The sequence below is a fragment of the Ictidomys tridecemlineatus genome, chromosome 1, assembly GCF_052094955.1.
Source record: "Ictidomys tridecemlineatus isolate mIctTri1 chromosome 1, mIctTri1.hap1, whole genome shotgun sequence".
Lineage (NCBI taxonomy): Eukaryota > Metazoa > Chordata > Mammalia > Rodentia > Sciuridae > Ictidomys > Ictidomys tridecemlineatus.
This window is the reverse complement of record NC_135477.1, coordinates 199,026,220-199,098,308: the sequence shown is the minus strand read 5'-3', so window position 1 is coordinate 199,098,308 and position 72,089 is coordinate 199,026,220. Positions and strand designations below refer to the sequence as shown.

General features: G+C 46.2%; 1 pseudogene; it reads left to right on the top strand.

Annotated features, from left to right (window-relative positions):
• Window positions 1-29,508: 29,508 nt before the first annotated feature.
• LOC101960977 (transmembrane protein 132B-like) lies at window positions 29,509-60,104 on the top strand (annotated as a pseudogene).
• The last annotated feature ends 11,985 nt before the right edge of the window (window positions 60,105-72,089 follow it).

Sequence of the window (72,089 nt, the reverse complement as noted above, 5' to 3'; positions counted from 1 at the left end):
TGGTGTGACTATGATCATGGTGATGATATGACAATGGTGGTGGCTGTGGTTATGGTGAAGATGGTGATGATGATGGTGTTGGTGGTGGTAGTGTGATTATGATGATGGCAGTGATAGGACAATGATTGTGGTGATGATGGTGCTGATGTAGCAAATACAGTTAAGGCACTGTGAGTCACAAGGCATAGGAAGGTGCCCTTTGCCAACCTTGAACCCTAATGGAAGAAAGAAATCTATTTTGTGGGTCTTTATCATAACGATGAGAGGAGTTGGGCATCCATCAGTATTGCACAGGAAGTGGGATAAGGGCCAACTGTGGGCATTTGAGCAATTGTCCTGAAGTTGTTCTCATAGGCCAGTCACTGACATTCTGTATCTGTCCTTGGGTAGCCGTGCACATGTTCTTTCAGGGAAGATTAAATTCTACACAGGCTGAGTTTAGGGAGGGGTACCAGAGCAGCATGAGGGGCTGGGGACCTTTCTGAAACATTAAGCAGCTATTACAAAAATGAGGTCTAAATAAGTTACCAAGACATCTAGTGTAGGAACCAGATACACCAAGAACACACAGGATCACAGTGAGGCTAGTGAATGATTATCAATATGGACTTTGAGGCCAGTAGCCTGGGTGGAATCCCAGCTCTACTCCTTCCTCTCTGGGTGATCTTGAATGTGTCACTTCACCCCCTTTGACATCAATTTTCTTGTCTGAAAACTGGATAGAAGAAGAGCACGTGTTCAGAGATGGTTAACAGAATTACTTCTTAATTAGCAAGTACCTAATAAATGCTAATTGTTACTGGCTTTCTCACCATCACTATTAGACAAAATGAACAAAAGATGGAATGTATAAATCTCAGATTCCCTATTAGCAAATGGGTTAATAATGTAGGATTGGTGGTATTTATTCATTGGATAAGGGGCTGGAGATACAGAATGAAGCAGGTCAGACTTTGTTTTCCACCCAGCCCACATGAAATAGGAGAGTGTGAAAGTAAAGGAATAAGAGTGGACAGTGACAGTCCCCACAAACAGTCCCTCACTGGTTTCTATTTTTGGATGATGTGAACATTGGAACACCTAATGTGTGCAGTGCAGGGGGAAGAGGGGTATGTCCTGTATTCCACTTCCCACCCCAGCCACACCAAGGTCCTGGGGTTTGCTCAAAGAGAGAAAAGACATTGCTACAGTTCACACCAATGCAAAACCTAGTTGGGTGCTGGGTTGGGTTGGTGGCCATGACCTGGTTGTGCTGTTTCTGAGGGCTGAATTTAGATGCCATTGATGCCACGTTCCACCAATAAAACCACCTTGGTTTCCTGAACTGTACCCATGTTCCCCAAGGCTGCTTACCACACCAGCCTTCCGCCACCCATGAAGGGCACACTCAGAGATGGATGGCTCAGTCCTCTACTTCCTCTCCCAGGAGCCCGCTGACCATCAGCAAGCCCTGCAGTTCCTGCGTCCTTCACCACTCTGCTCTCTACCGAGGTCCAAGACTCAGGACTCCTGGATGCCCTCAGGAGAGCTTTCTTGGCCTCTGGGCTTCCTCTGCCTCCTGCTACAGGCAATGTGCTTCAAGCAACCTTAGCAGACCTTCTGGGAGGAGAGCAAGGCCCTCCAGCTCCTGGCCCCCAGCCTTTGCCCTGCTGATTCTCAGTGTGAGAAACCTACCCTCCCTTCACCTGCAATCCCTAAAGGTGAACCACAAATACACTCTCCCCTTAGCCTGATCCACGTTATTCAGAACACACATCATTGTCTTTGGGGATGAATTGACTTATACATTTCTTGAGAGTCTATCTCCTCGACCAGAATGCAGGATCTATAAATGCAGGGCCTATGTTTTTGTTCAAGCTGGAATCTGGCATGACAAATAGGTAAAAAAATGACAAATGCTTGTTGAATGAATGAATGAACTGTCAAAGGTCAAAACTAATGTTCCCCACTAGAGCTGCTACCAGGAAAAAATGATATAGTGTCCAGAGCAACACCAGCCCAAGAACTTAGAACTTCCTTTTGTGTTCCATTCTTTGCTTTTACCTCTAGTAGGAAGCAGCAGAGTCAGACCTTGCTGTTGAATTTGTAGGATGACCAAAGCTGTTTTATGAGGCAAACATATAGCCCTCATTTCCATGTGTTCCATAATTTATTATGTATAGGTCTTATTATGTGTAAGGAAATTCTGAGCCAAATTAGCAAGTTCTGTCTTTTATTTTACACAATATTAGCAATTTGGAATTTAAGCACAAACTAAAAAAAAAAAATCTGAAATTGCCTCTTTGACTTAGGAAGGAACCCAACACATGTGGAAGCAACAGGTTTCCTTTTTCCAATAACTCTCCTCTCCTATAAATCATGCTAATTGCCTCCATGTGCCCACAGCCTTCGGGAGCTTTACAATAGCCTTTGTGGAGATTATCGATCTCTTATGTTCCTTATGAAATTCAGAAAAGCATCTGGAAGTAATTTAAATTAGGGAATTAATGATTTTGAGGTTAAATAATATATGACTTAAAAAGATAAACAAAGGAAACTCTATAAGCCCATGAACCTCTAGGTTTGCACCTCCATTCCTGTGTATTTACCTAACCAAGATAAATGACCCCATCATCCCTCAGATTTGTTGGATCTGTATTTTATTTGATTGATTTTTAGAAGACAAATTAAATGAGGTCCCACAGTTAGACTTGCAGAGGGGGAGCTCCCTGTTTCCTAGGTCTACTTCTGCAGGGATGAGAAAGACAACCTCTGGGATGCTGGGAGGCCTTGGCCTAGTGTGAAGGGTTTCGTTACAAAGCAGAATGGCCACAAATTCAGGTGGGCTTACCAGATTGAAGGTCATCTTTTTTTTAAAAAAAAATTTCCCCTTCATTTTGAGTGGCTACGTATTGTGTTGTGGTGGGTTCAATTTCCTCTTGTTTTATTTATTTGCAGGGTGGAGTCCTTAATCCAGGGACCACATCTGGCTTTGCACAAGAAAAGCAATGTTCTGTGCCAAAAGGAAAGTGCCAGCACAGGGGAGGGGCAGCTGTTGGTCTGCAAGGGAGAGCAGGGGAGGGGAGGCCCCAATCCAGGGCTTTTATTTTTTGTTCCTATTATAGGATAGGAGGGAGAGAGGATGAAGCAGATTCCAATCCCTCAGTCAGAAATAATGGGAGATGTTGTATTTCTCTCTGATGGTAGGAGGCTAGGAACATTTAAATGAAAAATATTTATTCTTCAATGACTTCCAGGCTTAAAAAGAAGACGAGGAAGAAGAAAATATTCCTTTCATTTTAGGAGCCCGTCTACTCCACGACTGCTCCCCACTAGCTGGGCACTCATTTGAGCAATTACCAGCATAATTCACTTAAAAAGTTAAGTCGCTACTCCCCAGGCCTATGAGAACAGACCTTTTGGGCATAGCTGGCTCCCCAAGCTAAAAGAGAAACTATGAAGCATCATAAGCTGCAGCCTGGGCCATAGAATCTCCAGTCCCCCAGCCCCCAGCAGGAAGAGGCTCCATAACTAGGGGTGCTCCAAAGACCTGGCTCCATCCCCGATGTGCAAGACTCATATTCCCTTGAAGCTGAGTTGAGGGACCTTTCTCCTTTATCAATCAAGGACTTCTTTCTTTCATTTTCAAATTCTTTCCTCGAGGGCGGGAAAAGCAGAACCCACTCGTCCTTCCTTCTGAGGTTGGTCTGAGCTCACCTAGGGTGAGAGCCAGGAGCCCAGGGAAGGTGGGGACCACCGGGACTGGGGTGCTGTAGCTGGTGCAGGACTGGGCCAGGTTTCCAGTCTCAGAACCCATAGCCTTTAGCCCCCAGACACCAGAGGGAGCCAGGGTCCGCCCTCTAGTTGCTTGCACCTGGTGGAGGGGGAAGCACCAGAGTCCATAACTTGGCAGAGACTGCTCCAGGGTCCCGCAATGCGGGCGAGGGGAGCTCTGGGAAAACCTGAGAGGATGGAGAACAGGTCAGGAAGCGGTGGCGAGGACAGCCCTTCCAGATCCATACCCGCAGAGAAACTGCTCTTACAGGACAAGCCTGGGTCATGCATGTGTGGCAGCCGAGAGCTGGGGTTTTTTTTTGCCCCGGCCCCAACAGTTAATAAAAAAACACATGCAGAGCGACATGCGAACCCAATGGCATGAAAGGATATGCAGTGAAAAATGAGTCTTTCGACCCTTAGTCCAGTCCCCTTCCTGAGACTGCCGGTGCCTTGTGTTCTCCATGCACCATGCTACACCTACGTGCATCTGTGTCCATCTGAGTTCCTGCCCTGCACGTTGCTTTCCCCACTAAATAATGATTCTGGGAGATCCAGCCGCACATGACTTTTAAATCCAGATGGCTCCAGATCTCAGAGCTAAAGCGAGGAATGGCTTGAAGTTGACGTTGGGGTGTGACGACCACCGGGTCCGCAGTGAGCACAGGAGGCAGGGACTGGAGGGTCCAACTCCATCCTGCATGCAGGGTGCCTGGGCAGGACACTGCACAAAGGCAAGCGGCTGAGAACATGGTGTTTCGCGGTGCTTGCGTCGCCCCCTGCCCGTGTCTCCTCTCGCTTTCCCCGCCTCCAGGGTCCTCCCTTCCCGCAGGAGCGCTCCCGGTCCCCGCCCCCCCCCCGCCCCCTCCATTCATCACGGGTCGTGGGCGGGGTGGGGGTGTGTGGGGCGGGGCCTAGGCGGGGGGGGCGGGGGCGGGGCCTAGGCCGGGTGGCGGGGGCGGAGGTGGCGGCGGCGGCTGTGGCGGTTGCTGGGGAAAAGTTGTCCTGGCCTGAGCGCCAGCAGCCTCGGAAGCCAGAGCGCCGCGGCGTGCACGCCTAGAAGCAGCCGAACGGACGCCGGGGCTGCCGGGGTGTCCCCGGGCATGGAGCAGCCGGCGGGGGCCGCAGGCGGGCGCTGCGCCCCGGGCTGGCAGCGGGCGGCAAGAGCGGACGGGAACAGGATGGGCTCCAAGGGAGAGGCCCCGGGCTGGTGGCGCCGCTGTGCGGGTCGCTGAGCCTGGTGTTGAGCGCGCTGCTGGGCAAAGGTCAGGTCAGGCGGGAGCCACAGCACCGGCTATAGCGAAGTTTCACGGAGCCCCGGTGAAGGCCAGACGAGGGGAGTCTAAACATGGGGTGCAGTGGGGACATTGACAAGGGCGCCAGTCCCATCAGGAGCCCTCCACGGAGCGCCTAGCAACCCCTTCCCTAGAAGAGTGAATCCAATTGGGCGCCTGGGCTGGGACAGGATAGGTGCAGAAGCTCCAAACCCAGTACCCTAGATCACCCCAGACCCAGGGCTGCCTCTGGGGTGAGGAGGGGGCTAGACGAGAGGAGGGGGCACTTTCAGAGCGACCCCCATTCCTGAGTTCAGCGGGGACCAGCCTCGGCTATGGCAGTCACATTGTTGAGCCGGGTTGCTTGAGAGGGGAGCCCAGTCCTTTGAGCCGCTTCCTCCCAGCTGTGCGAACCCCTTCCCCAGGTCAGACAGGGGTACTGGGGATCCAGTCCCTCTCTGCAACCCCTCTCTGCAAATGCTGGGTCCCTAGAACCCACGGTGGCTCACCAAAGGACTCTTACTAATCGCGCAGCTCACCCAGACACCAGCTTGGCAGAAACCTGGGACTCTCTCCAGGCACCCCAAATTAAGCCTGGTATATCTTGGGGGCGCGTGTGGGGATGAGTGCGCTTCACTAGGACTGGATCCCAGTAGCTCTCTCCCCAGAGGGCTTTCACCTCTGCCTCCCCCCCCCTCCTAGGAGCTATAGGGATGACTACTGCCGCAGGTCTTTGAGATTTGTGCAAGTGAGCCAAGGTAGGGCTGCTGAAGGGCTCACAAAAGGTACCTGTTGCTGTAATCACGACCATATTATTATAGGCATGTGGGGACCATGGCCTCGCAGGGCGATGAGAGATGGTCCCAAGCCCAGGTGCAGGAGCAGCTGCCCCGCGGGGACAGCGACTGTGGCCACAGCAGCCGAGGGGTCCCCAGGTGTGGTCTGGGAGTGGGGAGAGCATTCGGTGGACTTCCTGCCGCTGGCGCTCTGGTGAGGGTCTTGGGTCCATTTGGATAGCTGCGGTGTGCATGCACAAGTGTGTCCTGAGGCTTTGTGCAGTGGGGCGGGGCTGGCCCCAGGCACTGGCTCTGGGGCTGGGAAAAAGTGCAACCTCAAATCTACCCCATAGCAGAACAGAACTCTCCCGCCCAGCTCTCTTGGGCCAGGCTGGAAACGCATTGGTAGAGACAACTTGCCAATGGATGTTAAAAAGCAGAGTTTGCTTTTCAAAAGTCATTACTCACCACAATGTCTGAAATTCCAGAGGAAGCTGCTTTCCTGGAGGGGACAATTTCCCAGACCTGCCAACTTGGTGTGTTTGTGTTTTACATGTGGTTCCTTTCTCCAGACTGCCCCAGGTGAATGCAGTGGTGCACTTGGAGGGTGTGTGTGTGTGTGTGTGTGTGTGTGTGTTGAGGGGGGGGACTTTTTTGTTTTATTTGCAAGCACCAACACCCAGAAGCCTGCCCTGAATTCTGCTATTAGCTCAAGGTCCCTGGTTTCTAGGACTCACTTTCCCCAAATGTAACGTGGTCTTTGGAAATGCCCTTCTGTGCATTTCTCACCGGGGTCTTTGGGATCAAAGGACCTAATGCACAGAACGTGCTCCCTGGAGGGCTCTGTCTGGCTGAGTTGAGTCAGAGCAGAGCCCTCTTTCCCTTTTCTGCCCTATGTCCTTGAGAGGTCTGAATCAGGTGAGGACTTCAGTTGTGTTTTTAAAACAAGTTGTGAGCTTTTCCTATTCAAAGCCTGCATTCTTGGTGTGTGTGTGTGTGTGTGTGTGTGTGTGTGTGTGTGTGTGTGGGTGTGTATCTCTGTCTTCTACAGGATTTCACTTTTGATTTGGAGTAGCGATTGCTACCGACATGCACATAGAGGGGTTAGGAGCAGCTATTTAGTGGGCATGCAGAGCCAGAACCAGCAGTGAATGGGGGTGGGGTGATGAACATCACAAGCCAGGGAAGTCCACCCTATAGCAAAGCCACCTGCTTCTGCCTTGATGTGGTTGGTGGGCTTCTCTGTCCTTGCTGCAGTTTCACAGTGTGTGTGTGTGCGTGGTTTGAGGTCTGAGAGGGTCTGCAGTTCATCTTCTGAAAAATGTTTTTGCAGCTCATTTCTCATGATCAAAAGCAACCATTCAATCCATCCTCGCTTCTGATTCCTCCACACTTGCTCCATAAGAGCAAATGAGCCTTCTTTAAATTTGTGCTATCAACAACAACAACAACAACATCAACCATACTCTAAGTCTTTCTTTGTGAGGATCTACTTGCTGATTTCTGGAATCCTTGAGACCCACTGGTCAATGTTTAATACCAACTATATGTTTATTTTCAAGTATGGATTGGTGTGAGAAGGACAAGGAGGTCACTGGGGTGGGAGGTCCTCCTCAGCTTGCTCAGGGTCCCACTGGCACCAGGGAATGAGCTCACCTTTCCCTGCCCATGCTTGATGTGTGCGCAGGACACTGAGCACAGAGGCTCACATTTACACCCTTCAATCCCTTCCCATCCCTCATGGTGGATCTCCTGTGGCGATCCAGCTTCTTGGAGCTTATTTTGTCTTCTTGGAAGCCATTCTGATTAACTGTCCGGCTCTGGGGGGCCAGATCTCTCCTCTAATCCACATCCTTTGACTAGTGCTCCCAGGTCCCAGAGCCTGCAGACAAATTCCAATTTGCCCACATAATATTTGCAAACACCAAAATAGCTCCCGACATTTGAAAACAGGGGAAGTCACTTATACAAATCAGGATTTCCACGACATATACATCTATCAAGGCATCTTGTTGCGCTCTGTAACTACTTGCAATTTTATGTATCAATAGAAAAGATTGCATTCTTAGTTCACTGGAAGTTGCGTGCAAAAATGCTATCAGATACTCTTTTGGCTTCTGCCAAGGTTGTCCCACAAATGATCTTCTTGATCCTGAAAAAATAATCAGCAATTCCAGCTTCCCTTGAAAGTGCACATACCCTGCTATCCCCAGCAATGTTCCCATGTGGCTCCTTTGCACCCGTGTGAGCAGGTATGTCCCTCTCTGAAGGTGCTTATGCACACTTCTCTTCCCACACTCCCCTGCCTGGTCCTCATGACCCACTGTACACTTGATCACGAGAGTGGCAAGAGTCAGGCAGGGAAGAGCCTAAACTCTCTAGTTAGCACTGGCAACAGCATAAGTGGAAAAGAAAGACTCTGGATATTAGTCTGCAGGACTGAAGAGCAAGGTTAATAAAAATGAGTCCTTGCTGTATTAATTGGAGTAAAGAGGAATATTACTGAATTAATAGAATAAAGGAATGGCTGATTGACAGACATTTTTGCAACCATCTACTTTGTTTAAAAGCTTGGTTTATTAAGATGTGAGTGCATAGGGTGAAATTCACCCTTTCAAGTGAGTTTTGACAAATGTACTATTCTTGTGCATTGTACAGAGTGTAAATGTGGCACAATGGAGGTAGAACGCATTTCCATCAGCCTCAGAAACTCCTCTGCTCCTGGGTAGTCACCTCCCTCCTCCACCCCAGCCCCCAGCAAACTCCTTCTCTTTTTGCCCCTTGACTTTGGCCTTTTCCTTCAAGCCAAAAAAAGGGGCGGTGCAGTAAACATGCTGTGAATATTCACAAACAGGTTTTTAACATTAATGTGTTTTCATTTCTTTTGGAATTTCTAGGCAGTTTGGTCATTGCACTGCAAACTCATTTTAAAATGTGGTTTGAATGTTTTTCATTCTTTCTAGGCTGTGGATAAATGTCACAGCTGTTTTGTATCTTCATCAGCACTTGATATTATCATTTTGTTTGTTTGATTTTGGTAGATGGGCAGTGGGTATTTTGTTGAGATTTTTAACTTCACTCCTGACAGTGGTGAATATTCTTACTTGTGTTTAATTGCCATTTTTATTATTGGCAAAATGTGTTTTTCAAACATTGTGCCCATATTTTACTGGTTGTTTATTTTCTTATTATTGACCTTTGAGGGTATTTTGTATATTATGGCTGCAAGCTCTTTATCAGATTTTGTTTTACAGACATTTTCTCCCATTGCATCTTTGGAGGAGCAGAGATTTTAAATTTTAATGAATCTAGTTGATTTATCTTTTCTCTTAATGATTGTGTTCTTGGTGTCACATCTAAGCAGTCTTTGCCTAACTCAAGGTCAAAAGGATTCTATATATTCCAATTGGTATGTTTGTTCTCTTAGCTACTGAGAATGCTTATATCTCTGAGTTTGGCTTTGCCTATTTAAATTTTATTCTGCCAACTTTTGCTTTGATTATTTCAAAGCACTGTACCCTCTGCATTATTATGTCCTTTGGTTGAATCACATCAATTAGTATAACGTAATGCCTCTCTTTATTCTTGGACATATTCCTTGCTCTGAAGTCCATTTCAAATATTAAGGGTGGCTGCCTCAGCTTTCTTTCAAGTAGCATTTATGTTCCATGTTTTCATTTTAGTGTTTAGCATCAATCTTTGCAGAAAGCACACAATCCCAATGGAAACCCATTCACTTTTTCCTTCAATCTGATGGTCTTTGTCTTTTAATCATTGTGTTTATACCATTTATATTTAATGTGATTATTCATAGATTTACATTAAGAGCCAACATTTTGCTCATGGGTTTCTTCATGTCCCATCTGTTCTGTATTATTTGCCCCTCCTTCTTCTGCCTGATTTTGGACTAGGTGTTTTTGTGATTCTATTTTATCTCCATGATTGGCTAATTACTTAGAGTTGTTTTTAAATTTTAGTCATTGCCCTAAGGATTACAAAGTGCATCTTTAATTAATCAAAGCTTATATTTGAGTTATGTTATATACAGGAACCTTGAAAGCTTATATTCCCTGGGCTTTTTCCTGTTCATGTGATTCTTTTTCAAGCACACACCCTCTTACACCATAGGTGTGGCTACAAGAATTGTCAATTAGAGATTATTGTGCATAATTATAAAAAATGAAAATCACACTTACTTGGCTTGCACTTGTTTCTGAGTGGGCACTTCTGATATCCTTGGAATCATTTTCCCTGTAGGATTTTATTCTCTCTCCTATCTGCATAGTGAGTTCTCTCATTTATGTACCCTAAGGATTGAGAAGTTGCTGTTTTCAAGGAGAGAAGACAGGTGATGTCCACCCCAGCTGTCAGGGGAGTTAGCAAAGTCTCCAAGACAATGAGTTCCAGCTACTCTCTGATGGGGTGATTTCTCCTCTTCTGCAGTACGCACACGTTCTTTAATTAATGATCGTCATATAGGTGTGTTCAGACCATCACATTTGCAGATGGCTGGCTCCCTAGAGCTGCCCCAAGGTTCTGTGTAGAAGATCCTCTCTTCTCTCTGTAAAACACTTCTTTCTTTCTCAGCAAACTTTGTGCACTCAGTAGTGGGGTGAGGGTTTGCTCATGAATGAATGGGGTGGGGGGACCAAAGTCTGTGTCAGAGAAGCAGAGACTTCATTTTGAGACTCTGTTATGCCAGTTCCTTGGTGAGTTGGTCAGAAGTCTTTGGTTGTTAGCAGCCAAAACGTTGGAGGGCCACCTAGGAAGGAAGTCCTCAGGGATGGGGAGCTCACCATCACACTGCAGGCTGAAGAGCCAGGTTTCCTGAGAGGAGAGCCTGCCTGCTCCGGGTCGCTGATGCCTGCCTTCTGCAGGGCACCCTGACTGGATATGGTTCTTCAGTCATTTTATTCACTTTTATGCTCAGTTTTTAGATTCCAGAGAGAAGGAAGCTCACAACCTTGCTGAACCTTAGAAGCATCTGGGGAATTAAAAAAATAAAAATAAAAATGAAAAACACCAATCCTTAGACCTGCCCCAATGTGGTTGAGTGGGGATCTTGGTAGCAGAGCAGGGAGTGGGTGAGGGGAGGGTGGATCACTTTTGATCCATTTAAAGATCTGCGAGTGCTTTTAAGTTACAGTTGGGTGTAACCAGGTCACATAGGTTCTTCTCTGTCTAGAAGAGACAGCTTGAAGGACAGTCCCCCCCATTTCCTATCCAAGAAAAAAGGAGAAGTGCTCTTACCTAAGAGGCTGGGATGTTGCTGAAGGCAAAGCCCAGGATGCCCTTCCCGCTGCCCTGGGCCTGCTGGACATGGGGACCATGGTGGGGGGCAGCTCTGCTGAGCCCAAGGTGCCCTTCAGTCAAGTGAGGCAGCTCCTTGAGAACAGCGAGCGGGTGGGCTCGCACTCCTGGTGCAGTGTGTGTGTCTTCCAGGGCTGTGGCGCCTGGCAGGGACCACAACAGGGCAGCTTCACGCAACAGCGAGGCCCAGGCTCCAGACTTGGCATTCTGTGTGTCTCCCAGAGGGATCCGCACTGCCTCCTCCAGCTCCGGGGCTCCAGGGGCCTTTGGCATCTGGCTGTATCTCCCTAGCAGGTCTTATCCACATGTTCCACCCCTCTGTCTTATAAGGACACCTGTCATTGGATGTGAGGCCCCCTCTCCTCCAGATGGTTCTTCTGAGATCTCAAACTTAATAACACCCGCCAGGACCTGCTGTCTCAGTAAGATGCATCCACAGATTCAGAGAGGATGTGCCTGGGCGCTTTCCAAACAGTGCACACAGTAGATTTGGCAGGGGAAGAAGAGCACACCATCAGCACAGTGAGGCCACAGATGTTTACAGCTAACCAACATCACCAACTAACTGAACAGCGCGCTGGGCAAGGCCAGGACAGCGGGATGTTTGGTCGATGCAAGGCGGTCAGTGCAGGCTCACACAGGGCCCGGATGCCTCTTCTGCTGCAGCAGCAGGCACTGCTGGGCCTGGCCTGGGGCAGTGCTCTGGACACTGTCCCCAATGCCCCTCCCCTGGGCTCCCAGAGCCACCCCAACACCAGGGCAGCTTTGAGTCTCTCGGGGTAGCTCTCTTTGTCCAGTTCTGCATCTTTCTTGCATCTTTCTTGCTCAGCTGGTCACTGTGGCTTCACTGTGGTTTGATTCCTGCAGCTCTCTCACCATCCCAGATGCTGTAGAAATGTGGATGTTACCCCACCCACTTGGGCTCATGGAGAATCACTAGCAAATGTTTGAGATGCCAGGGATTCTTGCATTCATAAAAAAAAGGGACTTTAAGGACACTTTACCCGCTTCAAGACATGTACACTCGAACACATGCCCATATACAAAGCTAACAGTTTCTGGTTTTATCATGAAATTGCTGCTTAGTGATGATTTCATGAACAAACAAACAAAATAGCAAAAACAAAAAACCTCACAGTGTAACAAAGAAACAAAACCCAGAAGTCTCACACCCTGTAAACTGGGATCAGCACTGCCAATGAGGATTTGTTTCTATTGGAAAGAGTGAGGTTGTGTTTGAGGCACTGGGAACAGCTTACCCCCTCCTTGCCTGATAGAAATGTTCTTGGAAGGTGCACCAAATTTAGTCTTTTAGTCCTGAGTCCTTTAGTTGAAAATGCCAAAAGAACCTACCTTAAGCAAACCATATCAAAGGCAAAATAAAAAACAAAATGTTTTAGCATGGCGTAACTGAGACATCCATGTGGGCTTCAGGCATAGTTGGATCCAGGAATCATGCAATGTCACTGGATGATGTTCCTCTCCTCTCTCAGCTTCTCTGTCCTCTGTGCTGGCTTCATTTTGAAGTGTTCATCAGTATCACCAGCAGCTGGCCCCACTCTTACATTCTTTCCATGCTCCCCTCCTGGAGTCCCTGCCCTGGGCGAGGGCAGTGCCCATAGAGTGATGGGAGCCTGTCAGGCAGCTTTCTGCCTATGTCAGTCAGGACACACTCGAGGGAAGCTCCGTGGTTTGCAGTGCAGACTCTGATGCCTCCTGCAGTGAACAGGGCTTGAAGAGGGCAGCGATTCAGGAGGGCTAGCTTGCCAGCATCCCACCAGGAACACATCAGGGTGGCCCTCCTTGGGCGTGGCCTGCTCAGCAGGATTCTCTTCCTTGGCCTGGCTGACCTTTGGGAAGCACCTGTCCTGAGACATCAACAGGAGGTGTCTGTGACATCCTGAGGAGCACCTGGAGCCAGATGTGTGGTGGTGATCAGGTTGCGGAATGTGCTGGAAGTCTAGATGGTGTGTCAGCTTTTGTATTTGCTACTGTGAAGTGAAGCCCTCAACAGGGAAGTCGCCCGTGATGACACCAGAAATCCACTATGTTAAAACGATGCTCAGGAGATGGCTCAGGTAATTTTCTGATCACTGAGAGGGCACGGCCTGCAGTTTCTGGGCTGCACTGTGGATTAGAAGTCTGGATACTCAGCTGCATTTATTGCCATCAGAGGCCCCTGGAAAGTGGCCTCAGGACTAGGGAATGCTTGGTCCCAGGCAGGTATCTGAGCATCAATCACTTGACCTCAGCTACAGTTTTGGGACGTGTCATTTTGCAGAGCTGACTCTGTGGCTGTTGTGATGTGTTGTCTGTCACCGTGGAGATGGATCATGCTTGTGTGCTAACAGGCAGAGTGTGGGGACAGCTGCGGGTGGCCGTCAGCCCAGCTCTGCTGTTGAGGAAGCTCAGGGTTCTCAGAGAGCGGCTGCCTGCTCTCTGTGGTCCCGGGATCCAGCTTCCTCAGGTCCTACCTGTGATCCCTCGGCTCCCTGAGAAGCTGTTACTCAAGGGCCTCGTGACTAGGAGGCAGTTGTGCCCGCAGGATGAGAGAAGGGGAGAGCAGGGCCATTTCCCCAGGAAAGCCTCTTCTGCCTCTGCTCTACAGGAACAGGCACAGCCTCCCTCGGCCCTCCAGGAATCTCCACATCCATTGCCTTGGTCTGAAGGACCCACGAGAAATGCGGGTCTGATGGAGGCCAATTGGCTGGGGTGGGGGGATCTTATATTTTGATAGTCGCTAGATAACCGTGTGGGGTTAAGTACATTTCATTTTGTCCTATGTCACATTTTCATTTTGTCCTATGAAAATTCACATTCTACTAAAAGTAAACCTTGTGACCGTTGAGCAAACCCTTTCCAATACGCTAGTTTCTCGTCACTCACAGAGTCAGGACACCAGCAAGAGAGAAAACGAGCACCATGAAGGGCACCCTGAAGCCTCCTGGGCTGTGACAGGCAGGTCTGGGCACAGCTTCCTGGACTCCAGGTGCCCTGGGCAGGCACTCTGCAGGGATTTGGGGTGGTCTGGGATCCTCCAGCAGAGGCCGCTGGGAGACAGGGCATGGCCTGGAGGGCAGGTGACAGTGTCCATCCTTCATCCTCACCAGTTTTTGAAGCTTGATTGAGTGAGGAGCTGGACCTCAGACCTGCCACATATAGGGTTGGCTGGTCACTGCCACCAAAAGGTGTGTAGAAAGAGCTGACATTAGTTCCTTATGATGTCATTGTCTGATGCTCTCAAACACTCGCCCACGCATCCTCCGCACATCTGGTGTCTGTGCAGAAGCAGGTGAGGGGGTGGAAGGAGCGATGGGCTGATCCCTGAGAGCACAGAGCGGGTCCGAGGGAACCGTCATTCTGCAGTGCCCTCCCAGCACTTCCCAAGGCATCCTGCTGAAGTCGAGCGTATCCACCCTCGGAGACAATAGTCCACTGATTCCATTATCGTTTTCCTGTCACCATCTGGATATTTTTATATGCCTGTCTCCTGGCTGTGAATGAGCTCTTACCCATAAAATATGCTTTATAATGCTATTTTGTGAGACATCTGGAATTTGTCACGATTGGTTGTGGTGACAAAGACAATAATGTCAGTTCTCTTCACTCCAGAAACAATGCAGGTCAGAACATCATAGGTGACTTATTCAAAGTACTGAGACCACAGACAATGACCACAAAAAATTCCTGCCAATCAAGAATCTGTGTCCAGTGAAAAGAGTCTTCAAATCACTGAAAGCAATGACCCAGGAGAGTTTCCTGGAGTTTATAACAAGTGGAAGTGAAATACATGGCAAAAAACCTAGGCCTTGGGAAGGGACCTGCAGCTTGCATGGAGGAAACAGAGTCCCATGACTACAAGGGCAGTGGGAAGGTGGTGGGGACACGCCTACTCATCATAGGCCATGTGGCACTGGGCTACCTGAAGACGTGTTTGAGAGGGTCTGTGTAGAGGTTAAAATAGACCCCAGAGGATCAGTATGGAACAGAGGAAGGTGGCCAAGAAGCCACATAAAAGAGGCATGGATAATAAATAGATCATGTAAAAGAGTGACAGAATGAGACACGGGTGGGAAATGGAAAGATAAGTGGAAAATAGCAGTTTTCATCCAGATGTATCAATAATTACATTAAAAGTAATAGTATCCAACCTGCAAAGTTCAATGCACTTAAGCTCTGTTAATAGTTAAATACAATTAAGTAGTTGAATAAAATTAAAAATCAAGGATCTTCAGGATGGAAAACAATGGAACACCCAGCTACGTATTAATAAGATACCATAAAATATGTTAAGCATAGTAAGACATAGATGGGTCAAAACTAAAGAATGGAAGAAGAACTACTTCTAACATGAATCATATGTAATGAAGTGATAAGTTAGTGTCAGACCTTGGGATATTGCCAGAGATTATAAAGGAAAGTTCATCAAGACAAAGGGGTTGAGTTCATCAAGAAAGCATAATGATCCTTAATCTGTATGCACTCAATAACAATCTTCAAAACACACAAAGAAAATAATTGAAATAGCAGTAAAGACATCTATAATTGTAGCTGGAGGTATAAGCACTCCTTCCTCCTCCACTGATAGAATAAACAGCCAGCCACTCAGTAAGGACCCACAGAACCAACTCACTCCAGGAAACTGAGATGAATCCATATCTACACACCAGTGCACAAAGTAATAGCAGGCTAGCTTCTCCTGTCAGGAGTGCTTGGGATCTCACCAAAGACAGCACACTGGGCCACAAAATAGGCCTTAATAACTTTAAATAGGTTAAATACTATTCAGAGTGTTTTTTTTGACCTATACAGAATTGAAATCCAGAAAGATAGCTGTAAAATCCCCCAACATTTGGTGATCAACCAGCATATTTCTAATTTACCCATGAATTAAGAAGAAATTAAAAAAAGTCAAAATACTTTTTTCTGAAGGAAATCAAAACTGCAGCATGTCAAAATTATCAGCACTTATACTTCTAAAATATATAATAAAATTTCAAAATATAATTGAGATTTTAGAGACATCATAAAAAAGAAATATACCATGTTCATAGACACTTTTTTCCTCTTGAATTGACCTACTTGATCATTTCACCAGATAAAAATCTCAGTAGGGATTTTTGTAGAAACTGACAAGATAATTTGGCAATTTGTACAAGGCCTACCAACCTGGAAGGTATGAAACAGTTTTAAAAAATGAGAACAAATATGGAGGATGTTTAGTTTGCTTCAGTGATCAAGATTACATGGTACTGGTGTATGATAGGCAGAGCTCACTGGATCAAACCAGTGATGAGAAATAGAGCCCCTCTCCTCCATGGTCACTTGTTTGACTCTGAAAGCACCAAGATTAACTAATGAAGAAAGGATGTTGTCTCTAACAAATCATTCCAGATTGACATTTGTATGAACAAAATTGAGCCCTGACTCTTATTTCTCACCGTAGAAATTAAACTAATTCAAAATGGCTCAGAGGCCCAGGTATAAAACCTAATATCTTAAATAATGTGAGAGAAAACAATAGAAAATCTTTCTAACCTTGGAGTGGCCAAAGGTTTTTATTTGTTGTACAGAAACAAACAATTTTTAAAAATCGCATAACAGAAAAACAAAAACCAAACACAAACCTTAAATAAAAATCTGACTTTAAGTAGCATTGGAACATGGATCAGCACTAACAATGTTTACTCCCCTGAATCTACCTACAGTTAAGGAAAAAACACGTAAGATGTGGACCAGAAGAAATGCTAACCAGATGTATCTAACAAGGGAGCTGTCTGTTCCAAGATGCTATCAGGTTAATTAAAAGGGAGATAAACCATCAGTCGAAGGGGGGTAAAGAGTCAAATAAAAACTTCACAAAATTCAAGATGAGCTAGAGACCAACAGACATGAGGTTGGACGTCAGCCTGTGCCCATCATAAGAGCGATGCACCTTAAGAGAGCTGCAGTCCCACTGCCTGCCACTAGTTGCAGCAGGTGGACCACAGCCAGCTCTGGGGCACCTGCGCATGACCAGACCTGGGGTCCTTCCTGGTCACAGCATCACAGGCATGGGACACAGTGTTGCAATTGCTTATGATGCTAAACACACCCTGCCTATGTGACCTGGTGGCTCCACACAAATGCTCCATGATCATCAGTGTCAGGAGTTTGAGAGAGTCCAGCTGTGGTCAGCTGATGGTGCATTAATGAGGTGAAGCAGGTCCCTGCAGTGGGCCACTCCCCAGCAATGATGAGACCAAGAGCCAATACGTGCCCCAACTCTAAGACACTTGAAAGGACATTCTAGGACCCACACATCTAATTCATGGACAGAAAGCAAACTGTTTTTGCCTGGAGCAAGGGTGAGGGCCATTTGGCTAGGCAGGGGCAGGAGGAGCCTTGGGGGATGCAAGTCCAGCTTTCCCACAGTGTCCATGGGGCCCTGGTTCCTGGCCCCTGCAGATACCAAGACCCCCAGATGCTCAGTTCCTCATGTGAGGTGGCACCAAGTGTGCCCCCACCCTCTGTGACCCTCCCGCTTTCAATCATCCCTAGGTCACTTACAATGCCCATCACAACCTAAATGCTATTTGAACACCTGTTAGGCTGTGCTATTTATGGACTAATGATAAGAGGAAGGTCTGTCATGTTCAGTATAGACAGTGTTTGTGGGATTTTTTTTTTGACCCGGGAATGATTGGCCCCAGGGCTGGGAACACTCAGGCACAAAGGGCCAACCATGTTCTCTACTGAATTGTCATGGTGGTTACATGTGTTTGTGTACTTGTCAAAAAGCATTAAGCGGATGTAATCTTAAAATAGGTACATTTCATTGTGCGCAAACTATACTCCCCAAAAGCTGGTAGAAAAATAAACGATGTGACATTTTGGTTGAAGGCAAGTGGATGTTAAAATGTGCCCCAGGCTACCTGCAGTCGTAAGATTCTTGAGAATCCTGCTGAAACAGAGCGCTCTGTCTCCACTGAAAGACATCCTTCAATGTTAGGGAGCAGAAGGCAAAATCAAAGCAGGGGCTGACGTGGCTTTGGTGGCGGGGAGGGTGGTAACTCAGTCTTCCCCTGTACCGTGGGGAGGCAGAAGGGGACAGATTCTCCTCTGATGTGTCCTTAAAATAAGAAATGTTGGTGACAATGTGGGTGTGGGGCAGGGGGCCATAAATTGATGAGGCCCCTGGAGAAGAGACAAGTCATCCGAAAACTGGGAAAGTCAGGATACCTGAAAACAGCCACTGCCCACCTGCCATCCTGGATGTCTGCTGACAAGTGTCCCCTGTATTTTGGAGGTGAAGTCTAACACATCTCCAGCTCACCCAAGAACCCATTTCAGCCAGGAACCAAGAGGCTGCCGACCCAGCAACCTGATCTAAGCTGCCCCGTGGGTTTTATTCCCACCAGTGTCACCGTTGTCTCGGGGTTTTCCTGTACCTCCACCTGGCTCTCACCTCACAGAGTGACTCCTTTTTGACATTCTTGATCTTTTGTCCTGTTGGTATGTGACTATATGAGCTTGAGCTGCATCTGAGGTTGGTTGGCTTTGTTCCAACAGCCGTTAGGCCTCAGGGAAGGTTCTCTTGGCCTTTTCCTCCTAAGTGTAGACCATGATCACAAAACAGCTGCTGCACAGGTAGACAACACTGTATCTAGAGTCTCATGATGTCTCTGTTCCTGACCATAAGAAAGGTAAAGGAATAATGGTCTTTTCTTTATCAGGAGTTGACTCAAATGCATTATGTATGCCACATTCTCAGCACAAAGTACTGTGTTGCCATAAACGCACGTGCAGCCTCCCATAGACGTTCATCTCCCCATGCATACATATGCAAAGACATATGTCATCTTTATTTTCAGTCCTGTATTTCCATCCGTGTACCTTAGAAGACCTTCTTAGTGGTCCTCTTTGCACACGTACTTGGGTTTGAAGACCTGCCTGCCCCTGGATGAGTGGTTTATCCAGGAGACTTAAGTCTTGAGACTGATTTAGACCAATCCAACTTATCTCCTGGGGTTTGCGGAGGGAAAAACCCTCCCAGATATCAAGGTCTTTCTAACACCTGAACAAAATGGGTCTTGGTAGCATGAAAAGGGGGAGATGGATATTGGGAGGCAACACGAGGATCCGTTGCATGTGCTCGGTCTACCTACCTACACTAAATCAGAGACCAGGGCAGCCATGCTTTTTTTGGACAAGATGCATTTAGCTGAGAATGCAGCATTTTGTTTGAGGTTCAGCTTGAATTCATTCATTCATTCCTTGAGTGTTAGCTGAGCACTTACTACATGATTGAAACTGAGGATGCTGCAGACAGTGATTGAATTGCTAAATAAGTAACCTCAGAACTTCCTAGGAGTGATGTGGACAGGAAGAAACCAGGACAGCGGTCGGGACAGTGATGGACTATTTGGTTCACTAATTCAGCAGTTTTGGTCAGAGAACAGAACCTGGGGTGGTGTTTGAGCAGATCCTGAGAAGGACCAAGCTCTGGGAAGAGCTGGCAGGTAAGGAGATGAGGAGAGGGGCAGGCTCACTCTGAGAAGACCCTGTGGGAGTGTCTTCAGGTAGTGTCTTCTGTGGGCTCTGGTCTCTGGGGTAAGCAGGCTGTTCACAGGTAAGACCCTTTGGCCAGCCCCTCGCCTGTTCTAGGAGCTGTCCCTTCCCACTTGCCCCTGGAGGTGACACATGGAGACAGTGTCCCTGTCCTTTCCACAGGCCTCAGAGCGGGAGTCAGAGGCCGTCACAGGACATGTGTGTACTAGGTGACTAGGGCTCTCCCACCCGAAACTCCGTGGCCGGTGCAGTTTTCTTCCCCCACATAGGGAGGGGCTAGAGAATTCTGCGCTGAGAACTCAGATTTCTCACTGGAAGTCTGTAAAGTCAAAGGACAAAACTAGAAAATCTTCCCCGAGGCATAACTGACACCATGAGGACCACGTTAGTTTTCCAGAGTTAGAAAGAAGTCAAGGGAGGCTGGCCTGGGAGCACGCGGGCAGGAGGACAGGGCATCAGAGTCCGGGGCTTCTCTCTCACTGCAGGGCTGACATGAACTCAGGGTATGGCGAACTTCCTAACGTAGACTTTTGTAGCAGGGAAAATGGAGGCACACAGTCCAGGTGACAAAAATCCTTTGTGCCATCTCCTAATGCAGACTTTATTCATCCACCTGACAAGGGGCTCTGCAAATGGCTGCACTTACAGGGATGGTATTAGACGAGCCTCTTCCTCTGTACTACAGGGTGTCAGCGTTCGAGGCAAAGGGTGTTCATTCGGAGGCATTTTAGATCAAGAAGACAAGTCTCATCAATTGATCTATTAATCAAGCTGTCGGTGGATACACCCACACACCCACCCGGCTGCCCCCAGCACCCACGGACCCTGCCCTTGTTCCAAGGCCAGTTGACCACACTGATGGTCCCTGCCCCTCAGCCTGCCGAGGGAGGGGCTATCAGGACAAATACACCTGTATTAATCTCAGACGAGGACACATGATTGGGGGAATAAAGGTGGTGGAGTGTCAGGTTCTAGTAGAGGGTGCTGTGGACTTTTATGTGATCAAATCGAGTGTTTGAGAAAACATTTCCTTACCCAAGTGTACAGGTTAGTGGAGGGCCCAGGATTCCAGGTTGGAAAGTGGAGGGTTCTCAGGAAAGAGGGGGGAGGATCAGTGGAGCAGAGGAAGGGGGCTGAGGAGGGGAAGGAGGGATGGGAAAGGGAGGACTGAGGAATGACACAGGCCAAATGATGCTAGGCACATATAAGGGTACCCCGTGGATCTCACTTTATCTATACAGCAGAGATTAAGGAAAACACATGAAGGCCAGTGGAGGAAGGGGACAGGAGGGACGAGGAGCAGGGACGAGGAGGCACTGGGGACTGAAGCCGAGCAAGGACGTCAGGACCCACAACTGTGTGTGGCTGCCAGGCACTAATGAAAATGTGAAGAGGGACGCCCAGAGTCTCCCTGCCACACGGCATGGTGTGGGTGCTGTGATTGTGCACACAATCTTTCCAAGCTCTGCTTTAAATAAGTAATAAGAAAAAATATCCTAGGAGAAATAAGCACGCAGAAGAGAGAAGAGGGGCTCTTGACTGGGCGGCTTCATCACCACTCTCTCCTCTCTGAGTCTCGGCCTCTTCCTCTGTGTGTGGGGGGATGGCCGCACCTTCCTGTTGGCCCCCGGGGTGCGGTGACTCTGCTGTTGCAGCTGATGTGAGGAAGGGTGTGCCGGGGGTCATAAGTCACAGCTGCCCTCAGGAGGGGGAGGCGTGCAGGTGCTGGACAAGTTGGCCATGCAAATGGGTGTGGTGGCCTGCAGGTGTCCTTACCCACAGGAGGGCTGGCCGGTCTCTGATTGAGACTGACATCCTGTGTTGGTCATCTGGAGCTACCTCAGCAAAGTATCACCGAGAAGGTGTCTGCACAGCAGGAACTTATTCCTCTCTATTACCAAGGCTGCAGTCTAAGGTCAAGGTGCTGGTGAGGGAGGTTTGGTCAGGAACCCTTCTCAAGGCTCCAGGACAGCTGCCATCTGGCTGTGTTCTCTTGTGGCTTCCCCGTGGTCTCTTCTTATAAGGACACTAATATTGGCCTCACCTTTGTGACATTAATCAACCTATTTTCTTCCTCAAAGGCCTCATCTCCAAAGTGTCCACAGTTGAGGGTTAGAATTTCAACATTGGAATGGGGGGTGCAAATATCCACACGGATGGGGAATTCCACCTGAATTAGGCAGTGATTGAGTGTGGCCCAGCCCTTATGCAGAGGGCTTCCAAGTCTACCTGGACATTTGAGAAGAGACGGGAGCAGATGGTCAGTTCCTTCTCGGGGGAGCCATTGGGTCACCGTCCTAACTTTAGATGGCAGCCCCGCCAGGTTTCTAGGTTTCACCCTAAGTTAGACCAGCTGAGAGGGTCATGCTGGCACCCCTCAGGGCTTTGGGTTAGGGACCAGGTTGTCGGTAGGAGTTGCAGAAAGCCCCATCTTATTGGACCAGGTGGGGTCATGTGCTAGACCTTGAACCAATCACTGAGGCCAGAGGAATGCTGGATAATGGTTGGTTGTCAGCTGGTGCCCTGGAAGCACTTCTGCCGGAGGGGTGGGCTCAGGCCCAATCAGGAGAACATGGCCTGAGAGGGGTCAGGGGTCAAGTTCCCCAATGCCCCAAGCAGATAAGGGGCCAGACTTTTCTTGTCCTTAGATATAGCCAGTGCCCATCTTCTTGAAATAATAGGCCACTCTGTCTTCTCTCTCATTTTTTTTATCATTTAGAAATGATTTCCAAAGTCTGGGATGACAAATCAATGTACAAATTGGATAAACACTGGGCACCCGTGAACACTGCACTAAATTACGGGGTTCAGGGATGTCTCTTTGCTGCTGTTCCGCTTCACCTGCGTTCCCAACAGCAAACACAGCTCCTTAATATTCAGGGCATAGATTTTTTTCTTTGCCTAGTAACAGGATTAGCTCAAATCAAATATCCAAAATAGCTCATCTGTCCCCTCGCCTTTGAAAGGAGCTTATTTGGGGAGCAGCAACCCAGAAGAAAATCATTGAACCACACTTGGCTTCCTGCTCTCACGGAGCCACAAACCCTCTCACCCTCATCTTCCGGGGGAGGTAGGCAGAGACACCAGCCACCCAGCATCCATACTGCTACCTGGCCCATGGGTGGTCTGAGTAGGGTGTCATCAAACAGCTGTCTCAGACCCCAGGGTCCAACAGGGGCATGTTTTAGAGACATGTGTGCCATTGATGAGGTTGGACAGAGTAACTTTTTGGGGACAGCTATGTTAACACTCCTGTTTTCCAGAAACAGCCAACCACTATTTCCTGGGTTGATTCTTTGAAAACAAAAAGTGAGACCGGTGCAAGCTTTCAGGGTATACAGATGACTGAAACTTGTGATTTCATCCTCACATGAGGAGGTCCAGTTAATAGGCAGTTGCTTGTTTTGCAAACCAAATTTTGAATTTGATAGGAAAATATGCAAATGCCACATTAATTTTTCCAAAGTGTGGAGCAACTTTTTTTTTTTTTTTTTTTAAAGAAAGAGAAAGATTGGACTTTAAATTCAGGAAGAGACACATGATTGTCACTATTTTTGTCTTCCTAACAAGGTGAAAGTCAAGGTTTGTCATTTTGTGCCTTGCTTTAAATACTTCAGAAAACGAAGTCTTCAAAATGGATCCCCCAAAAAGGTATGTCCAAAGGTATGTCCCCTTGGTACTTTCGAATGGGAACATACTTGGAAACAGAGGCTCTCAGGGAATCTGAGAAGATTCCATCCTGGACTTCTCCAGCAGCCACTGTTGTTAAGAGCAAAGGGACAGCTAGATTAGCCAGAGGAGAAGCCCAGGCCAAAGGCCACATGGGGATGAGGTGGGGATTGGCCATGTGTCCCCCCCCCAGGCCAAGGCACTCTGGGAGCCACCAACACAGAGAGACTGAGCCTTCTTTCTGGGTGATTGTGGCCCAGCTGGTACCCCAGTCTTTCAAGATAGCTCTTGTCATTTTAAGTCACCAAGATTGTGGCCACTTGCCATACCTCCCAGGGACACTGATAATATAAGCCCACTCATGTGCTTCAAGACTCGGATTGAGAAAGGATACAGTTGGATTTGATATAATTCAGCTGTGGAGACAAAAGTAGGTCTACCGCCTGTGTTTCAGGAACTTGAGTCCTGAAACCCTTTTCTCAATGCCGGGGCACATGGTAGATGACTTAGTTTTAATTATAATAATGTGGCAAACTGCTTATTTTAGATATTAATACTTAGGTCTAGTAAGGAAAAGGTGCTGCATGATTTATCAAACGGATTGGAAGGATGGCTTCAATACTGACACTGCACATTTAGTGTTGCCAGGTTCAATGTGGAAAAAAAAACATGGAGACGAGCATGTCATTTTCATTGAGTTCTGCTTCTTGCTACCTTCTCTCAGCTCCTCCCAAGATAGAAATTCTTAAATGCTGTGAGTGGAAAAAGTGGGACAGTCTTCTGTCAGGTTCGCCCATTAGGATCTGCAGGCTTCTCTGTTGACAGATAGATTGTTCATGACAGTTCTTAATTAGCCGGGCTCTTCTGAGGTGGCGCTTGGTTTTGAAGGGAGTTGGCAAGGCCCAGGAGGAAGGGCTGGGGGGTTTTCTGTGGCCTGCCTTCCCCTCCCTCTCCCACTCAGACTCCGCGCTCACACATTGTGGTGTTCATTAATTTGTTCAAACACGCTAAGATTTTCAGGATTGTGCTAGCTCCAGGAAACCAAAAGTATACACAAAACCACACCCAAGACAGCCAGGTGATGGGTGTCCCAGGAGGAGGCATTTATAAGGCACTCTGGGGACACAGTCAGTGGAGGAAGCAGCTTGTCTGCCTGGGAGAAATTGTCAGTCAGGAAGGCCACACGTCGAGGCTGTGCCTTCGAGAGTCTGGAAGGATGTGTGGAGAAAAGTCATGATGGGAGTTGTGAAACCAGCGACCCTTCGGAGCAGCTGCCTAGGGCCTGGCAGGTCCTGGGTCCTACCTGCATCACCCACATTAACACTCAGTCCACTTTAGAGGCCCAGTGACCGACCACCTCTTATGGATAAGGAAACTGAGTCAGAGTAAGTCTGGGTGACGGTCCTAAGTAGCAGAGCAGGACATGGACCAGGGCCACCCTGAGCCACTGTGCCACCTGCTGGCTCCTGCAGGAGGAGGAGCACTGTGGGGAAGGAAAGCCCAGGTGTGCTCAGGAGAGGCCAGCCAGGGTTGATCCTCCCAGGGTCAGTATGGAACGCTGGTGCTCTGCCACAAGAGAAGAGCTGGCCCCCAGGACTGCAGTGGCCCCTCCAAGTTGGGTGAGAGGTGGACCTGCCACTGGCCAGTGAACCCGGTGGGTCCTCTTCCCTCCCCTCCCTCTTGTGTTTCCCTTGCTTCTGGTTCTTTCCTGCTTTCAGAACAAGTGTTCGCTGGAGCAGATGCTGGGGTCCAGTGAGGAACCAGCAGGCAGCGAGGTGGAGTTTTTCATCACACAGTAAGATCCATCACTTCTCTGGTTCCCTGTGCCTTATGGCCATTGGACCAATTCTGGTATCGGTCTATTGATGGAAGTGGAAGTTGTGAATAACTTTCAGTGAGATGAGCAGATTAAAGAGACAGGCAAACAGGTCAGATACCTTCCAGATTGTGGCAAGTGTGATGACTAAAGCAGCTGACATGGAGAATTAACGGAGAGCTGGGCGGGTTGAGAAAGACCCTCTGAAGACTAATGAGATGCAGAGACTGGCCTCACACCTGGCTCCTCATCTCTGGTTGCTCCAGGTGCTGCTGTGGGTTTTCTTAAGGAGCAGAACTGCCCAGGGGTGAGGCAGCCCCGGGCTCTGGGCACTGGTAGCAGGTGAAGCGCTCAGTCTTCCTACCTTGGCTGAGATCCTTGAGCCTCTGCGTTCTCATCTGTAAAATCAGAGCTCGGGCTCCTCCCCACATACTTGTTTGTGGATTATGTACATAAAGCCTGGGAGACATAAGCAGCACCTACGTTCCTGGATTTGTCCCCTTCAGTTTGTCCAGGTCCCTTTGTCCTTTCCCATTTTGTCTCACTCCATCTCTCTCTCTGTCTTTTCCTCTCTCTCTTTAGGACCATACTTGCTTGCCCATCATCTCCCTCTCCCTCCATCTTCCCTCCCTCCTTCCTCATTCCTTCTTGATCTACTCTTCCACCTCTCTCACCTCCCCTCTCTTCCTTTCCAAACCATGGATCCATCCACCCACCCACCCACCCATCCAGTGGCCTGACTGAAGGATGCACAATCAGTGGAGCCTCCTTCCAGGGCTCTCCTTGCTCCCTGCAGTCACCAAGCCCCGGCCAGTTCACAGCAGTTTCAGGGAGTTCATTCATATTCAAGTAAGGCTATCCCTGCAAGCCCAGGACTCAGCAGCACTAAGTGTCTCCTCACTGGTGTCCTCAGCCCACATTTTAGGTTTCAATGGAGCAGATGCCATTTGCTTGTTAGCCTGGTGGCAACTGGGAGTTGTTTTAAATTTGAATTCAGATCAAACTGAATGAGAGTTTTTTCAGACAAGAGAGAAATAGTCGACAGGTTACGCTGTTGTTAGCGGCCTGCCCATCGAGGGGAAGGAGAGAAGGCACAGGTGACTGCTGTCAGTGTTGGAGCTGGTGTGGGCTGCACAGAACCCACGGAGGTGGAGTGGAGGAGGAAGCAGGCTGGGAGCAGGGCAGAGCCAGCCTCCATGGTCCTGCGCCTCTCTGGCTTCTCTGCCCCATCTCTGTGGCGGTCTTGGTCTCTGGGACTCACAGTTCCCTCTCACCCTCCCTGTCTCTGTCAAGCTTGGCTAATGGTGCTTTTGGGAGCCTCTGTTCTTCTGCTTTGGCCCAGGTTGGATGCTACTGCCCACTTTACAGAAGAGAGGATTGCTGGCCCGGGGCCACTAGGAAGTCTGTGGCGCAGACAGATCTCCTGGCTGTAAATAGAGGGCAGTTGGTGTCTACCCGGCCTGCTCTCCTGCCCACGGGTGTGGGGCCTCCAGGGAAGGGTGCAGGATCCCGTGTCCATATCCAGCTGGTCAAGTGAAGCATTTGAGAAATTGAGGACATCGCGACTTTGGTGTCATTTTGGAAAGTTGGAGCCTTGGGGTGCAGCTCCTCTGTCTCAGTCAGAGACTCCTTATTGCCTTTTTTCTTCTTAATAAAGTAAATATAGAACTAACCTCATTAATTTACTACAGGAATTGTATCAGGTACCACAAGAAGCCCTTCTCCCAATGCTGGGAACATAGCCGAACTTTCCAGTGTAGCGGCTACTGTTAGTGTTATTATTGTCGTTAGTGGAGCTGGGATGCAGTGGAGCTGTTACTGGTCCGTGGCACCAGGGCTGCAGTGTAGGCTCTGGATCTCTGTGTCCCTTTGTGCACTCTGTGAGCCCCTCTCCTCATGCAATGGGGCTATGGGTTCCCAGCATGGGAGCCGTGGCTGCCACCTTCCCTTCTGAAAGGAGGTGCCTGGGGCCAGTGCGTCCTTGCCCCCTCCCTACCTCTGAGTCCTCTCCAGCTTTCACTGGGTCCTTGAGACCGGAGCTAAGAGAGCTGCCATTGAGAGACCCTGGCCATCTGAGTGACAAGAAGGGGGAAGAAGGACCATCTGGAGCACTCAGGGCCGCTGGGGCCTAGGCCTGAGGATTCCTCTGTGGCCACGACATGTGGAACCACCTCATCCTGAGAGAGCCCGCAATGCTCACAAGGCATTGAGGCCTACTGGGCTCGCTCTACTGACCATGTTCCCTATCCTGCCAGGTCCTTTTCCACTGGCACAACTGTCACAGTGGCCACGTCCACTTGGTACATAGCCCTCCACTCCTCCTAACCCTGGGCAAAGCACGAGCCTGTTCCCAGAACAGTGTTGCCTCAGTGTTCAGATCATGCAGTGGGTTCCAGTGTGTGTACAAGGTTCTGCAACCATCAGTGCTAATTCTCGAATGTTCACGTCACTCCCACCACACAGACCATACCGCCCAGCGACCCCCACGCCATTCATCCTCTGCTCCCTTCACAGCCACTGATCCACATCCTGTTTGTTCCGGACATTTCACACACATGGAATCAGCAGATGTGTGTCCGGGCTTATTTCTCTAAATGTAATGTTTTAAGGCCTGTCCCTATTGTGGTCTGTCAGTTCATCCTTCTCATGACTCATTGGCGTTCCATTGGACAGGCCAGATTGCGGGGCAGCCCGTGATGGAATCTCCTTAGAAACCTGGCACTTACCTTCACTTTGGGCATGTGCACAGCTCTTGGACGCGCATGGCCATACTTATGCATTCCCAGGAACATGCTGCAGTCTTCCAAAGCCCTAGGACATCTCCTTGCCCATCTCTCCCCTTTAAGCTATTTGATGAGGTGCTCTCCAAGCCTCAGAGAGCTGTGTAGGTGAACAGTCGCCTGTAATTGCTTTTGACAAACATCTCCAGGGAGAAGATGATCCCAGAGCCAGGCTACATACAGCCTTGCCAGTGGGGTGCTCCAGGGAACCCACAGACAAGGTGTGTACCATGGGTGGTTTGGGAATGCGGGTGGGAAAGGTCTCCAGTGGGGTTCTCCTCTCTGTGGTGCCCACACTGCTGGTTTTTACTGGGAAGGTGGCGTCATGCTTCAAAGCCATCACAGAGCTGGAGAGTGGGGGAGTGGCCTCAAGTTAAAATGCCACCAAGGTCTCTGTGTTTGACCAGGACCTGGCCCTCTATTTCTTATATAAATGCTCTCCCAGTCATAAAAGTGTTTGGAGTATCTCCAGAGCCCAGGAAACGTTATTTTGACAGTGTTTGCCAGTTTCCTTGTGACTTTTATGGAGAAGAGAGTTTTCTGATGGCCTCACTGTGACTTTGCCCTTGGTGTTGCCTTCATGGGACGGAAGGGCCTTCCACAGAGGAGTGTGGAGATGCTCTCTAGGCATCAGACCTGGGGCTTCCGCAGATGGAGCAGAAAAGACTTGTTCTGTGGTTGGTGGTGGATGTTTAGCAGTTTCCACAACCAGATCATTGTTTTATGTAATATTGGACGTGGTAATTGCTCTCTCAGTGTGCCAAGGGTACATAGGGACCTGCTTTAGGATTTTAGAGAGGCTTAACTTATTTAAATTATTTTGAAATTATTTTTTCAAGATCCCATCCCAAGCTGGGTGTGGTGGCGCACACCTGCAATCCCTGTGGCTCAGGAAGCTGAGGCAGGAGGATCACAAGTTCAAAGCCAGCCTCAGCAATTTAATGATACTGGAGGCAGCCTAGTGAAACTCTCTGTCTCAAAATAAAAAATAAAAAGAAAGGGCTGGGGATGTGACTCAGTGGTTAAGCACCTCTGGGTGGAATCCCTTGCAACAAACAAACAAACAAACAAACAAAAAACCCCACATCGATTAAAGAACACATGTCAAAACAAGAAGGTTGACTTACCACCCTGTTGAATTGGGCCGCCACCTTTCCCATGTGTTCCTTATAAATTTGATATTTTCTCTTGAAAATTAGTTATTATTTGCAGGTTTAATATCACTGCAAAGCAAATCATGTTTAAAATGGTACTAAAACTCATACTATATTGGGAGGGTAGTTGGGGAAGCACAGAGGATATTATTTGCATGCCAGTCATTTAGAACACCGCCCGCCTCCTAGTAGCTCAGTCTCAGTGGCCGCTGTGGTTGTCATTCAAGGCCCGCCCTCTCTCTTGCCCATCTCCAGGTTTGGAATGGAGAGTGGGGGGCCAACTGAGGACACGGAGTGTGGGACCTGCCTAGTGCATGGGCTGAGGCAGGGACTGAGGAGAGGAGTGATGGGCGATGGCTTGTTGGACCCTCCTGGGGAGCTGAGCCGATGCTGTGGACTTTCACTGCTGAGCTGAGTTGTGCGGCCATGGCGGCCTGTCTGCTTGGCCTTCTTCTCCAGCCTGGTGTGGAAGTAGTTTCTCCACCGTGGTCCCTGCATTAGCCTTGAGGTGGTTTTTTAGCTCATTTGTTGAGTGAACATTCTGAGCTCTACTGTAGCAGCTGCATGGAGGGCTGTGCTCACGGCACTTTCCGCCCCAAGGTGGGCACAGATGGCCTATTCATGTCCATAAGCTCCCTGTGGAGTAGGGGCTTGTTTGTCCCCGTTTTCAGACCAGGGAACCTCTGCATGGGAGCTAACGTGGGGCAGAAGCTGCCCAGACTGTGATAAGGCTGGATTGTGCAGGGGACAGAGAGAAGGGGACAGGAGAAGGACAGGGAGGTGGGCAAGGCCCAGGTGGCCCTCCTCAGTGAGTGGGACCCTACCTTAAGAACATTGGGGCAATTTCCAGGAGTTTTCATCTGGCAGAGAGATAGTCTGGGTTGGAGATCTTGAGCCCTGTGAAGAGAGACCCAGAGAGAACCCTGGGGCCAGTGTAGCTGTCCAGGCCAGAGGCACTGGGAGGGCAGAGGAACTAAGAGAGGCAACAGCAGGAAGTTGACAGATGGAGATGAATTAGGAAGACAGAACCCATGAGCCCCCAGGGGTCATCAGGGTTTGCAGGGGAATCTCTGGGGTCCCAAGAGGTGAGGGAGGGGCCACGGTGCCCAGCCCAGGTGTGCAGAGGTTTATGATGTGACGAGTTCTCCTTTGCTCTTTGTGCTGTTGTCTTTCTTCATTTCAAACAAAAATGAAGCATGTGCTCCCTGTGTACTAAGTGTGTACTAAGCCCAGAACAGGTAGTCACTGCCCAAAGGACCCTCAGAATGAGCCCTGGAGAATGCTGGGGAGAAATCCTGTGCCGGGTGTGAGCCCGACAGATGCAGGAGGTGCGGGGTGGGGGAGGAGGTGGAGGAGGGAGCAGCTCGGTGCTCCCCGAGAGGCTGGGTGCCAGGAGAGGGTCCGGCTGCGGGGTGTGGCCATCAGTCTGGCTGTACCCCACCCTCACATGGCTGCATCCCTGAAGGCTCTTAGGGCAGAGGTGGTGCTGGCCTGTCTCACCCCGCTCCCTGGGATCCAAGCTCCCTCACCAGCACCTCTTCTCTCTTTCAGGACACGGAGGTTTTCAACACTGCCATTCTCACGGGAAAGCCCGTTTCGGTCTCTGTCAAAGTCGTGGGGGTTCAAGAGGACGGTTCCATGGTGGATGTGTCAGAGGCTGTGGAGTGCAGGTCGGCCAATGAGGACATCGTGAAGGTACGTGATGGCTTCATCTGCCTGTCTCCCAAGTGCACGTGGCTTTCATGGCTCACTATGTACTAGTCTGGATATCTGGTAAGCACCCTGTGCTCCTAGGGTTGTGGACCAGAGTGACCTCACTAAGCAGCAAACGGCTGAATCAGAGACACCTGGGTCAGACAGCATCTGTGGGTGGCCAAGCTGCTCCCCTCTGCCAAGCCTGAATCTCAAGGGCAAATCTGTGCCCACGCTCAGTTCTATCTCCCTCCCCATCCTCTCTCTCTTTCTTCGTAGGGTGCTGTTCTCTTAGCATCAACAGTCCCCATACCATCTCAATTGGTACCAACTTTCTGCGCCCAATCTTTTTATTTACTAAATGTATATTCTTTAACTGCCTCGCTGTTTTGGAGTGGCTGGTTGTCCCTGCTGGTTGGCGTGTGGTGTTAATAAATGCCTCCCTGTTTCAAACTTAAAAACAGATTTGGTCTCATTACAGGATAATAAAACTCATGAGCCTGATGTACTAAATTTTTGTTAGTAACATTAAAATTAGTGACTATTAAATTTTTTAATAGCTCATCCTGTGCTACCTGCCTTAATTTGAATATAACCTGAGGCATATAGCTCAGTTGGGGAGTCTGTCCAAGGGACATTTTTACTGTGTGCTTCATTCTAATTAGCTACACTTCTGACTCCAAATTCTGCCGGGAAGCAGCCCATGTTTTCAGTTTTCCACGGTCTTCACAGGGTTCTCCTTAAACTGCTAAATCAGGTGTTTCTGCCCATTTTTTCTGAGTACGTTGGTTGCTGCTTCTTTTTGCAGCAAAGACCTGGGGAGAAGGGACTTCAGTCTTGAGGATGATCCTTCCTCCTCCGAGTGCTGAGAGAGGCCTGGAGTCAACTCTGTCCCCATGTTTTAGGAGAAGACATCAATGCCCAGCCCTCCCTTCCTCACCTTCTCCCAGCTCTGGTTCAGACGTTCAGCAAAACTGTTCATGGCCAACAGGAAGGCCTTCTGGGATTCCCCAAAGAGAAAGGGTCGTGGAGGGGTTTATTTCTCCTCAGTGCGACCTGCAGGAGGCTGTGTCTTGGTCTAGTGACAGTTTAGTAAAGAAGAAATGGTGTATTTGTGAGATCTAGTGAAAAACAAGGAGTCTGTAGGAAACTAAACCTTGGTGCCGGTGGTTTCCTGGGCTTGGAACGTTAATTCTCCATGAGAAGAAGGCTGGACCAGCTTAAGACCTGGACACATGGCCCTGCCTGGTGCCTGGAGTTGGAACAAGCCCAGGCTTTACCTTTTCAGCTCAGGGGACCAAGTGCTCACAGTAGATCATGTGCATGGATGAAAACATGGTCAATGTGCCTTTGGCCACACACACTCCTCACCCTAACCCTCCTTCCAGAAAGCAGGAGCAGACACTGGCAAATGGAGATGGCTCCCTGTGCTTATGCCATCATTGGCCCAGACAAGTGACTTCCCTCAGTGGGTTCCTTAAGCCCTCAGTCCCCTCCTGAGAGCCTCCTGTGGTGCCCCACACAGGATCCTTGTTCTGCTGCCTGGAGAGCTCCACTCAAGGGAGGCCAGTTCAAGTTCAAGTTCATGGATCCCACCCAAAATATCCTCTGTCCCTCCTGATAGATACAGTTTTGGAAGAGGACAGATTTTGCCTAATGCAGCCTCATGAAAAAGCAAGTTCTTTAGCAAATGATTGTTTACTCTTCTAGGTGTGAAATGGAGCCCACAGATCACCAAGCTCAGCCCTGCAGTAGGACAGGTCCTCTGGCTGTCCTTGCTGCCCATGTCAGTGGGCCAGACTTAATTAGATAGCTGGGATTCACACTCTGTGGCTTCACTCTTAATGTTTGCAGTTAATTTTGCCATGATTCTAAGATGGATGGAAGTGTCCACAGAGCCCTGTGCTGGCCTCAGCCTGAAACCAGGGACAGCCCTGGACATTGGCACATTTGTTAGTACCCTCAGGAGAGCCCCTCCATCTGTGCGGCTGCTGCTCAGCCACTCCTTCACAGCACAGGGAACACAATAAAGCCCTAAGGATGAGTTTACTTGGTCCTTAAAGATCTGCATGCACTGGGGGTTCAGTGGCCTGAGTCTGGGATTGAGATGGCAAGGAAGTGGGAATTCAGGAAGATGCAAATTATGGCAATGCACAAATTAGCTTCTTCAACCTGGGATGAAATGACTTTCGAAGGACAGAATCTAAAGGCATAAATATTTTAAATATCTGGAACCTGACCCTAATTGGGCAAGATTGGAGGGGATAAATGTCAAATTTTAAGTCACAAATTACTCTGAAGTTAAAAATAAAAAAAAAGTAGGGGATGCAGCTTGAGAGTGTGTGTGTGCGTGCACACCTGTGTGTACGTGCATTGTATACGTACACGTGGCTGGCTGGCTTTTATTCTTTAATTGTTGTGGTCATGTAAAAGTGGACAAATTGGCACAGAAATTTGGATTTCCAGTTTCTGATGAAAAATCATGAGATAATGTGGTCCTGGGCCTTGGGCCCATGTGGGCTGCACCTGGAGTTGAGTAGAGGAGACCTTTTGTGTAAGGCTTGCACCTCGCAGCTCACCACAGTCCCCACTACTCCCTCTTGTCTCCCCCAAGGAGGTGGAAGGACATTTGCCACCTCAAGTCATACTTACGAGGCTGGCTTTCCGATCTTAGATTTTAGATGAAAGTGAGTTTTTTTTCTCATACTGTGGTCTCAAAAAAGAGAAAGGAGCAACAAATGATCTACTTCATTCTGTCATTCTTCAGGCCCTAAGAGGGCACCGGAAAATTGGATTGTGTTCTGCCAAAGAATGTCTGGGTCGCCAAGGGTTCTTGAAATCAAATCACAGGAGGAAAGACTACAGCAAGGGCGACTGTTTAGCCTGGTGATGAGAAGAAGAGGCCCCAGGGTGAGGTGGTGACAGCGCTTTTATGTCTTTCAAGGGCCATCATGTGGAAGAGGGAGATTTGTGCTTTTTGTATTCCTAAAGTGGCAGTTAAAAAGGACCATTTTCAGTTCAAAGTAAAGGAAGGACTGCAGAGGTGGTGAGTTCTTTGGTTAAGCATTCAGACAGATGAGGTTCAGATCTTAACTCCACCTTCCTTACCACCGGACCTTGGGCAAATCGCTAAACTTCTGTGAACTCAGATCCTTATCTACAAATGGGGATGATAACGATATGGTGGAAAGTTACCTTCTATAGAGATTTGTTTTAATGTCATTGTGTCAGGTAGAAAGAACCACAATCAAAATAGTCCTGGAAAGCCCATTAGAGGAGACCTGGCCTTTTGGAAGTTCAAAAGACAGTTGATTAAAAAAATGTTTTCCTTGCTTTAAGCCACAGGCATAGGACAAGGGTTAGTTTAAAGGAAATGGTGTGGAGGGTGTGTGCTCAGGTAAGCTGGCCTTGGGCAGCCGCCTTTTACTCTCTGTGTCTCCTGGTGGAGGTTTCATCCGGTGGCAGCCCAGCTATTCTGAGTATGTGTAATTGGATTTCTGTTTGTTAGAACTGTGTGATGAAGTCCCAGCGTGAATTTGGGGAATAATTGAATGAGAATGTACAACTAAAGGAAGTCACAAAGTGTTTGAGCCATCATATGTCAATGTTGCACTGATAGATGTACAAATTTAGATCCACGCGCATACGCATATCCATGATCACGTCTACAAATCTTAACCTCTACTTGGTTGTAGGGCCGCAGTATCTATGGCTGTGTCTATGCTGTTCCCAGCCCTGAGCACAGTGTCTGGAACAAGTAAATGTTGGTTACATATTCAAACAAATGAATGCTAGGGATTCCTGGAGGTGGGAGGAGATACCATGCATGAGTGGCTTTCTTGTCTTTGTGGACATCTCCACTGAATTTCCTGTTACTGGAAATCTTCAAAGAGAGGTGGAGAGAGCTCTAAAGCCATAGGACTTGGTGATAGTGGACATGTGGGCCTGGCCTGTGGTCCACCTTATTCTGCCCTCTTGAGGATATTCCATTCTGTAACACGTCTTGATCATCTGCTTGTGGAGGGCAGTGCGTATAGAGCCCCAGGAGCTACCAAGGTGGAGTGCATGTGACGTGTTCCCTTAGCAGTTTTCAACAGCACGTGAGTATTAAAGGGGCACAACTGGTTGAGCATTTATTAAGTGCCAGGTACTACCACAATAAGGACATTAGTACTGTTGTTTCACTTTATTGTCACACGGACCTTTAAGCTAGGAACTATCAGGGCCTGGAGTTTGCACACGAGGAAACAGCAAGTAGAAGGGCAATGCCACTCCTTGCACTCTAGTGGATATGGGGGTAGATCCCTTCCAGGACCCTCAGACCCACGCATCCTGAGTGTCACTCTAATGTCATATACCACACTGTGTGGGTGAGGTGGCAGGGACAGTCAGGGAGTCACTTGATGATGGCTTACTCTGGATCTACAAAGGACCTGTTTCCGCCCACAGCACCTGGAAGGTTTGTGTGTTAGTCCCTGTGGTTGCTGTAGCAGGTCACCATGAACTTGGTGGCTGCCCATGGTTCTGGAGGTGGGAAGCCTGTGAGAGGCTGGTAGAGCCACCTCCTTCTCCAGCTTCAGAGGCAGGCTGCCTTCCTAGCTCATGTCCTCCTCCATCTCAAAGTCAGCAGTGACACCTTCACCTCTCCCCATGGCCCCTGATCCCATCACCACGTCCTCTTCTCTAACTGCAGCCCTCCTCTACCCCTCACGAAGACCTGCCCAACAACCACCCCAGTCTAGGTCCTTAAAGGCATCTGTGACATTCCTTTGCTACACATGTTGCGTTCCTAGGGCTGTTGTCACAGGTTATACAAATGCGGTGACTTAACACATGGAAATTGTTCTCTTGGAGGCTGGAAGTCTAAAATTAGGGCATTGACAGCCCCACTCCCCCCAGTGACTCTAGAGAGGGTCCATCCTTGCCTTGCACAGCTTCTGGGGGCTCTGGGCATTCCTGGGATTATGGCCTCCTCACTTTAATCTCTACTTCTCTTCTCACCTCTTACCTGTGTCTCTGAATGACCTTCCTTTATCATACTGGTGCTTGTCATTGCATTTGGGGTTACCTTAATTCAGGATGATTTCTTCTTGAGATCCTTAAAGTTTACCTCTGTCAACCCCTTGTTCCAAACAAGGTTGTGTTTTTTTGCACTTGCAGTTGTCTTGGGTCAGTGGATTGTGGCTTCCAGAGCCACCGAGGCCAGTCGAGTTTCTCAGCAGGAGATGAACTTGTGCATGCTCCCAGAGAAATAAATATAAGTTTATGTGGATCTCGAAATTGTGCCTCCAGCCTGTGGCTGCTGTGAGTAAGTGTCTGGCCTTTAGGTATCAGCTGGACTCATAATAAGGAGATGTTAAAGGGCCAATAGTAGAGCACTAACATGTGAGAGCCTTACCTGCCCAGGAAGGGTCTCATCTCCACAGGTGACCTGGGAGGGGTCAGGTCAGACATCGGGTGTCAGAAGAAACAAAGTCTGCTGCTGAGCAGCCTGTGGGCTGCTGGTCACCAGACAGCCTGGAGGACTCAGTCAGCACCTTGGAGAGCAGCCTCACTTTTGGGATCACTGTATCCTTATGAGGGCTGTGAGGAGTTTCTCCAAGAGGCTGGAGTTTCAGACAGGACGGTCTGGATGATGGTGTGTTCACATGGGAGCCCTTACAGACATGACATCACTGACAGGCCCCTCACCCTTCGGGTTCAGATGTGAGGGGTTCTGGTCAGGGCAGCAGGTCTTGGGCTCAGGCAGAGCTAAGTTGTATGCCTGGGTTGATGTGGATTGTTTCTGTTGTTGTTGCAGATAAAAGAAAGCCTGATCCAATGACCCCTGGCTAATGCTAATTTTACTTGGAAGAACACAGAGAAAAATTCCAAAAGAGGTTGCAGGCCATCCTTTCTCGTTTAGCAATGATTCACAAAAATTCCTCCCAGATCCACGGATACTCTATTTCTGGCATGAATTTCCCTCCTTCATGCACTGCCAGGAGCCATGCAGCTCAGAAGAAGTCCTCAGGCTGTTTGGATGTTATTGCCTAATTTTGTCCTTCTTTATGCTGGTAATTTGGACTTTCATTGTTCCATTCTAATTGGAGATGTGTCATATATTTCCTGTTGGCCAGGGATGGGCACTGCTGCCTTCTCAACATTTTGTTCCTGTCAGCTTCATTATGATTTCAATATTAATTAGATCATTTGTTCTTCTCGTCTTTGGCATCTCTAATTAAGAACTAACATCCTGGAATTGTTTCTGCATAATTCAAGGAGATCTTGGACAATCCCGCATGAACCTGCACACCTCTGCCTTCACTTGCCAAGACGCATGCCCGTACCCCCTCCTCCTCCTGGGGACCCTCATCTGCTCTTCCCTGGCCAGGCCCTGCTTGCTACAGGGTTGGGGTTTGCTGGAGATGTGGGGCTGTGACTGTGCTACAGATTTCAGGCCTGGTCAGGTACAATCCCTAGTTTCTGGTGTCTCCTGGGGACATATTTATTCTTTGTTCAGTACAAGGGAAGGGAGCCCTCCATTGTGCTTTGGTTCTTGATTCACAATCTAAACCCCCATCATGTAGCTTTGGTGGTAGGGAGGGTTTGTCGGCTTCACTGAGCTTCCAGAAGAAACTCAGAGGAGCTAAACAAAGTTCGTAAATTAACTGGATCACAGAGCAGTGAGACCCAGACACAGGTAGGCATGGGTCCAGGCACAGAGGCCATGTGTTGAGGCTGCAGCCTCCCTCTGCCATTTTTCTTTCTAACAGCTTCATGACCACACAGCTGACACTCAATGAGCTGCCCATGTTTAAATGGAGAGTTTGGTACATTTTGATGGTTTTGTGGGTGCAAAAACACCACCCAAATTGGGGCAGTGATATCTTTATCCTTTGATCTTTCTTCTTGCTTCTTTATAATCCCTTCTCTCTTGCCCCTCTCCATTTGTCCCGTGTAATCACTCCCTGACAGTTAATTTTTATTTTCTGGAGTTTCATATAAATGAAACAATAAAGTATGTTTGTTATCTCCGTCTTCATTGCCCCGCTTATCTCTCTCTCTTTTTTTCCTCAGTGTAATTAACTTGAGATGTATCCTTGCTGGTATGTGTCTCCATAATTCTTCTTTAACTGCTGAGCTGCATTCTACTTTGTGAATATATCACAGTTTGTCCCCGTGGATGGACATTTGGGTTGCTCCTGGTTGGGCTAATGCTGCTGGGAGCATTCATGCAAGCTTTTGTTTGTCATTTCTGTCACTTCAAGCAGTCATTTCTCTAGGAATAGAAGAGTCTCACAATACACAGGAGCACATGTTGAACTTCTTAGGAAGCTGCCAAATTGTTTCCTGAAGTGGGTGTGGCATTTGCTTTCCTGCCATGGGTGTCTGAGAGTCCTGTTACCTCCACAGTTGTGCCAGCACTTGGTGTCATCATCCTGTTAATTTTTGCTATTCTGATGGATTCAGAGAGGTGAGCCATATTGGTTTTAGTTTGTATTTCCGGAATGATTAGTGCTGTGGAATGTCTTCCCACATGCTATTTTACATCTACAGATATTTGGTAGAGTGCTGCTCAAATTTTTTGCCCATTACAAATTTTTTAAAATGCTTGTGATTGACATTATCAGGTATGATTTGAGAGACTTCATCCCAGACTTTGACCGGTCTTTCATGATCTTTCATCTTTTGAAGAGCATAAAATTTTCACTTGGTGAGATCCAATGTATAATTTTTTCTTATATGAATTAAGCTTTTGCTGTAAAACCTAAGAAATAATTGCCTCATCCACGTTCACAAGATTTTTCTCACATATTTTTCTAAATTTTCTAAATAGTTCAGCTGGTACATTTAGGTCTGTGATCCATTTTTTGAGTCAATTTTCGTGAATGTGAGGTAAGGGTCTAAATTTTTCTGTTTAGCATGGAATTTCCAGTCATCTCAGCACCATTTGTTTTGTGTCATTGAAGACATTCCTTCCATGTTGAATTATCCTGGAGCCCTTGTTCTCTGTAAAGAGAGCTTTATTTCTGCCTTTCTTGTCTTGGTGGCTTATTTTCTTGCTTAATCACCCTGCTAGGCTTGCCTTTAAAGAATCCCTCACAAAGCCTTGACCAAGTGCATGAGTGGGTGTCCTCCCTCAGCCCTGATCCTGGGGAGAGGACGTTCTCCTGGCTCCAGTAAGTTTAGCTCTAGCAGTTTCTGTTGCTCTGCACATGACTTTCATTGAGTGTGAGGAATTTTTCTTCCAATCCTGTTTGTTTGTTTCTGTGTCTGTTGAGATGACTGCATGGGTTTTGTCCTTCGTTCTATGTGGGGGTATAAGGCTATTTATTAGAGAAAAAGAGCTTTGAAGTATTTCAAAATTCTTTTTTCTTGATAAAGTGGGAGATGACAGCACCGTGGGCCAGCTCTTTTTGGGTTGTTTTAATTTTTATATCTAAGTTAAATTCTTGCTTGTTTGTTCCCTAATTCCATAGGAGGATGGGGAAGTTGCACCAGTACTGTCTTTGGTTATTTAACAATGCTGAGAAGGAAACGCTCTGGGAGCTGGTTCCTTGGTTAGCTGATGAGCTCCAAGTTCCCAGGGAAGCACACTTGTCCAGTGGTCACCCCCAGGTCCAGCTCCTCCCTGTCACCTGGGGAGCAAGCATGGCTGGGGGAGTGCACAGATGGCAACACGGATGTGCCAGAGCGAAGGCGCAGCAGGAGCTTGGTGTGGCCCTCTCCTGAGATGCAGGGCTCCCTGCTCGGCTCTCTTCTGTGGTCGGCATCTAGTGGCCCTGCTGCTGGTGGACTGGCTGTTCCCTCCTCCCCTCAGCCCTCCAATGGGGCAGGACACTATCTGTCTGGCTCCTCAGTGCATCCTAGTCACTTGCCACTGAGCCTGGCACCAGGCAGCTGCTTCAAAAACAGATGCTGAGTACAGCCTCTGGCCACTCCGTGGGGCCCAAAGAGGACAACACTGCTGTGGAAGATGGGGGCTGTACAGTCGGGGATGTGGGTCTAGACCTACTCAGTCTTCACTCTCAGGGGATCATGGGAAGGCTGCTCTTTAAAAAAAATTGGTTCTTTTTAGTTAAACACAACAGCAGAATCCATTCTGCATAATTATACAAGCATGGAATGTATCGTATTCTAGTTAGGACCCCTTCTTGTGGATGTGTGTGACAGTGGAGTCCACAGTGGTGATTTCATACACGAACACAGGAGAATCATGTCACACCCATCCCACTGCCTTTCCTTTTCCGGCGCCCTTCCCTTACCTCCACTCCCCTTTGTCTAATCTACAGACTTCTATTTTCCCTGCCCTTTATTGTGGTTTACCTTCCACATATCAGAAAAAAACTTTCAACCTTTTTTTGGGGGATTGGCTTATTTCACTTAGCATGATATTCTCCAGCTCCATCTATTTACCAGCAAATGCCATCATTTCATTCTTCTTTATGGCTAAGTAATACTCCATTGTGTATATGTACCACACTTTGTTTATCCATTCATCCATTGATGGACACCTAGGTTGGTTCCATAGCTTAGCTATTGTGAATTGAGCCACTCTAAACATTGATGTGACTGCATCACTGTAGTATGCTGATTTTAGGTCCTTTGGGTATAGACCGAGGAGTGGGTCAAATGGTGGTTTCTTTCCAAGTTTTCTAAGGAATCTACATACTGCTTTCCAGAGTTGTTGCACCAGGTTGCAGTCCCACCAGCTGTGTATGAGAGTACCTTTTCCCCCACATCCTTGCCAAAATTTATTGCTTGTGTTCTTGATAATCTCCATTCTGACTGGAGTGAGATGAAATCTCAGTGTGGCTTTAATTTGTGTTTCTCTACTTGCTAGAGATGTTGAACATTTTAAGTGAGTTTTGGAGCCTGACTCTGTAAAGCCTCATAGGTACTGGGCACCCACACATTTCTTGTGCATGAGTTCATGTGATACTGTGTTCACAGTACCTGAACCCCACAGTCAGTCATCCCACCTGAAGCAAGCACAGGGTGCCATCTTGCCTCTGAGCAGGGCTCTCCGGCTGCTTTCTTTGGTGCTCCTCAACTTCACCCTGAGTGCGCCCTGCTGATCTCTGGGGTGGGCTCTTCTCTCCCCACTGTTAGACTGCACATTGGCCATTTTAAACATACCAATGAGATTGTATGATTATTACCTTCTGCAGATAAAGATGTGTCCTCTTTTTCTCTTAAATATCTCAAAGGTCTACAGAGAAATTCACTCATGTGAGGAACTAACAAACCTAAAAAGAATGAAAGACTGGAACTCCTTTTGCAGCCAAGGTCCTGGCACCAAGGAGATGCGAGGAACATAGATGAGAGATTCTGAGACTCTCACACGCTTTCCCCAAATACTCATGAAGTTTAGCTCGAGCAATTTTTTAGTGCTTTATTGATGTTTATCACTAGACTGTTACAGACTCTTGGAAGTGATTGCTGCCCATTCAGCTGGTAAAATATGACTTCTATCTCAGTGGGAATCAAGGGTATGTGCTTCCTCCAGGAGCAGGTGGAGTGGATTATGTGATCTCCTGTTCATAGGCCAAGGCTTCTTGCTTACATCCCATTGTTGAGAGGAATGGGCTGTCAGTAGTAAGAGACCACTCTCTCACACACAATCTTCTCACCCTTCTCTGATTATATTGTCTCTCCCCTGCTCTTGGTTTGTCTTCTAGTTACAATAATGAAAGACCTGAGGCCAGGTAACTTTATACAGAGAAGAGGTTTAATTTTGCCTCATGGTTCTGGAGGTCCAAGGTCAAGGGGCTGTATCTGGTGATGATCTTCTTTTCAGCAAAGTTCTGAGATCATGTGGCCAGAGACAAAAAGCAACATAGAAAACTTGCTATTTCAAGTAGAGGTCACACTAACCCCTTTGGATAACAGGAATTGTGCCTCTATGAGAAACATGCTCTCCTGTCCAAACCCAAACAACGGACCAAGAGACACAAAGTATCACAAACAGTGAGGCTTTACTGACAGTCCTGCAAGCCTGGGTGTCTGGGGGCGCAGGCACACCCCTGACTGTTCCAACCAGTATTTTGTCTCCTTGAGGTGCAAGAGCCCTCCCCGGCTCCTCAGTCTGAGAACTATGGGGTGCACAGTCTTCCTGAATGTCACCTAGGTTTTACTGTCCCCTATTGGTTATTTTAAGGGATGTACCTGGAGTTTCCACATCTCCCTTAGCTTTCCTGGGCAGGAAAGCCTTTCTGAGATTGATCTGCCCATGTGGGGTTTATCCCTGTTGGTCAGCCAGGCCTCCCCCCACCTCCTGTGAGTCAATTTGTTTTGTCTCCTCACTCAGGCGTCAACTGCCGGTTTAATCATTTGCTCTGTTTCCTCTTTGGCTAGTTTTCTTATATCCTGAGTAATTTTGCGTTGAAGGTAAATCCTGCGTTCTGATGATGAACTGCGGGACTCTCTGTTTCTACCTCCACTGCAGAGATGAGGAGACCAGTGCTCACAGAGGTCAAGTGTCCAGGCCCTGAAGGTTGAAGGAAGGCACGGGAAGCTGGAGCCCAGGTTCATGTCACTCCAGAATCCGCACTTCACATGTGTGCTGCCCACACAGACGTGATCTGTATGATTTAGGGAAGATTTACCGAATCCGGAGGATGCTGAATTGGGAGGGGGGTGTCTGGGGTGCAGGGTGTGGGAGGGCACAGGTGAGGCTGGAGGATGTCGTGGTGAAGGGTGGTGAAGGGTACTGAGTGAGTCAGAGCCCTAGATAGAGATGTCGGCAGCACGGAGTGAGCAGACTGCAGTCCTGCATGGATCCCGGGCCACTGGTCTGCTGGGTGGAGAGAGCTTGTGGCTGCACAGCTTGGTGGCATAGGGAGGGCCACTGATATTGAGGTGGAATTCCCTGAGGCTGGACTCGGAGGTGACACCTGGTCATTGAAATCCAGAACATGGATTATTAATAAATCGATGACCATCCCCAACCCATGACAGTTCAGGGCCCAGGCCTATCGACAGCAGAGCACAGCTGTGGTGTCCTGGCAGGAGGATGCCCTTCTGAGGCTGCCAACAGGCAGCCACCCGCAGCCTGCCTGAGCGGGATTCTGTACAGAATCTTCTCAGTGAGTCAGGGCAGATGGGCATGGAGCTAACCAAGAGTCACATCTATAAGAATAGAAACAAAACAGTGCAGGAGAAGAGTCCGTGAAAAGCTTCCTTTGAGATGCATGCTCTGCCTTGGTAGGCATGCTGTGGGGTGGCCTGGTCCACTGTCTCCTGAGAAGGAGCTCAGCTCTGTGTCTTGGGAGGTGGAGGCAAAGGAGTGTTAATCAGGACTGTGGCTCCGAGTGGCTAGGTCCAACTTAGTTCCCCCAGTAGAGGAGTGTGTTGGTGTCCCAGCAGACAGTGGGAGGCCTGGGTCTTGGTGATGGCAGCTGCCAGAGAACAGAGTTGCTCACTACGCTTTCTGTTCTTGTTACCATGCATGGACTTTCTCCTCCCAGAGCAGCTTGTCCACAGCTGTTGTAGGCTCAGGTCACATCTGTATAGCCTTGTAAGGAGGGAGGAGAAGAAACTTTCACCCTCTTTGTTCAAAACTTTTGAGGCAGTGTCCTGGCCGGTTGAGAATGATCCAACTCCTCAGCTTTGTGCTGGGGCCAGTTGTGGGAATCGGGCTGGGGTGGGATTGGGGGCCAAGTGGTGCGGGCATCCTCAGGGAGCCGGATGGGCATGCCTGGTCACCTGCTCATCTTGCAGGCAGGATCTTAGGAAAAGGAAGGGGCTAGGGTTGCTGGGTACATCAACAAGACAAGAGCCCCTCTGCAAACATTTTTATTTTAGAAATTAGAAATTCAAATGTGTTTCCAGACCTAACTGATGAGTCTGGGAAATCTGAAAATACAGGCAATATTCTAAGTTACCAATGGCTCTCCTCAGCACTCACGTGTGGGGGACAAGAAAGCTCAGACAGAGGCTTGAGCCTCCTTGTGAGCAGGGGGAAGCTTACCTTTGTTCTCGATGGTGACAGAGGGCTTTACCAGGTAGACTGAGAACAGCCAGGTCCTCTTGGCAGGAGAAGGCACCAAATGCAGAGATGCAGGGGAGTAGGAGACCAGATGACCATGAGCCTGGGAGGCAGGTGGGGGCTAGGTCGGGGTGGCCACTCCAGCCATGGCAAAGAGCAGGGGGCTCTATCCTGTCATCGATGGAGGACGTTAAGTGAGAATTTTAGAAATTAACTGAAAATGAGGTGATTTTGGCAACAGAGAGAGGGATGAGTGAAAGGGAGAAAGGGTCCTTGAAGAATCCCCTTCATTTCTTCAATAAGAACCCTGGAATGGTTCAGACCAGCGAGAGATGGGGCAACGAGGCTGAGCGGATTTAGGGTGAAGAGGACCTTGCCATTCTCGTGGTCCACACTTTCCTTCACCCCTGCCCAGTCCTGTCCAGTCTCTCTCTGCCATCTCCTTATTGTCACACATACCTTTAGCTCTGGTTGACATTGTGATGTTTATGTGCTGACTTATTTATTGTTGGTGTTTGCATATTTGCTGTCCCATGTCCCACATCATTCTGTGAAAGGACAAAGTATCAAACATCTGATCAGGTGCTTATGGGGCAGGGTTTTCATCTTGCCAGGAACTGGTGATGTGAGGGGACATCTCCCAGGAGCACCCTCCCCCAGAGGAGGCAAGGTCCCCTCTCTGAAGTGGGTGCCATGAACAGGGAAGAGCACTGTGGAATGTCATGCCTGGCTCTTGGGGGGCAAGCTTGCTCCCTGAATCACGACTGTGGTCTCATGAGCTCATAACCAGGTCACAGGAGAGAGGCTCTGTGACAGATGCTCCTGAGCCTGTCATGCCTTCTAACCCCCTTGGACCATAAGGACAAAGGCACATGTGCAGATCTGTTTGAGGGGCGGGGAGAGGTGGTCAGCCACTCAAGGGAGAGCACAGTTTGGCCTACAGATGACACAGTGGGAAACGCTGCTTGGGTGGTCCTTGGCTCCCGTGAACATGGTATCGATCACCCTTGATGAGGAAGCGGCCAGTGTGCCAACCATGTTCACTTAATTAGACCAACACAGGAGACACCTGTGGGCATCTGCCCAAGGTGATATTATCTTTCCCCCTTTCTTCCTGGTACTTGCTTCCCTCACTTCTCCTTGCACTTGTGGGCCGGCTGCTCGCCATGTCTACCCTGCATGGCCCATCCCTGAGGAGCAAGCCTATGGGCCGCTTGCCCCCTGAGCAGGGCCCAGCGCACTCGCCCTCCCAGGACTTGAAGTAGTCAGCCTGGGCTTCACTCTATCAGGTAAGGTCCCCATAAAGTGTCTGCCAGTGCCTGGAAGGACAGGGCCAGTCCCGCCACAGAGTGAGAAGGGGCAGCTAAGAAGCCGAGAGGCAGAGAGACTGGCCTGGACGTTTCCTGGTTGCAGCTGAGGCTCTGCCACTTTCCCACCTTAGTATGATCCACCCCCGCCCTTCTCTTCTCAGTGGAGCCTGTGCCTTGTAACTTGTGTGTCCTCACTCACGTGGTCAGAATGCCTAGTTGTCACTGAGCCCTCCACTGCCCAAGCACTTTCCAGGCAAGACAAGCTTCGAGGTCGGTGCTGATTCCCTTCAAGGTGTGCAAACTGGGGACAAAGGCAGAGGACTTGCTGGCCTCACACACCTCCACCTCTGCCCTCAGGAAGAGGCTTCTCCATGGCTCTCTCCCCTGCCCAGGTGGCTTCTCACCACTTGGTCAAAAGCCCGCTGCTGCTGGTCCTGCCCCAGGACCCAGGACCACAGACAGAGCAGCAGGAACTCTTGGAGGTCACAGGAAGGCAGGGGAAGCTCATTTCCCAGAAGCCCTCAGCAAATGCCTTCTCATGCCATTGGCTAGCACTGAACCAATCACGAGGCAGGAGGGTGGCCCCAAAAAACCAGCATCCTGTGTTGTGTGTTACTGTGGCCAAGGTCACCACAAAGTTTAATGTTAGCTGTGGGTTTTGGCAGGTGCTCCTCATCTGGGCCAGGAAGCCCCTTCTGTCCCTAGCTTGTCATCCCTGTCATAGTTGCTTTTAGGTTTTGTCAAGTGCCTTTTTTTTTTTTTTTTTTTTTTTTTTTTTTTTTTACTGAGATGCTGGTGAGCTTCTGTTCCTTATTGGTATGGGGCACTCCCTCAGTTTTCTGATGTCACTCCAGTCCTGCATTTCTGACAAATCTGACCTGGCCATGGTTCACAGTCTTCATATAGGTTGCTATATATTCCTGGATCCGGTTGACTATTTTCTTGAATACTTTTACTTTTCTTTGGTTTTGGTATCCGGCTAAAAGTGGCCCCATGAAATGAATCGGGAAAGATTTTCTCTTGTATTATTTGAAAGAGTTTGCCAAAGGTTGGTGTCGGTTCTTTAAACATTTGGTGAATTAGCTGAGATGCCACCTGGGCCTGGGCTTTTCTTCCTGTGATCACCAGTACCACCTGTACTTGTCACAGGACTGTTCAGGTTTTAGATTCCTCCCAGAGTCAGCTGGAGGAACTTGTCCATTTTCTCTAGGTTTTCTTATTTGTTAGCACACAACCATTCATAGTGTCCATCTATAGCCCTTTATCTTTCTTTAAATGTCGTAATAATGTTCTCTCTTTCACTCCTGGTTTTAGTTATTTAGGTATTCTTTCCCTTTTCCTTTGTCAGCCTAACTAAATGTCTATTTTTAATTATTAGTTGTCAATGGACCTTTATTTTTATTTATTTATGTGTGGTGCTGAGAATTGAACCCAAGGCCTCACACATGCTAGACAAGCATTCTACCACTGAACCACCACCCCAGCCCACCTAATGTCTATTTTGTTTTTTTAAATGTACCAATTCTTTTCTGTGTGTATTTCTCTATGGTTTTCTATGATCAGTTTCACTAATTCAGATCTAATGTTTATAATTGCTATTTCTTCCTAATATCATGACAGTTTTACTAATAACAATGTCCTTTCTTGTCAGAATCGACTTGTCTCCAATTGATAGCTGCTGTAGGCTTTGTAGAGTGGTGTGTACAGAGCTCCTTCCTTTGCCCTTTTCCCCTCCACCTGGTTCATCTCTGGACATAGGTGCCTCTGCTGCAGGCATCACATAGTGGGACCTCTTGTTTCGGTCATGTCTGATGATCTCTCTCTGTTGGGCTTTCAAACCAACTCACAGGAACATTCTATTGATATATTTGATCACCTCTTCTGTAAACTTTTTGCGTATTATTTTCCTATTGTTTTTCTCTCTTCCACTTTTACCAATTTCTTTTGCACCAGCTGAACACTTTCTAGTGTGATATTTTAATTCTTTTAATGATTTTATAAACTACTTTAGGGTTAATTTCTTAGTAGTTGCTACAGGAATTCCGTACACATCTAACCAGATCAACTTGAGAATTTTGTAGTAATAATTCCTTTGAGATACAGAAGGATTACTTTGGTATAACTCTTATCCCTCTTTGTGATATTATTATTGTGCATATTAAATATGTCATAAGCATACCAGTGCATTGTTACTACCATGTAATTTATGACTCATATAGAAGCTTAGAGCAGGAGAGCAGTCCATAATTAGATAATTTTAAAATTAACTTCCTTATTTACCATCTTGGCTTGCTCCTTTGGTTTGTTTCTGTGGCTCTAGCCTTTGGTGTCAGACTCCCACTCCGTGCAGCTTTGCTCCTGCCTACCTCCTTTATCCTGTTATTGTTCACCATATTACATTTCTACATGGTTTGGGCCCAACAGTACAATTATATACATACTGCTTGAGATAACTGCTTTTAAAATCAGTTTAAAGTAGGAAAACAAATACGCATTTATACTGTCTTTTATAATTAGGCTATTACTTTCAATAGTATTTTTAACGTAGATTCAAAGTACCATATAGCTAACTTGCTCTCAGCTTGAAGAACTTTCAGGAATGTATTTATTTTGCATTCATTTTGAAATAATCTTGCTGCCTATAGGATTCTTGATTGACAGTCCCTTTTGAACCTTTTGGATGGTGTTCCTCAGCCTCCAGTTCCATTATGTCTGATAAGTCAGATGTTAATTTGAGTTTCCTTTGTGTATAATGAATAACTGTTCTTTTGATGTTTGTATTATTTTCTCTTTGTCTTTCAAAATTTTTACTGAGATGTGTCTGAATGTGACTGTCTCAGTGTTTACCCTGCTTGTTGTGGAGTTCTTGGATGTGTGGTGTTTTCATCAGGTTTGGATAGTTTTATTCATTATTTCCTCAACACTTCCTGCTCCACCCCTTCCCCTCATCTAGCATCCGGGTCCATGTCTGTGGGTGAGCTCAGTGTTTCTCTTATGCTGTGTTCACTTTACTCATCGTCTTTTCCTTTGTTCTTTGGGGTATAATCTCTATCAATCTCTCAGCTTGGCCGCTTCTTTCTGTCCACCTCATCCTAATTTTGATCATCTCTAAAAGATTTTTTGTTTCAATTTTTGTGCTTTTTTTAATCTCTGGAATTTTTTTTCCAAAAAATAATTTTGCTTTCTGATATTTTCTACTTGTTATGACATTGTCATATTACTATCCTTTTATTATTTAAAAATATATGATATTTTATATGTATTATTTATAATATGCAATATATATGTTTATATATTGTATGATATATATTTTACGTATTTTTAAATCTTAGCTAAGATCGACATATGAGCTCTCATAGGAAGTTTCTGGCACCTGCCTTTCCCTCTGTGGGTAGGTGACAGTTTTCTGTTTACTGTGGACTGTATGTTTGAATCCTTCCATCGAATCTATGTGGTGACACCCTAACCTCCAATGTGATGATATTTGGAGGTGCGCTCTGGGGCATAATTAGGTTTAGATGAAGTCATACAGGTGGGATCTTCATGATGGAGCTCATTCCCTCCAGCAGAGGAAGAGGAGAGACCCTCCTCTCCTCTCTGCATGCCCCAAGGCCCAGCCTTGGGAGGAAGGTGTGCACATAGTGGAAGACAGGGCTGGGCATGCTGGGAACAACACTCTTTCCACCCCTGCAGTCCCCATGTGTGCGAGCACTGTGGTCTCAAGTTTCTCACCCTCCAGAATGATTAGGAAAACAATGAGGCTGAAGTTTCCCAATAGGTGGCAGTCTCAGCTAAGACATGCTTCTTTTCATGTCTTGTGGTTTTTCTTGTTGTTACTGAAAACCTGCTGTTTGGGGTGATACACTTGAGGGAGCCCTAATCCAGGCTTTGTTGTTGTCTGCTTGTTTGTTTATTTAGGACCTGTAATTAGGGCCTCTCTTCCCTCCTGTGTGGGGCTCCTGCTGCTCCTCAGAGAGCACAGCCCTGATCATGCTCAGAGCTTTCTGGTAGGACAGTGGGCTCAGTGTGCTCTTCTGCTGTCTAGTACTTGAAGTCTCTGCTAAGCTGTCTGAAACTCAAATTGTGGCCTTGCAAATCCATCTATAGATGTTGCTTCAGCGTTCCTTCAAGCCTGGCACATGTGCCATTCTGGTACAGAACATGAGACTTGGTAGGACGTAAAACAAATAGCAATTGGATTGTTTCTAAAGTACCTCAGGAAATGATGCATTTAGTGCAAGGAGCCCACCCCTCACAGACACCTGCCTGCTGGGGGCCAAACTGGGTGGGCAGAACTGAACTATTACTGGTCATTCCCAAACTGAGTTAGCTGGGGAGATAGGAGCAAGCTGCCCGTGAAAGTTATGAACCTACAGCAAGTCACTTCCTTCTGGGATCCTTGGAGGGATTGGGAGGTTGAGGGTATGGGTCACCAGCAGACTTCCTCCTGCTCTCACTTCAAAGCCTCACTGGCTGTCTTTCCCAGTGGAAAATCAAGTTGTTTATGATGTGGAGCCGTGGCAGAGCGGGTGACCACACCATACAGACAACCAAACTTTGGGAGACTTGGCCTGAGAAGCCATTGGCTCAAACCTCACAGGAATTTAAGTCTCCTTTAATCTTGTTACTTTACAAACACGCACTGTGCTGCCAGGTGCTACAGCTGCATAGATGGTTTGGGCCTGACCCTTAGCCTCAATGGTCATGATTTAGAAATGTTCCTTTACATGTGTGTGCAAAGTGAAATGGGGACAGGAGAGTGAGGGCTGACAGGCCATAGTAACTTCTGGGAGCATGTGGTGTTGGAGCTGTGTCTCCAGGGATTTGTAGGAGGAGTGCAAGTCATTTACAGCAAGAATCCTTGTAGTTTCACCCCAGGGGCTCCTTCTCAGACAAGCCAGAACCAGGATTATATCCAGGATTCAACCAGCACTTCCCATGCCAGAAAGGGCTCAGAGTCAATTAAGGGGTGGATTCTGATGACTGACTGGGCCATCCAGCCTGCTCAAACACCAGACTTTCCTCTCTGACCTAGGTTGGGGTTTGTTTTCCTGGACCTCCCCGGAAATCTTCAATTTGAGTGTGAACGTGGGTGTCCAGACTTCTCTTGGCCCTTCCAGGTGTCTAGCCTGGGCCTTCCTATGTCCTGGAGTAGGGGTTATGAGGCTACTTTTCCCCTTTTCCTAAAATTTCAGAGATAAAAATTCTTAGCTTCTGATTTTTACAAGTTAACAGTTCACACTATTCTTTTTGCAAAAGTTTCTTTTCTTAAAAAAAAAAAAACCACAAAACAACTTTCAGTTAGTTGTCATGGCACACATCTGTAATCCCAGTGGCTTGGGAGGCAGAAGCAGGAAGACCACAAGTTCAAGGGTAGCCTTGTCAATTTGGCAAGACCCATCTCAAAACATAAAAAAAAAGAGCTAGGGAGGTGGCTCAGTAGTTGAGCACTCCTGGGTTAAATCTTCAATCCCTCCCCCACAAAAGTAGTTTCAAAACAAGTTTGAAAAACACAAATAATTCTATCCTTAAATAGTCCTCTTTTTCTGAGACTATGATTCAGAATCCTGCAAAATATTTGTCTTTTATGTGGCTGATCTATATACCCACCCTGAAGACTTAAGCTCGTGGCCCCTGCACCTGTGAATATGGCACGTGGCATTTATGCTGCAGAGATGCTCCCCAGAAGCCCAGGGCCCTGGTCACAACTGTGCAGGATGCTATCAGCACCATGTGCTGCTGGGCTCTGCAGGTGGACACTGTCTTTCCAGGCACGGTGAGATGCATGTGAAGTAGGGGACTCTCATATAAACCTATATTGGTAGTGCATTTTAAATATTCCCTGTGAAGGGATAAAGTGCTTAAATAAAGACATCCCATAGACAAGTATATGCTAAGCTTTGCACCAAATCCTAACCTTGGGCCTTGGTTGTTGGCATAGTCTTGATAAGGGGCACCATTTTGGTAGTACTTGTTTAAAAAGGTAGAATTAAGCTTTGCTGAATGCAATTTGGGTAGCTTTTTTGTTTCTTCCTTTTTTTTCCTCTATAGAGGTGGTCCAGTGGTGGGGGATGAGGGACAGAGAGTCTCTTTGGGCAGGAGATGTCATGGGCACCTCAAATTAAGGTGAGCAGCAGCCCCTTCTTGTTGTTTGGATGGACCGAATGCAGCCAGCAAGATCTGGGCATCTCGTAAGCACAGAGTGCACACGTGATTCTCCAGTGCAGAAAGCTCATCAGCAGTTACACAGAGCCAGGAACTCAGGGAGTGATGGATGGAAAAGAGGCATTCAGGGTGACAGGAATAATCTGAGTGGAGGGTGGGTTCATAGGTATATACAGCATCAAATTCATAGGACTGTACCCTTTAAACATATGCACCATATTAAATATAAATTATATCTCAGCAAGTTTGGTTAAAGGTCCCCATGTGTGCATTTAGGTCTTGCCTTTTCCCATCAGCCTATGGTCCTCTGGAGGCAAGGCCACATTTTCATTGTGTGGGGTGCAGCAAGGCAGCAACACACTGTACCTAGGAGGCCTCTGACACAGACCACAGTGTGAACCAACACTCTGCATCTGCCCGTTGTGATCATTGGAGAAGCAACCTAAACTGGGCCTCAGTTTTCTTATCTGTAACATAGGGACAAAACACCTCATATACAGAATATTTGGAGAGTCTAATTGGTATGATTCTAAGTAAATCTCTGAAAATAATTGTTATGTAATAAAAAACACATGATAGCTACTATTATTCCTTTTTATTTTTTGGCAAAAAATCAAGGTAAATTAAATAGTTTGGGATCTATTGTACCTTAGAGTATACTTTGCTAAACAGTAGTATATACAAAGTTTTTGGTTCAGATTTCAACTGACTAGGTTTTTCTTTTTGTCTCTTTTGGTATAAAATTCCAATATATTCTGTGAATTTTGTGAGCAACATACTACCTGATTCTGTAGTATTCTTTTCATCTAACTTAGTGGCACAGTTCTTGGGTTTGGGGAGGTGTCCTAAGGAAGAGGTTTAAGGCACAGTTCTTGGGTTGGGGGAGGTGTCCTAAGGAAGAGGTTTAATGTACTGTCTCCCATCTCTAACCAATGGGTCTACAATTTGGCAAACACAGAGGACTGGTAATGCAGATGAAATTCCTGCTGTTTTCCTAAATAGAAAATGAAGGAAATTATGTCTTAGAAGATCCACAAGGAGATATCTTTACATCTGGAGAGTCCCCTTTGGTCTCTTTTATTCATGACTAACATAGTTGCAAAAGTGTAATTTTACAGAAAAAAATATTAACCTCTAAAGGCAAGTTTCCTAAGATGACATTTACAAGCGATTTTACACATGCTTATAGATTAATGTGACACATGTTGTCTGTTTCCAATCCTATCCTCAGTTCTTCTTATATTGGGATTGATAGCATTTGGTTTTCAACGTTCCTCTTGGGGCTCAGACAGCCTTGAAGGTATCATTTAGAAAAATGATGGAAATCTGACTCTGATTTTTATCTCATCATAAATGTCTCATCATTTATCTCCTAAAATTCGTCTGCCCCAATACACGTACTCTGTGTAATTTCATATATAAGGATCTCAGTTCCTAATAAAAAGGTCAAATTGACTTCTGGGACTCCAAGGTCATAAACGTAACAGCTTTGTGTTTTCTTACCTACTTTGTTTCTTCCCACTGTGTTTTCACTAATGACCTTTGAAATTATTTTCATTTTTCTTTATGCCATCAGCATGAGACCTCATTTAAGTGCCCCTGTTTCCCTTTCACCAAGACACTCACTGCTTTTGGTGATGCCTGGGAGGAACAGGTCCCAGAAGAACTGGTTGTGACCTGGTCACACATTCAGCATTTACTTATTGAATGCTTTCTAAGCGCCCTGCACTGTGCCAGAGGAGTGAAGAGGAGACAGGTCCACAGGCAGATTACCTTCAGGTGGAGTCCAGGGATAAGAATCAACCAGGAGCATTCCAAGAATAGCTGCTGAGAAGGAAATGATGTAGCATAACAGAGCAATCTACGTAATGTAAATCATGCAACAATTCCAAGCATAAGGAAATCGTGTAGTGTGTACTCAGGGGCACGCACAGCAAATTAGAGGAATGTGGAGTAACAGATGGAGAGGGACACCAGAAGGGTACAGGAAGTTTTTAGTGGACAAGCCTAAAGGGAGCCCCTCTGAGCAGTGACCCTTGAGCTGGGGTCTTTGGCATGATCTTAGTGGTGACCATGAACATGGTTTTCACAACGGTGAAGGTCTTCAAGTCTGCCCTTCCGGCAGAGCTGGTCCAGCAGCCTCTCTGGGTCAAGGCCCAGGCAGTACCTGGGTTCCTTCCATTCTTCCCAGCTCACAGCACCAGGCCCTGGCCAGCTCCCAGGAGGTTCTTGGAGCCTGGGGCAATCCTCCTGCATTTCCATGAGACAACATCTAGTGGAAGGATGAGTCACTTCCGGAGTGTCTGGTGAAGGAGCCCTTTCCAGGAATCCCTAGAGGGCTTCTCACTCGGCATTGGCCAGGGTTGTACCACGTGCCTCTTCCTAGCCAATAAGTGGAGGCGCAGTGAGGCTTAGGTGGGCGAAGCGCCATGGTCTCCTAAAGAGAAAGGAAGCCATAGTGCTGGCTCAAGGAGGCAGATTGACCTATTGTGAATAGCACATATTTCAGAAATCAAACAGAACTGGATGCAAGCCTGCTAGTTAGCAGTTGTCACATGTTTTAGTCAGTTTGCATCACTGAGATTAGAAGACCTGACAAGAACAACATAGAGAATTACAAGTGTATTTCAGCTCATGGTATCAGAGTTTCAGTCCATGGTCAGCATACTCCATAGCTCTGGGCCAGAGGTGAGGCAGACCATCATGTCAGAAGGGCAGGGAGGAAGAAAGCAGCTCAGGATGTGCTAATCAGGAAGTAGAGAGAGCACCACACTCAGCAGGGACAAAATATAAACCCCTAAAGCCTACTCCCAGTGACCTGCCTCTTACAACTATACCCCACTGCCTACAGTTACCACCAGTTAATACATATCAGTGGATTAATAGGTCATAGGTCTCATAATCTGATTTTTTTCACCTCTGAACATTCTTTCATAGTTCCGTACATGAACTTTTGGGAATGCCTCAGATCTAAACTGTAACACACATGTTAACCACTGTGAGCCTTTTGTCACAGCCACAGTAAAGATGAGGTTAGTTGTAGAGCCAGTGAGGACGTACGCAGGGACAACCAGATTGGGCTTGGCCCTGCCTCTGCACATGATCAGTTATGAGGCCCCTTTCTTATCCACATGATCAGAATAGCAGTCCAACTTCAGTCTTCAGGTTTTGTGAGGAATGAATGAGTTAAACGTGTGGCTGTTGTAAAGTCAGCTGTCATCGTGGGGAGACTAGGCCCATAGTAGTTGTAACAAAAGTACATAGGAGTTACTGTCATTTTATCCCCTGATGTATTCCTCCTCACTGGTGGTTGCAGACTAGGCAACAGCCATGAATCAAAGTCCTCTCCTATGAGGCCACAGGAGAGGTTCTTCTTTAGGGGAAGGTTCTGGAATTGCAGAACCAGAAGATTTCTCAGGGTGTGCTGTGGACAGATGAAGAGTATGTGCCAGGATTGGAGGAAAAGCCAGAGCCTTGGGGAAGGAAAGCAGAAGCCAGCAATTGGGAAAGGAGAGATCCACTCACAAGTTTTACCAGTAACATGAGCAGCTTTTCTCCCAGAGCAGTACTTGTGGGTGAGGGCAAGATATGCCAGGGGAGAGCGCTCTGGCACCCCAAGGGCCTAAGCAGGAGGAAGCTGCTTCTGTGGAGTCCACTGGCCCAGACCAGTGAGGAGTGGGATATGAGAGCAGGCCCAGCCCACTGGCTCCTGGTTTATCTTTGCAGTTCCTAAGGGGCTTTCCCAGGGTCTTCACACCTTGATGTCCTTGGACCTGGATCTTTATACTTCCAGAGGGGAGGAACAGGCATCCATTCTTATTTTCATTTCCAGCATGAGATACCTGAGCCCATGGGAGAGCAGAGCACCTGGCTCAAGGCCAAACAGGGAGTGCAAGCAGGAATCCAGATAGCTCCTCTGTCTCAGGACCTCGCATTTCTGCTTCAGAAGCCATCGTCTTGTTTCATTCCCACATGGGGAATTGTATTTTGATGCCCAGTTTCCAGAAGGCAAAGAGCAGAGGCTCCATTTCTGCCTGTCTGGTCTGGAGTCTCCTGTGGCAGTGGACAAGGGAAGCCAGGGTGCACTTGCTGTCCACCTTCTAAGTGTGAAGGAGCTTGTGTGGCTCACGGTGACTTCTGAAAAGGTATTGAATAAATTAACTGCTGAAAGTTGAGTGAATCAATGGATGAATAGATTTGGCCTGAGAAAAGCCACTTTATTTCACTCTGTGCCATCACCTGGACTCTAAACCAGGGGCACATGACACTCATTCCCAACAAGAACCCTTACTCTGTTGTGGTCTGTTTGTGTTCAGGCCCACCCGGGAAAGCGAAGAGGAGGAGGATGAGGAGAAGAAGGGGCGAGGCTGCTCCCTGCAGTACCAGCATGTCCTGGTGCATGTCCTCACCCAGTTTGTGACCAAGTCATCTGACTTGGGTCAGCTGACCTACATGTTGGGCCCAGACTGGCAGTTTGACATCACTGACCTTGTGACAGAGTTCATGAAGGTGGAGGAGACCAGAGTCGCCCAGTTACAGGATGGCAGGACCCTGGTTGGTCGGCAGTTACAGGATGGCAGGACCCTGGTTGGTCGGGAGCCAGGAATCACCACTGTTCAGGTACAGGGGGTTCATGTTTTGCCACCTCTCCAACACCACTACCTGATGATTATGCAGGCAAATGCTGCCATGGGGGGGTGTGCACATGTGTGAGGGTGATTGTGCAAATCTGCAGATACGGAGTCTGCCTGTGACAGAATCATGAGAAGCAATAGAGTATTCACCAATTTTAATAACCTAAACATATTTTGTATTTTCTGAGAGGGTTGAGAAAAATGCCTGATATGTTTTTACCAGAGAAAGCTAAATGAAACACATAGTGTAAGTCACCCTTTTCCCGATATGACACTGTTTTTTTTTTATTTTTTATTTTTTTTATTCTGTACTAGGAGGTGGTAGAATCTCTGAAAGCAAATTTCTCCTCAACCTTAACATTTAACCATTTAGCTATATTATACCTTTAACAGTAGACAAAGATTTTTTAAAGCATCTATTTGGCTATAAATCACAAAGAATCCACAGTTCAAAGCTCTCTATTTTCATCATACTAATAGTAAAATAATTTCTAACTGATTTTGGCAAGATTAAAAAAGAAAAAGTCACATCTTGTTTTATTTTCTCAAATTTAAAATGTTACTGCTCATAGTTAATTATATCTTATTTTAGGTGTTGCCAAAGTTAATTTTTGACAAAGTTGAATTAAATATGTAACATTCTATATTCGTGTCTATTTCTGTGTAATATATTACCACCAATTTAACATTTCAAGACAACAGCAATTTATTAAGTTATATTTTGTGGGTACACAGTCCTGGTGGGTGGGCTGGTTCCATGCTCAGGGTTCCAAAGGCTGAGATCCAGGTGCTGGCTGGGCTTGGCCCTTAATCTTGAAGTTTTGGAAACTCATTGGCTTTTAATCTTATTCAGTTTCTTGGAATAACTTAGCTCTCTTATAGTTATAGCACTGAGGTCACAGTTTCCTTACTGTCAGCCAGGTGTTGCCCTGTCCTCTAAGAGGACCCCTCCATTCCTTCTCACATGGTCCCTCTCTCATGAGTAATGGCTGGATTCAGTCCTTCTCACACTTAGAGTCTGAATTCTCCTGCTACCAGCTGGAGAATGCATTCTGCTGTTAAGAGTTCCTGTATAATTTGGGAGACCCTTGTTTTAGAGCCAGCTATGCCATATAACAGTGTGATTGTAGAGTGCTTTTTCATTGTGTTTGAAGGTTAAGGTCAACATTTAGGGGGACTGTTCTAGAAATTGTGCCTTTGCCATATTCCTGTCCCGGTTTCAGTCTCCCATGGTTGCACATTAGATAGTAGAGTGGTAGGAACGGCTCCTTAGGACATGACTATTCCCTGTCCCACTTTAACTGTTCATCCAGTTATCCCACAGTGGTCCACACAGAGATCATATTGTCCCATGATAGGCATTTAACCTGCCCATTGGAAGGGATGTGAGCAGGAGAAGAGGGCTGAGCACCATTTCCTTCAAAAGAGTGGACCACAGGCCACTGCTTTCAAAGCCTGACTGTCGGTTGTTGGGAAAGCGCTACTCTTTGAGTGCTGAGTACCAAGGCAGGCAATTTGAGTTATTGCTTCTAACTTAAAACAAGCTTATCTCAGAAAATACACTGTTGTTATCATGGCATAAATCCCAAGAAAGGAAGTGGATTAAGGTGACCTTTATAAAACTCCTTCAAGTGCTAAGTTTAATCGGACAATGAAAGGATACCTACGTAAGCAGTCTTCCTGTGTGTGCTCTATAGAGCAGTGCAGAGTCTCCTGAGACCCTGCCAGCTCCAGGACTTGAAATTGTCACGTGGGCAAAGACCGCACTTTCTCACTTACTCCCCAGGTCCTCTCACCTCTCTTTGACTCCATCCTGGCTGAGAAGACAGTGATTGTCCTGGATGACCGCGTCACCATCGTGGAGCTGGGCGTGCAGCTGGTGGCTGGCTTGTCTCTCTCCCTGCAGCCTCACAGGGTGGACTGAAGGGTCATCGTCTCTACAGTGGCTGCCCAGGATGTCCTCCAGTCCCCACAGCAGGTGAGAGCCTGGAGGCCTGTGCCCTGGTCCATGGTCAGCTCCTCTCCAGGTCATTTTGTGCTACACAGAGGGTCAGCAGGGTCTCGCAGCCCCTTGCTGTTCTTGGAGCTGCTCCCTGCATCTCTCCCAGCACATTGGGTCTAGGAAAGCATGTAGAGACAGAGGCTTATTTCCTCCACCATTTGTTCTCCAGCAGGATAGATAACCTGTGATAGTCATAGTCTGCTGTTGAACTGTGAGCTGAGGGCCATGTTTTTTTACCTTGGCCAAACCAAATGGGTAATTTTGATACTGCATCTTGCTAAGTTGCTGAGACTGGCCCTGAACTCATGATCCTCCCGCCTCAACCTCCTGGTTGGCTCGGATTATAGGTGTGCATCACTGTGCCTGGTTGTTGCAAATCATTTATAAAGATAACTGAGGCACTGGGCCGTTCAAGCAGTCCAACTTCATAATCCATCGTTTACCAAGAAATTTACCAGAGTGCGTTTTGCTTCATCAGCATTGGCTTCCTAATAAAGTAGGTTCAAAGTGATATTATCTTTAGCAGTAGCCTGAGTAGTTGCACCTAAAATTGATTCAGATAAATTGCCTGATCTTTCAAAGCGTTTTTAGAAAGGTCAAAGTCAAATTCTTTGGTATGGCATGCAGTAAATTAATTTACACTTTAGTGCATTCATGAAAGCTTATTATTTATTTCTCATACCAGTGGAGCTCCTGCAGATTATTGATGCCAGTTCAAGGCATGACAAGAACTGGTAAAGTATAAAATGGAAGATTTTTTTCTACATATACTTAAAAGCGTTTATATAGGAAATCTTATTTGAAAGGAGCTGATCATGCTTTGATTTCGTTTCCCTCAGGAAGCCATAGTCAGTTCTTGAATTTTGTTCAGTGATGGCTCCGTGACACCTTTAAACATTTATGATGCCAAGAATTTTTCCATAACTGTCTCATCATTGGATGAAATGGTGGTGTCTGTCCAGCCAAACTTGCAGTCCCAGTGGCCGGTTGTGGTTGCAGAGGCCGAAGGACAAGGGCCCCTGATAAAGTTGGAGATGATGATCAGAGAGCCTTGCCAGAAGACCAAGAGGAAGAGTGTTCTTGCTGTGGGTAAAGAAAGTGTCAAGGTCAGGTTTGCACCAGGTATCAAGGAGGAGCACTGAGGAGGTAGCAATGACATTGAGGGCATGAACCGGAAATACAAAGATCACCGCAACTCCATAGAGTGGGAAGGGAGCCAGGAGCGAGCAGTCCATGAGTGGCTCCAGCGTGGGGGCCCTGCTGGCCCAGAGGACAGGACCAACAGGAGCACAATCCTGCAACTGCCTGGGGAGGGGAAGGACAAGAAGCTACTCAAGAGTGGTGGTGCAGACACCTTCACCAGCTTCCCCACCCAGGGGAAGTTTCCAGAATTCAGTAACCCTAATGACCTTACAGTGGCCTCCAGGGGCTTGATGGACTTTGAGACCGGCATGTATGCCCTGCTTTGCGTCTTCTGCCTGGCCATCCTGGTCTTCCTGATCAACTGTGTGGCGTTTGCCTGGAAGTACAGACACAAAAGGCTTGCGGTGAGCGAGCAGGGCAACATCCTCCACTCCCACGACTGGGTCTGGCTTGGGAACAAGGTGGAGCTTTTGGAGAACCCAGTGGATGTCATGCTCCCCTCGGAGGAGTGCACGACCATGATAGACAGGGGGCTGCAGTTCGAGGAGAGGAACTTCCTGCTGAATGGAGGTTCCCAGAAGCCCTTCCATAGTCAGCTGCTCAGACCTTCTGACTATGTCTATGAGAAAGAGATGAAAAATGAACCTGTAAACTCTTCTGGCCCGAAGAGGAAGAGGGTCAGGTTTACTTTCTACACCACCATCCTCCCTGAGGATGGGAGCCTGTACACCAACTCCATCCTGTTTGACAGTGATGACAACATCAAGTGGGTCTGCCAGGGCATGGGGCTGGAGGACTCATAGGACTTCATAGACTATATGGAAAGACTGCAGGACCAGATGTAAACTCCTTTCTTATGTTGTATTCACCTTTATGCCTTCTGTTTTCAGAAAGTTGGAGCAGTGAGTCTGATCAGCAATAGGGTGACTTCACAAAGCTGAGTTTATGGAGGTCTGGAGGGAGCCCTTTCTAAGCATGTTTCAGAGGCCTGGAGAGTTAAGTCAGCTGGGGTTTTAAGCTGGGAAATGCCTCTAAGACAGCTGTAGGGACTGGAGGAATTCTAAGACAACAGTTTTGCCTACAGCCTGGTACCAGCTCGGTGCAGGTAGAGTAAACGCGACCCCACAGACATTGTTAGTCATCTCATGGCGAATGGGTGTGTGGAGTGAGGGGAAATTTGGATGGTGATTTTCCTGTTCCTAGACCTTTTAAAGCACAGTGGGCAGGTACAGCCCGTGGCCTGAGTTTGGACACTCATGAGAGGTGACTGAATGTAGCTATCCTTATTTGTTAGGAGAGCTGCTCAGTATTTTTATATATATTTCTACCTGCACCTGTTCCTTTGATCTCTGGAATTTTTTTTGAAACATGAAGAGAAGAAATTTCAGCCTTTGAGATCTGTGTGATTTACAAATGAGTTTTATTCCCTGGGATTTGCCTTGTCATGTCATTTCCTGGGTCTCTATACAGGATGTCAGGTTTTTCAAGTTTTGAGCACTTCTTTCTTTAGTGGCAGCATCTAAGAAGCTTATTCTCACTTTCTTTTTCCTACCTTTTGCTGTTGAACTTTCTTGTGTATGACTGGGTCAGGGGTTTTGCTTAAAATGTTCATATCCAGTGAGGGAGGGTCATCTCTTTACATTTTTCTATGTGAAGTTTAATACAACTTGGAGGAAAGTTGTGAACACACACATTTATTTTTGTCCTCTGTTTGCTAAGAATCCTGGGGAGCTCCTGGAGAACACTGCTGAGGGCAGAAAGCTCCCAGGAAGCAGTGATTATGCAGGTTCTTTGTAGTCAACACAATGTACCATCCAAACTGAATCTAAAGGTAGAATCCATCTACATCTGAGCTGAAGGGAAATTGCCCAGGAAATAGCTTCCAATTAAACTTTCCATTTTACCAGAAAAAAAGAAAATTAAATGATGTTTCAACTTAGCAATGTAAATTATACGTACAATAACTATCTTCACAGGTGTGCATTTGTGGGAAAAGCAATGGGTTCCCCCCAGAATTCACAAAAAAAAGACTATTCCAGAGCCCAAGAAGCAGCTATTATAAACAAACTATTGAAAAATCAAAGTGCTAAGAGGAAAAAAAGTGATTCTTGTATAATTTTTAAATAAAAATATTTAGAATCATCATGAGTCATTATCTCAAAGCAAGAATTTCAGATTAGCAAAATGTGAAACTTTTATTTATTAAGATGCTATAGGTGGAAAAGCAGACACTGGACTAATCTCTCTCATTATGAGTTAACTGAGCCATTTGCATCCCTAAGAAATGGAATTTGAAAGGCCCAAAGTAGAAGGCACCTGCAGCAAGTCACCCTTACTCCCAGTGGCTGACAACTGAGCTATTCAAAAGATAATTGTTTTCATTCAATTGCCCTCTTATTTTAGATTCTCATAGATGGGAACTTGACAACTCAGCCTCTTCTAGCCATGAAGCAGCAGCCAGAAATTTCTCCTATATCTCTTGCATGCCACAGACAAGGCTGAAATTGCAGGTGGTATAGTGGTGACCTCAGAGGCTGGTATTGGATTGGTTTTATAAGTATTTAAAATGGCGCTTAGGAGCTGAAGCCAGGAACTGCAGAGAGCTTCAACTTAACTGGAGAATGAAGCAGAATACCTAGGCCTTAACTCCAAAAGGAGTTTGCAGGACAGCTGGCGCCTTTTAGGAAGAGCTCCCTGGTTAGCCAGTGGCCTTTCAGAGGGCTTAGTGGGAAGGTAGCACAGAACAACTGTGAGGACAGAAGAGAGTTCATGCCTGATGCATGCACAGCCAAGCTATCCAGGAAGTCTGGCTCCTTCTAGGAGACGTTTTCAGTTCCATCTTCTTTTGGAGCTTCAATATCAAAGAAATAATGGAGGTCCTTTCTGAAAGTGAGGAGTGTGAATTGAAGGGGAGGAGTTTACTCAGCAGGCCACCTCCCAACCACTGGCACATCAAGACTTTGGTGGGGGCATAGTTTGGGAGGAATTGCCATTGTCGTGGGGAGCATCACTAAGGAACATACAAATCGGAGCCTTTCCTGAGGTGGGAACATGGAGCAGGAACAGAGATCAAACAGGGAGTATTGGGTTGTGCCAGATCAGCCTAAATGGAGCTGGAAGCTGACCATGATACTGAAGAAGCTTCTGGTGGACAACACAGACTCACCCAGCATGAATCAGTGCCCATATAGTCACCTGTGCTCCTTCACATTAGAGTTCAGTTAGTTCAACATGGAGGAAGTCAAATGGAAGGTCATGGGAAAGGGTCCCTTTTACCATATAATATCCACTCACAAAAACATATGTACACGTGTGTGTGCTTGAAGCTGAAGAGTCAAATGTAGACCATTTAGTGGGACTCAAGAGTGACAGTTGTTTTCAGATGTCGCATGAACATCTTTCACTGAAGTATTTTATGCTCCGATTTACTACAGAGTATAAACCATGGGTTAGATCACCTTGTTTTCCAGTTAGTCAGCCACAGCTATTAAGCACTACACCTCAAGATACCTAAACCCAAATGGGAACAACATAAACTATTAAGCCTTGAACTCCAGTTTCCAGTCACCATGTTTCACCTGTCTTCATTCTCTGGGTTTTCATGGTTGAGATATTCAGATCCTGGGGCTCGAGGAATAACCTAGCTCCAGGTTGTCAAGGGCTGCCAAGTCCCCTTTTTCCCCATAGAGTGGCATGCTTAGACTCCTCCTGAGGGAGGAACCAGCAGGTGTTTGGAGAGGACTGCAGGCTGTGGACATTGGTCGCAGGCAGGGAGCTTGAGATGTGAGCTGAGGACTGCGTGGTTTGGAGCAGTTGAAGATGTGCAGCCACTGTCTCCAGGTCCCGGGGTTCCTCTTTCAAGTCCAGAGTACAGGGACCAAGAAGCAGCTGCCAGACAAAAAAGCCTGCTTTTAAACATAGGTGTGCTCCATTTGAGAGAGCAAGAAGTGGAAGAAAAAGATCCAGCAAACTCCAGAATACTCTGTGTACCAAGAGAAGGAACATCACTTTCCTAGCTGTTGCACACACTGGCCAGGGTAAATTCCCAGCCTACAATAATCCTCCATATCTACACAGAAAGTTTTGATTAATGCACATGAATGCAGTGAAAACATGGATTTTTGTTTCTGTTCCATCGCCATAACTGGAGATATGTACTTGCTGATTTTTAAGTTTTAAGAAGTCCACCTTTGTGTATCTTTATCAGCTTTTTAGAAATGGATCTTTCTAATATTGGCAAATTGAGACCATAGTAAAAGATTTGTCAGCTAAGATCCATTCAGTCCACTAAGGGTGGCTTCATCTGAATCCTTCATGCCACTGGCACCATTGGGTTTTCTACTCTAATCATCTTAAAAACTATCTTAATTCTCCATTCTGGTCTCTGTAAATGACACCTCAGATGGTTTATAAACTTAGTAACCTTCCTCTCAATTAAAATTACATATGTGTTCTGTGACGTACATCACCTGTATTTAAAGGGATAGGTTGGATGGTGGAAAAGCTATGCTGAAATGTAGATATCAGATATTTTTGTATGTAATATAGACATTACACTGAAACTCTGAGAGGTGTATCAGAATAAACACATTTTAAAATAAAAGCATGCAAAACTGTAGCATTTAAATGTACAGACCTCCAACTCAAAAATATCTCAACTGATGAGGGGAAAAACATTAGGACCTGACGTCATGAAATGCATTGATTTAGGAAATCTGGCCTGGAAAGGACATGGCTCATGTTGGCAATGTTGATGAAACTTGCTGGAATATTTTGATTTTGCTCTTCATTACTTTTGGATCTTCCCTTTTTTCCTGGAAATATTTCAGAAATAAAGTGACTTCACTTTTCCAGCATTATGGTATATTCTAACCACAGGGTAATTCATCATTTTTAACATGAAAATAAACATTTAAACATTCTTCAATTGTTTCATTATTTTACCTACATGTTCCTTTTCTAATTTCAACTTCTATATGATTGGCTATATTTATAGATACATACATTTTTCTTTTCAGCCAGAGATTGTAACATCCTTGATGATGTAATAAAAGGACACCAAAATGAAATATTCCCTAAAAGTCAAAGATGACTTTGAGATTTAAAAATTTTCTCATTTGTTTTCCTGACAGGCTGGGGAAACTTTCCAGATGTCTTACAAAGAGGACTCATTTCTCATGTCTCTGTTGAGGGTCAGACCACCTTGAAATCAGGGCTAAAGTGCAAGGTGCAGTGGGTGTTTGATAGTGTGATAACTGGCCATGCTCTGGCTTTCCCTGGTCAGTGATTTGGTTTTGTGGATGCATTTGGGCAGTAGCTTTGCATGGGTTTGAGCCTGGGTGCTGAGGATCTAGACAGAAGCACTAGAGATGCAAATGAGACACAGGACAGCAGGGGCCTCTGCTTCGAAGATGAGGTAGCTGGTTCATTTGAGGGACTGGTGGATGTGTTGGCCAAGTACCTAAGGTTGCAAGTGCATTTCTTGAAACTGCCAGTGTTATCTTTGGCACTTTGGCAAATACTACCCATTGTTCTCAGGGTGCATTTGAGTGTCTCAGGCAATAACTTGGCATGTTGTAAATGTTTCATGCCACACCTGGTCTCTCATAAGACCCTTCAGACCCCTGTAAATGCAGGCTTGTGAAATGTAGGCTGTGAGGTAGCTGGCTTGTGAAATCTAGGCTGTGAGGTAGCAGGCTTTCTTGCTTGTTTATAATATGTTTGGCTCATTTGGCAGCAAATGAGCCAAAAAACTTTGCTAGGTGTACAAACCCACCCCCATGAGGATTACTTTTCAGCACTTGAGTAATTGTTACCCATTAAAAGCTTTCAAAGCCTCTTTCTCCTTGAAACATGGGAAGACTAAGCCACAGAACCCAGATATCTTGTCCTAGATCTCAGTGTGTCTGTTCACAGTTTATATCTCAAAAAGAGAAGGAACAAAAAAGAAAGTTTGAAATGAGATATGTAATACAGAGATCACTTTATATTTAATTTTTTGTGCACATGAGCACAAAATGCAAAAACTATATTTCAGTTTTTTAAAATATTAAAGTCCTTAATACTTGTTAGTTTCATTATGTCTTTATACCATTTGGATAAGTGATGGAGTGTTTTTGTTGTTTGCTTTCAGACATTTCTAAAAGTATAAAAGTAGAGACATCTAACCTGGGTTATAGTGTTTACAGACTGTTCCATGGTTTAAACAAGTAGGACAGCAAGGCTTTCCAGGTGGAAATTCAAGTTCATTCAAGGACATTATCTTCCCAGTTTAAGGAAGCAATAATGTTGTCAACGCTGAACAATCTTCATGTTCTATGAAACGTCTTCAAAATTTTTTTTGCTTTAATTGCTCCTTTTGGTCAGTTGTTCAGATGAAACATTGTCATTGTATGTTAAAGACTGAATCTCATTAAGATGCTGCAGAAACTGAGAAGACAATGGCTTTTTCATACATCTCCACCGCCCTCTGCAGTGATGCACTTTAGAGTTGAATGCTGCTTTGGAATTTGGGGTCTGTGTGATGCTGGATTTTTTACCTGTTTAAAAATATTATGGTCCCTTCTTCACATCTGTAGTACTTGATTCCAGGTCCCCACGAAGTTACAAAAATCTGAGGATGCTCAAGTTCTTTATGTAAAAAAAGTATAGTAGGATTTGCCTAGAACCTATACAACCGTCCTGTAGAGTTGAAATGATTTCTAGATTACTTATGATTCCTAAAACAATGTCAATGCTGTGTAAATAGTTGTTATACTGTACTGTTTAGGGAACAATTACCACGAATAAGTATTCATGTTTAGTACAGATGTATTTTTTTCTGAACGGGTTGATCTGGGTTGAATCAGTGGATGTAGAAGTTGTGGATATGGAGGGCCATTGCACTTCTTCAGGATGGCAGAACTCACTTTTGACTTGGCACTTCTTTTTCACTTTCTTTTACCAAAAGAGCACATGGGGTTTTCTACTTTCCATTCTAAGGTTGGAGTTGAAAGACCTACTACTTTACTATTATCTCTCCTGTAGGAATCTGACTCACTGAATGAAATAGCTTATGTTGTATTCACTTCACTCCAAGATGCTTCCTTAGAGAATGTGTCTTTTCTCCTGATCACAATCACTTAGGGTCTCCATTTTTTCCTGTGTATATTCCTAAATGGTACAAGTATTTCTATTCCATGAACATCGTGGGCTGACAGGAAGCACACCACTCCTGCACTCAGCATCCATATTGCCAATCTCCACTGGACACATCTGGAAACGTGCAGTAGACCTTCCACCATCCCAGTTCTCCTGTGCAGTGAAGTGTTCCACAGCCACCAGTTCATCCACTAGAAGATGCCAGAACTGGCATGTCCCTCCTCTTAGCACAGATCCAGTGGCTTCCTTCCTTAGTTGTCCTTCTCTGGAGCCTTGCTTTGGACTTACAGCAAGGGCAACAATTCAGAATTCAGAGTGGATTCTGAGAACAAACCCATTGTCCAGGGCTCCATTACGAGATATTCAAGGCCTTCTCCACACATTGTTGTTGGTTTAAGCAAACATCAAAACTGAAAGGCAGGATCTGAGAGTGGAGAACTAAGGAAAGAAATACTTGAGCTCAGAGAAAAAAAGTGAGACCCAGTGAGAAGCAGCACACCCACATGCTGAGCACCACTCTGCAGGACCACGCTTGCAGTGGGCAGCCACATGTCTTCTGTGGCCAATCATTTTTACAGTGCTGCTTCTCTGTGATGGATGTCTAGAGAGCATGATATTACCTAGAGATTTAAACCTGTGTCCCCCTTGTCAGTCCCAGCCTCAGATGCCTCTTGTATAGGTGGACCCTTGGCTGTAGACCATAGTGAGTGGCCAGACACACTGGGCCCAGTCAACTGTACATTCTGGATGGTTTCCAGGCAGCAAATAGAAGAAATAATTTTTATCTGGCATTTGGAAGAAAAGGGTGTTATCCCTTACTTTTCACTTTTCTGAAATTGGATTCTTCATGCCAGATATTATGAACAGAGCATGCTGTTATCACCCTGTGCTTCTCTGACTCTTGGTTGTGTAGTGTATTTATCCATTTCGATGCCCATGGCTTTCAGTACAACCTGTTGTGTATGTTCCACAGTGTACCTCACCATACCTGTAAAGGCACTTCCAAACATTTTAAAAAGAAGAAATAAAACATGTTGGATGATTTCTTGTTATAGTAAGACAATTAATTGATAGGTTCCAGGAAAGGATCTCTTCAAAAAGACATTCCAAGGAAGATACTGAGAAATCCTCAAGTTGTACATAGAGGTGGCCATAACTACATTGTCATAGCTGTCATTGTTGTGGACATCTATTGTCCGAGACCCTAAGAGTTAGAGAAAATAATGACTTATTTAAGTCTGAGGGAAAGATTCCAGGAGAAACAGGCTGCCCTTGAGCTTCAGGGAAAGTCTCAGGAACTTGTTGAGTCCAAGTCTTGCTCATCACTGACATTCCCAAGTGGCCCTGTGTGTCTATAGCTAAGACAGGCAAATTCAGTTCTTGGAGAAGGCCAAAAAAAAGTCCCTATTTCCATAAAGCTTTCAAATTTGAATTTTAATGAGATAAAAAACTTTATTCAAATGTGTTCCTACCAGACAGGAGCTGTTAGTTCTATGGATAAACCTGGAGACACAGGAAAACTCATGCAGGCGCCAATTGCATTTAACTCGGGAACAACTAAAATACTTCTGTACATCATGCCTTCAGGGCTCCACACATGTAGCCAGGGAAGGCACCCTGCTGTGCCACAATCCTGCCCTGTATTGGCAGTTGGTTCCAATGTCTGTTGCCTGAGCTGGAGTCTGTAGAGAGAACCAACAGTGTGAGAATTCATTCAGCTTTAGAAATACCCTCCACAGCAGGGTAAGGTTAATGTCAGGCCGCTGTGGCATGACCATGAGCTCTGCCCATGTTCCCCGGCTCACTGTGATGCTCGCAGGTTCTACAGCACTTGTCAACAGCATCGTGATGAGCAGTACTCTACTGTTAGAGAGGAATTTACCGAACACCTGTGTTGTCGTGCCTAGGACAGTAACTTCCAGCACCGAGAAGGGCTGGCCAGCATATGCATGCTCTGGGCCCAGCTCTCCTTCGTAGAGGTGAAAAAACTTAAGAAGGCAACATCTTCAAGAAGTTTGGTGCCACTTTGGAGCAAGGGTAATGTGCAGGTGAGTGTCCCTGGAGTCCTGAACTGCCCATGAGCACTCTGCTTGGCATTGGAGGTCACTCGGGTCCCTGGTGCTGACAATGTGGCATCTTTGTCAGGTTTGCTGCATTTAAATATGTAACTGGCCCAGGTGCAGAATACTCATGTGGCTTTATACAATTGATTTTTAAAGCAGTTAAAAATGGAGAAGAGATATGCATTTATACTATGTTTACAAGCGCCTGATCACCTTTTCCAATGCCACCTGTCACCTGACACCATCTGCTTTCATCCTGAAGGACCTTCTTTAGTATTTCTAATAAGGAAAATCTCCAGCAACAAATGCTGTCAGCGTTAGTTTCCTGGGCTGGCTTTATTTAGTTTTCCTTTTTGATATTTTTTCTAGATGTGGTATTTTGGGGTGATAGTTTTTCTCATTAGTTTACACTCCATTCCACTCCCTCTTGGCCTCCACAGTTTCTGATGCAATAGAGTGTGACCTTGTTGTTGCTCCCTGGTATATGAGGAGTCATTCTTCTCTTGATACTTTTAACATTTTTATTATTATGTCAGAGTGTGGATCTCTTTGCATTTACCTTATCTGAAGTGTTTTGAGCTTATCAGGGGTATAGATGAATGTTTTCTATTAAATTTGGGAAGTTTTCAACTGTTGTTCTCTTAAATCTTTTCCCTTTTCTGCTTATACTCTCTTTGTATATTAGTGTATTTAATGGTTTCATACAAGCCTCAGAGGCTTTCTTTTTCTCTATTTTTTTTTCCTCTGTGTTCCTTGTGTTTTTTTGGATTACATAATCTCTATCAATATATCTTTTTCACTGAGTCTGTCTTCTGCCAATTTCAACCTGTGGTTGGCCTGTTTCATATATATATATCTCTATGTAGAATGAGTGATATGAATAGCAGCACAAGGAGGGTTAAATGAAGGGACACTGCTCACAGTTCTGCATTATACATGAAGTGCTTTATATCTATGCTATTAGGTCATAAATAGTGATCTAGGATAAGACTAAAAATGCAGAAAGGTATATTGAATAAGGTCATAGAAGAGAAAAATTGGAACACCAAATAATACTTGATTAATATGAAGAGTTGTTTGACAGAAGATGAAAAAAAGAAGAGGTGACAACTAGAAATCAAATGACTGAGGCCCACTCTATCAGTAAGTCAGGATTAATAGGAAGAGAGCCATCTGAAGTTCATAAGAGACATACTTTATTTTTAACATTTGTTCTTTTTAGATATACATGATGATCAAGTGTATTTTGACATATTATACATTTATGAATATAACTTATCCTAATTAGGATCTCATTCTTGTGTGTTGTACATGATGTGGAGTTTCACTGATCATGTATTCATATATGAACATAGGAAAGTCATGTCTGATTCATTCTACTGTCTTTCCTAACCCCATTCCCCCTCCCTTCCCTTCATTCCCCTTTGTCTAATCCAATGAATTTCTACTTCTCCTGCCCTTATTGTGTTAGCATTTACATTTACATAGCAGAGAGAACATTTGGCCTTTGGCTTTTTGGGATTGGTTTATTTCACTTAGCATGATAATCTCTAGTTCCATTTATTTACCAGCAAATGTCATAATTTCTTCTTAATGGCTGAGTAATATTCCATTGTGTGTATATATCAATTTTATTTATTCATTCATCTGTTGAAGGGTACCTAGGATGGTTCCATAGCTCAGCTATTGTGAATTGAACTGCTAAAGCATCGATGTGGCTGCATCACTGTAGTATGCTGATTTTAAATCTTTTGGGTATATTCTGAGGAGTGAGATGACTGGGCACAATGGTGGTTCCATTCCAAGTTTTCTGAGAAAACTTCATACTGCTTTCCAAACTGGTTGCACCAATTTGCAGCCCCACAAGCTATGGATGAGAGTACCTTTTCCCCCACTTTCTCACCAACATTTATTGTTGCCCGTATTCTTGATAATTGCCATTCTGCCTGGAGTAAGATAGAATCTCAGTGTAGTTTTAATTTGAATTTCTCTACTTGCTAGTGATGTTGAATATTTTTTCATATATTTGTTGAACTTTCATATTTCTTTTTTTTGTAAAATGCCTGTTCAGTTCCTTTGCCCATTTATTGATTTGGTTATCTGGTTTTTGGTGTTAAGTTTTTGAGTTCTTTGTATATTTGGAGATTAATGTTCTAGCTGAGAATTAGGTGGCAAAGATTTTTTTCCCATTCTTTAGACTCTCTTTTCACATTCTTGATTATTTCCTTTGCTGTGAAGAAGCTTTTTAGTTTGATACCATCCCACTTATTGATTTTTGATTTTACTTCTTGTGCTTTAGGAGTCTTGTTGAGGAAGTCAGTTCCCATGCTGACATGATGGAGAGTTGGGCCTGCGTTCTCTTCTAGTAGGTGTAGGGTCTCTGGACCAATGCCTAGGTCCTTTATTCACTTTGAGTTTAGTTTTGTGCAGGGTGAGAGGAAGGGGTTTAATTTCATTTTGCTACATATGGATTTCCAGTTTTCCCAGCACCATTTGTTGAAGAGTCTATCTTTTCTCCAATGTATGTTTCTGGCACCTTTGTCTAGCATGAGATATCTCTGTATATGTGGGTTTGAAGAGACATACTTTAAATGTGAAGAAACAAAAAAATTAAAATTTGAAATAAGATAATATTCAACACAAATAAGTTTTGCATTATGACTAGGCAAATATCAGATAAAATAGACTTTAAAAAAGAAGGGTCATTACCTCAAATGGATACCATCATCATCATCATCTTTTCCTTCCTCCCCTCCTTCTCATCATTTTCCTCTTCCTCCTTCTTCACTATCACCACCACAACAACATGGTCAGCTTATTGATATGAAAATCCTAAGTGGACATGCACTAAAAATAGAACTTCAAATTAAATGAAGCAAAAACAGCAGAACTGAAGGGAAATTTGAGAAATCTATTTATCTGTTTGGAGATTTCAACACTCTTATCTCAGAACTGATAAGAATACGAAAAAATAAAAATATAGTTAAGTGAAACTATTCCAATCATTTAAATTTAAATATATAAGACTGTTTTCAATAACTGAACACAGAAGCACCCATAGAACAAAATTCTCCAAGATAGAAAATACATTGGGGCATGAAACCAGTCTCAGTATAACATCAGAGGGTTAAATTCCCCTGGCATCTGTTCTCTGATCCCAATAAAAGTAGATTAGAAATCAACTGAATAAAATGGGTGCAGTGGCACATGACTGATCCAGTGGCTTGGGAGGCTGAGGTAGGAGGATCACCAGTTCAAAGCCAGCCTCAGCAATTTAGTGAGGCCCTAAGCAACTTAATGAGACCCAGTCTCAAAAAGTAAAAAGGTCTGGAGATGTGGTTCAGTGTTAAGTGACTCTGGGTTCAATCCCTGATTCAACAACAATAAAAACTGAATAAGAAAGCTATTTAGCAAATTTCCAAATATTAGAAATTAATCTGCACAATTCTATGGAACCCATGGGTCAAAGAGGAGAATCAAAAGAATCTTTAGAAAACTTTTGTACTGAATCAAAGTGAAAAATCAGAGTATATCAACCTTTGAAAGATGGCTAAATATTCATGACATATTTTTATTCAATATAAATGAAGAGCTTATTAAAGCTGATAATCTACATAGGAAATAGTAAACTATAGCTCACAAGACAAACCTTGTGAGCTATAGTTTACTATAGTTTACTATAGTTTTTATACAAAAACAGATGCCTGTTTTTGCCAAAAAAGGTTTATTGACACAGAACCATTGTCACACATTATATAATGTTCATGTCTGTTGTTACACACAATGGCAGAGGTGAGCCATTGCCTTAGAGATTGTGTTGTCCACAAAATCTAAAATATTTATTATTGGGCCTTTTTTAGAAACAGGGTTTGATCTTTATCTAAG